The sequence below is a fragment of the Vicia villosa genome, linkage group LG6, assembly GCF_029867415.1.
Source record: "Vicia villosa cultivar HV-30 ecotype Madison, WI linkage group LG6, Vvil1.0, whole genome shotgun sequence".
NCBI classification, from domain to species: Eukaryota; Viridiplantae; Streptophyta; class Magnoliopsida; order Fabales; family Fabaceae; genus Vicia; species Vicia villosa.
In genome coordinates this window covers 35583640-35655728 of record NC_081185.1, presented here as the reverse complement: position 1 = coordinate 35655728, position 72089 = coordinate 35583640, and the positions used below count along the sequence as shown (strand labels likewise).

Here is a 72089-nt window from a genome sequence, read left to right as displayed (position 1 = left end):
GGTTATTCAAACTCTTGAGCTTTCATCAGTTGCTATGTTGTGAAACAAAAGGTTATGCTTTGTTCGTTGTTGTTACCAACCCATGAATGCTTTCGTTCTATTTATGCGGAGTCTTTACGAAAGTTAATGTTTTTTTTTATGTTATCAACCATGGTTTGTTGTTACAAAGTTTGAAAGTTTCAGTTTTGTAGTTGAAGTGTTATTTTTACCATAAAAATTAATTTTCCTGGGTTGGCTATTACAACTTTTGACCTTTCATCAGTTCGTATGTTGTGAAACAAAAGGTTATTCTTTGTTAGTTGTCGTTACTATTTCCATGAAAGTTTCATTCTTTGTGTGTTTATTTGATTTTGTCACAGATCTTGCTTCCAGACATGTCAAGGCCTCCTATCATGATTTGCGACTTGATGCCAGAACAAAACGTATGGAAAATTGCGGTTCGTGTTGTCTACATTTGGATCGTCAAGAAGCGCAATGGTCAGCAGCATATTGAAGCAATTATCCAAGATGCAAAGGTATTGTTATTTGTATTTTGCATTATTTTTAACCATTCAATGTTTCCCTAGCATTGTTCATATGTTTATTATGTTTTGAAGGTTTGTGACAACATGTACAAACTGTTTTTTACCCACTCAACAACAATCAGTGCCATTGACATGCCAGAGATACCACATGTCTGTTTCAACTTCAAGTCTTTTTCAGATTTCGTTAATGGAGAGTTCGATGCTAATCGTCTATATGGTTCTTTTCTTTGCAACTTTTCTCCTAATAAGTAACATTCATGTTTTACTCAAGTTAATAACTGTCTTGATTTTTTCCATTAGATGTCATAGGTTTTGTCCAACATGTTGTTAGGACTCACATTGGCTGACGAATCGTATATTTCATTTCTTTGGCAATTTTAATGTACTTCAACAATTACATAGTATATACATTTTTAAATTAATAATCCTCCATTATCTTTAATGTAGTGATACTGAATTTTCCTGAAAATTTCTAGAATTCGTCTTTTACACGACCACATTTTAGTGGATCTGGGAGTTTGTGTTGTTTTTCGGTTTAATAAAATAATGCCACAGAGGAAATTATCGGCTGAGTCGCGGATCGGTACGCTTTCTTTAAGACGTTTCGCGGTACTGCCAGATTTATGCAAAGCAGCTCGTAAATACCCACGACGCCTCCAGGATAAAACAGCTCGTTTCAATACGATTCACACTTGCACGTGTGATGAATCGTTCTAAATGATACACCTTTTTGATGGTTAAAAACCAGTCTCAGTATCTGGATTTATTCCAGTCGAAAAAAGAAAAGAACAATTTGAGATGAAGCAGAGTAAGAGAGAGAGAGAGGAGAGAATTCGGAATTGAATTCTGGAGTGCAGAATAAGTGACTGAGGGAAATGTATTTATAGGCAAAAGGATCCACCCGAATGGACCAAAACGTGGGCGAAAATATAGTGGGAGAGTTGAACCGGCCCAGTCAAAGTAACCGTTATTCACTTGGTCAGACTTGGAGGACAAGTAAACCTAGTCAAAATCTAGGTTAAGACTTGGTCTAAGGACACGTCACCAATTCGTATTAATTAATATTAAATATTAATTAATTTCTTATTTAATAGTATTTAATTTTTACCGAATTAATTAATTATTCAATGATAATTAATTTCCATTAATTCGGGTTCCAAAAAATTAATTCATGTAGACCGAACCGAACCGAGCCGAGCCGAGCCGAGCCGGCCGGCCGGACGGACGGACGGCGGCGGCGCGCGCGCGTGTGTGTCTTCTTGGCACATTGGTGTGTCCTCACTCCTTTATAAAATTGTAGGTGCCCTTGGGCCCAACAACAATTGTTCAAGTTGGAATATATATACACTACTAATATTTGTGTTCCCTCCAATGTGGGACTTAAATGAACCTTTTCAAATTCATCTCCATATTAGCTCTTACTTGTGTTCATTTATTGCTCATTTAATGTCAATAAATCTTTCCAACTCTTCCTCCAAGTTATCATCATTCCAAGTTCCAACAATCCCCCACTTGAATTTAAAAGGTGATTTTAGAAGTACGTTAAACGTTTCTAAGATTATGCATAAGCAAAGGTGTCTACGACTTGAACCTTTGCGTAGCAAGTAAGATTCTGATTCAACAAGAGTGACACTATTGTCTTGAACTCTATCTCAGACATCAGACCCGCACATAACCTTTTCTTAAGGTGTATTCTTAATAGCCCGTGCTTTTAATGGCCCTGCACGTGTATCCCGGTTTAGTGAAGGCTCTAGGAATTCTGCCTCGAAATTCCATAGGAACCGGCCTCAGTTCCACAATCACATAGGTGAATCTATCAAGAGTACTCCTGTAGCCTAGGTACCCCCTCATATAGAGTATAGATTTCATTAAGAGTTTCTATTATCTCATCCTCTTATCACTTCAGGATTCATGCTTCTTTTATTTAGTTTAGCATGATCGTCTCATATCACTCACAACTTGTTATTACCCATTGAACCTATTTCTTGGGATCTCCAGTCAATTAGGTCGGGTTACCATCATGAGTGACTCACGTTCCTATAGGCATTAGTCCCATCTTATATGATGTATTATAGACTTTCTCTCTAGCTAATCCTTTCGTCAAAGGATCTGCTAAATTTTCATCAGTGCGTACATGATCCACTCTCACAGCTCCTTTAGAGATACAGTCTCTAATAGTGCTATGCTTTCTTCTAATTTGACGTCTTTTACCATTATAATAACGGTTCTCTATTTTTGCAATAGCCGCGGTACTATCGCAGTGGATCAACACAGCTGGCATAGGTTTTTCCCACAAAGGAATCTCAGCTAGCAAGCATCTTAACCAACTTGCTTCTTCACTAGCATTTGCTAATGCTATCATTTCAGACTCCATCGTGGACTGAGCCAGGATAGTCTGTTTCTTTGATTTCCAAGATACAGCTCCTCCGGCTATGTTGAATACATAGCCACTAGTAGCTTTGGAATCATCTGATAAAGTATTCCAATCTGCATCACTGTATCCTTCAAGTACTGCAGGAAATCTCTGATAATGTAGACCGAGGTTCATTGTCTTTTTAAGGTACCGCATGACTCGCTCAATAGCTCGCCAATGCTCATTACTCGGTCTACTTGTAAACCTACACAACAATCCTACAACATATGCAATGTCTGGTCTAGTACAATCAGTGGCATACCTAAGACTGCCAATGATGCTTGCATATTCTGCCTGTCTGACACTTTCACCAGTGTTCTTAAACAGTTTCATACTTGGATCATATGGTGTACTTGATGGTTTACATTCAAAATAGTTATATTTCTTTAAGATCTTTTCCACGTAGTGTGATTGATCCAAAGAAATTCCTCGTTCAGATTTTGTGATCTTGATGCCAAGAATCACACTCGCTTCTCCGAGGTCTTTCATATCAAAGTTGTTGCACAACAATGATTTCATAGCATTAACGGCATGAATGTTTGATCCAAATATGAGTAGGTCGTCTACGTATAGACAGATGATAGTGCAAATGCGATTCTCAGATTTGTAATAAACGCATTTGTCACTTTCATTCACTTTGTAACCATTCGATATCATTAAGTTATCAAACTTTTCATGCCATTGCTTAGGAGCTTGTTTTAATCCATACAAGGATTTATCTAACTTACAGACCTTGTTCTCTTGTCCATGGATTACAAAACCTTCAGGTTGTTCCATATAGATTTCTTCTTCTAAGTCACCGTTTAGAAAAGCTGTTTTTACATCCATTTGGTGTACTATCAAATTATAGATAGCAGCGATTGATATAAGTACCCTAATGGATGTAATTCTAGTGACTGGAGAGTAAGTATCAAAGAAATCTACATTTTCTCTTTGTCTAAAACCCTTGGCTACAAGACGAGCCTTGTATTTATCAATAGTTCCATCAGGTTTTAGTTTCTTTTTCAAAACCCATTTACAACCAATTGGTTTGCATCCAGGAGGCAAGTCTACTAAGTGCCAGGTCTTGTTAGACTCAAGAGAATCTATCTCATCATTAATGGCTTCCTGCCATAAGTCTGCATCTAGCGATGACAAAGCTTCTTGAAGATTTATTGGATCTTCTTCTACGTTATAAGCCGCATAGTCAGGCCCATAATCTTTAGAGACTCTTACTCGTTTACTTCGTCGAAGTTCTGTTTCTACCTTGTCGTTGCTTTCTGTGCTTCTTATCACAGGAATGTGACTCGATTGAGTGCCCCCACTATTTCTTGATTTGAAGGGAAATTTGTCTTCATAGAAATCAACATCATTCGATTCTATGATCACTTTTGCATTTAGGTCATAAAACCTATATGCCTTACTGTTTGCTGCATAACCAATGAATACACATTCGTATGCTCTACTAGCGAGTTTAACTCGTTTCGGATCCGGAATTCTGACATAAGCCAGACAGCCCCAAGTTCTCAAATAAGACAAGTTTGGTTGTCTTTTCTTTAATATCTCATAAGGTGAGATCTTAATTTTTGACTTGGGTATTCTATTCAGGACATAGCAAACAGTCAATAAAATTTCCCCCCACCAGTGAGGTGCAGCACCAGAATTCATCATAATTGCAACAACAAGTTCAGTAAAAGTTCTATTCTTTCTCTCTGCTTTACCATTCATTTCAGGAGAGTATGGAGCAGTCGTTTCATGTACAATTCCATGCTTAATATAAAATTCATTAAATAACCCAGAATCGTATTCAGTTCCCCTATCACTACGAAGTCTCTTAATCTTCTTACTAAATTGATTCTCAATTTCAGTCACATACATCTTAAACATGTCAAGCGCTTCACTTTTATTTTTCATTAAGTATACATAAGTATAGTCAGAAAAATCGTCAATAAAAGTGATAAAATAACGTTTACTATTTCTAGTTAAGGTTCCATCTAATTCACATATATCAGAATGTATAAGATCTAGGGGATTAGATTCCTTAATTATTGATTTATGTGAGGTCTTAGTTATTTTAGCTTGACTACAATATTCACATTTATTAGTATCATTCACTTTTAATTTAGGAATTAAGCCTAAGTCGCTTGCATGAGAAATAACTCGCTTATTAACGTGACAAAGTCTAGCATGCCAAATATTAAAATCACACAAAGAGTAAACGGAAGGAGAAACTTTATTAAAATCAACATTCAACTTAAACATGCCATCAGCGGCGTACCCTTTCCCAACAAAAATACCATTCTTAGTGATGGTGTACAAATCTGCCCCTATAGTTTGACTAAACCCTGCCTTATTTAAAAGAAAACCAGAAACAAGATTCTTCCTAATTTCAGGAACGTGCATGACGTCCTTCAAGATTAAAGTCTTTCCTGAGGTGAATTTCAGCTCAACATCTCCAATTCCAGCAACATTAGTGGTGTGAGCATCTCCCAGCAGCACTTTCTTATCTTCAGCAATAGTGTATGTCTTGAACATAGCACGGTCATAGCAGACATGGCGAGAGGCACCAGTGTCTATCCACCAGCCATCACTTCCACCAACCATGTTGATTTCAGTGATCATAGCAACAAATGGCTCATCAGTCATGTTAATTTGAGCATTTGATCCAGCAACAGGTTTAGGCCTGCTCTTACATTTCCTTGCCATATGACCCGGTTTTCCACAATTGTAGCAAGTGAAAACCGGAGCGTCATTTCTCTGTGGTGGTGGTTGCTGCCTAGCAAATGGAGCAGATGGGGCCCTAGAGGGATTCCCATTCTTAATTCGGTTCACAGCATTGCGGTTCTGATTCTTTAATGGTTTGCCAGTAGGCTTCAGAACCGCACCGAATTTCTTTTTGTTGTTCGAAACAACTAAGACTTCATCTTTCTGATCTTGTCTCTGAGCTTCCTCTTCAATACGGAGGCGAGTAATCAGACTCTCGATTGAAAATTCTTTTGTTTTGTGTCGAAGGACATTTTTGAAATCTTTCCAACCAGGGGGCAGTTTGTCAATTATTACAGCAATTTGAAATTGTTCATCGAGGGGCATACCTTTAGTAATGATTTCATGAGCAATTTTCTGAAGCTCGTGGCTTTGAGCTTCCACAGACTTTTCATCCACCATCTTGTAATTCAAGTAGCGGCTCACAGCATATTTCTTTGCACCAGCTTTTTCAGAGTTAGGAAAAACTTCATCTTAGATTGCCAACGTTTGAAATTGGATCCCTCAAACTTGAATGGTTTGTCATTCACAGAAGCGGCCGCAGTATTACCGATAGTTTCCTCAGTCGACATGGCAGTTACAGAAATCGTCTTAAAATTGTTGTTTTTCGGTTTAATAAAATAATGCCACAGAGGAAATTATCGGCTGAGTCGCGGATCGGTACGCTTTCTTTAAGACGTTTCGCGGTACTGCCAGATTTATGCAAAGCAGCTCGTAAATACCCACGACGCCTCCAGGATAAAACAGCTCGTTTCAATACGATTCACACTTGCATGTGTGATGAATCGTTCTAAATGATACACCTTTTTGATGGTTAAAAACCAGTCTCAGTATCTGGATTTATTCCAGTCGAAAAAAGAAAAGAACAATTTGAGATGAAGCAGAGTAAGAGAGAGAGAGGAGAGAATTCGGAATTGAATTCTGGAGTGCAGAATAAGTGACTGAGGGAAATGTATTTATAGGCAAAAGGATCCACCCGAATGGACCAAAACGTGGGCGAAAATATAGTGGGAGAGTTGAACCGGCCCAGTCAAAGTAACCGTTATTCACTTGGTCAGACTTGGAGGACAAGTAAACCTAGTCAAAATCTAGGTTAAGACTTGGAGGACAAGTAAACCTAGTCAAAATCGGGTGGATGGACGGCGGCGGCGGCGCGCGCGCGTGTGTGTCTTCTTGGCACATTGGTGTGTCCTCACTCCTTTATAAAATTGTAGGTGCCCTTGGGCCCAACAACAATTGTTCAAGTTGGAATATATATACACTACTAATATTTGTGTTCCCTCCAATGTGGGACTTAAATGAACCTTTTCAAATTCATCTCCATATTAGCTCTTACTTGTGTTCATTTATTGCTCATTTAATGTCAATAAATCTTTCCAACTCTTCCTCCAAGTTATCATCATTCCAAGTTCCAACAGTTTGTGACTCTAAAGTTAACTCCAATCTTGAAGAAATGCGGACCGTTTCAATAAAAGCATACTCTGAGTCTTTGCGTCGGTGTGTATACCTCTCACACAAAGATTTACTTGTAACCTACTGCTGCTAACATAATATGCTTGGTGCAGGAAGAGCAGTTGTTTTTCAAGAGGACTAGCACAATATCACGGACTCTCCAGGTGCGCATCTAACAAATTGTTTTAACATAAATTGTCTGTCAAAACAATTCTTTATCTACATTCACAGACAAATCTGTTTGGGCATGTGTGTAACATTGACCAGGATGATTTTATATTTCTTGGATTTACAATAGAGCTACAATTCTTCCTGATATGGTGTAGTTGTCATGGATTTGATGCTAATGAAAATTTAGTAGTAACAACATATGCCCAGAGAACATAATGGATTTGGTAAAGATGATATGATGATTTTAGTTATTGGGAGCTCAATCTTCTATGATGATCTATCTTGGGAATATGATGTTGCAATGCATTCCATATGGTCTCCGCTGACAAAATATGCAAGGAAAAATGATGCACTCGAGTCATTCAAGTTTGTTTTTCTATGTGGCAATTCAATTGATGGTTATGACGACGCCTTAGAGGTAGTCTCTTTTTTTATATGTATTGTGCATCATATGTTATTTTAATGCTCATGCTATCGAAAGATGACATTAGGCTGCCATTATTATTATGTTTTCATAAGTTTTAACCTTATCTCTAAGTAATAATTGAATGTAAGAAGAATTTTCCATTGTATGGGAGGTAACAGTAAGAATAATGACAAGATAGGAGTGGGTTGGTAATGCAGTGACAAAGAAACTAACAACTGGAGACATATAAACGATAAATCTCAAATATGGTCTTTCTTAATTATACGAATGACTTTCCTTTATATATGTTACTGTTTTCATCTTAGCATTTTTCAACTATATAGGAATTTGTGGAACAACCTTCAAGGCCCCATTCCAATTTGAATTGTCACAGATAGTTAATTTGGGTACACTGTGAAGCTTCATACAATGATGTGTATGCGCGGCATGATCAACAGTGACGACATTAAGACAAATGCGACATTAATCTATAAAATAGTCGCCTTTTACCTCAAGCATATGTGGTGCAATACTAAGCATTCGATTCAATGAGGATATAGTGAGTGTTTGGAACCGCAATTCTGCTGAATATCAGATTAGCATCATCATTTAACCTATTTGTGTGTTTGCACGTACATGCTCATGTGCTCAAAATGTATACGCATGCATGTTCCTAATAACATTCTTGGTTTCTCATGTAGGCCGTAATGGCTTTGAGATATTTGATTAAGTGTCACTTAAACTTCCTCACATCTTTAAATGATGATGTCAGGATTTATCATTTAGGTTTCTTTTCTTTTATATCTAGAGCTACATGTTAATACTATTTCTTCACTTTTATTAAAGCTTAAGGATCATATCACCTAGATTTATTTGAAGTTTTGCAGTTTGAAGTAAATTACAGTTGGCTGTGACATGGTGACATGCAGTGTTAGGAGGAAGTGCTACTGTGACATGGTGACATGGTGACATTTTGAAGTAGATTTCTTTTGATTTTCACTTGGCTTTATTCACTTGGTCAAGAATGTGAACTACTACAAACATACCGAGTAGCATATAAACAAAAAAAGTGAGTTTTTCTAACTTAACTATTTTGATTTCTAAATCAAATAAATGATGGAATACCGTAGTGCAGTGTTGAATTCTACATAGTGCATAATTGAAATATGTTCAGTGTGTATCAGAACCTTTTTGTTTTCTTCTTCATTGACATGGGTGAAATATTAATGTTTATAGTTGACATGATTACACATGTATCTTAATGTTAGCTTCAAATGAAATGGTTAATTTTCAATACACATTTGAGTGTACAAACCTACTGAGTTAGAATGTTAACAAAAGAATTCAAGTATGTTTGTTATTCTATAATGAAGAGTTAACACTATAAATTACTTTGTAAATTATGCATACAACGAAGATAAATTTGAACAGATGATTTTATTTTGTTTTATTTGTGGTCATGATGTATTATTGTTCTCCTTGAGCTTAATTTAAAATTTTGGCCTTTGATTAATGTTAGTTTTAATTGGCCTTGTATCAATGAGTAATCCAATCAGTTGGCATGTTGTAACATTAGTCAAAACTTCAATTTTTGGTTTAGCATTGTCCAAATAAAAACCATTTTAAATGATAATATTGGCTAAACTTTATTGAGCTAAGTGTATGTGATATGTATTAGTAATTCAGTTATGTTTATGTTAAGGCTAAAACCCTCTTTTATTTTAATTTGCAACTGATATTTTTGGTTTTGATTATTTTGCAGCTTTTGTCCAGCAGGTGCTTGTTGCTGGTATGATATTTGTAGGTGGTCTGCTTCGAATTCCTTCTCTGTGGAGTTTAATCCTGGTTAGAAGTAGTCCAACAGTTGCAATTATATCAGGAGAAAATAATCAATAGGAAGCTAGAAATTAGAGTGTTGCTCCATCTTTTTCTTCTAGAATTTTTGCTTATATAGACAGTTTGATTTTGTTTGTTGAAATGACACAAGGTTCTCTTTGCACTCATATTACTTATAAGAGATTCTAACAAAGAAGTCTCCAAAAAAATTCATACAAAGACTTGCAACTCACAAACTAATGTGTAAGATGTAGTTACAATAAAAAGCCTAAAGATATTGTCTCTAATATAACTATAGCTGAAACTAAATTTATTCTATAGATTGAAAAAACTGACAAATTACTCTTCGGCCAGTAGTAAATATTATGTTAAATCTATTTCATCACACTCATTTCTTTCAAATTATCTAATAAGTATTCACTAATGTTTAAAAAAATAAGATTATCTTTTAAATATATTTTATAAATTTTTTTGTAGTCACTAATTTTTAAAAAAATAAGATTATCTTTTAAATTCGATTTATTTATTATCGTCAAAAATACTAATTAATTAATTTTTTTAATTTTAATAAAATTAACAAGGGTTGTTGTCAGCATAATATCTATTTTAATTTAATCAACAATTATTTTTATTTGAGAAACAAAATCATTAATTTCAAATATCAAATTTTCTTTTTATTTTCTTTCTTCTGACAAGTAATATATTTGAGTTTATATTATTATGGCTTATTTATAATTAAATAATTTATTTTAAATTTAAATGTATTTTAAATATATTTTCTACCACATTAAATAAATTTATCTGTGCACGTTATTTATACATGCCTCAAATAAAATATATAAATACACCTATAATTAGAACTTTATATCACATTTGGATCCTCTCAAAATAAAAGACTATAAAAAACTACTTTTTTATTTTATATATTAATTACATTATATGGTTAAAAAATTACTTTTTTATTTTATATATTAATCTACAATATAAGAAAGTTAACTGCTCTGGAAAATACCGAATTGCCCCCTTGCTTCCATATTGTTCCACGTGGCTACCTTGGTTGCTATTCTTTACTCCATGCTATGCTATCAATTGCTACCTGCTTTTGCTACCTGTTCTTTTGGACATGTCCAATCCGTCTGCTATGCCTCTTCCACACCCTTTCTCAAATCTCATCCTTTTCTTTTTCTCTTTCTTTCTCGTCTGTGCAGAGCTTCATCTTCTTTCTCCTTATTCTTCTTCCTCATCCCCAACCTTCTCTGTCTTCTTATTCTTCTGTTATCGCCGGGTTTAAAGTTTTGGTAACATCGTCACCATCCTCTTCTCCTCTTTCGTTATATTCGTATCACACCGAAACAAGAATGGTGTGCAAATAAGTTGGATTTTGATTTTAGAGTTTCATCTATTTTTCTGATTTCTTCTGATTTAGTGTTTGTTGTTTCAGATTTGGTTGTGTTGGCTCACACGGAAGGGGGAAGATGTGTCGAAATCTACAATATAAGAAAGTTAACTGCTCTGGAAAATACCGAATTGCCCCCTTGCTTCCATATTGTTCCACGTGGCTACCTTGGTTGCTATTCTTTACTCCATGCTATGCTATCAATTGCTACCTGCTTTTGCTACCTGTTTTTTTGGACATGTCCAATCCGTCTGCTATGCCTCTTCCACACCCTTTCTCAAATCTCATCCTTTTCTTTTTCTCTTTCTTTCTCGTCTGTGCAGAGCTTCATCTTCTTTCTCCTTATTCTTCTTCCTCATCCCCAACCTTCTCTGTCTTCTTATTCTTCTGTTATCGCCGGGTTTCAAGTTTTGGTAACATCATCACCATCCTCTTCTCCCTCTTTCGTTATATTCGTATCACACCGAAACAAGAATGGTGTGCAAATAAGTTGGATTTTGATTTTAGAGTTTCATCTATTTTTCTGATTTCTTCTGATTTAGTGTTTGTTGTTTCAGATTTGGTTGTGTTGGCTCACACGGAAGGGGGAAGATGTGTCGAAAATTGAATCATCGAAATTTCTTTGGTGAAAAAAACATTGTCTGTTTGTGGCTTTGGCGGAGTTGGAAAGGGGTATACAAAAGCAAAGATGCGAGTTTACGGATCTCATGTGATAGTTATTGACAAAGAAGTGAGTTTTCTTGTCGGTGTTATTTATGTGTTATTGATTTAACTTTATTTCATATCTTATGGATTTATTTTTTTTTTCTTTATCATGTGTTTGTTTGTATTTTGTTTTTATTTTTACGTATCAGTTCCGACTATTGTATTTCAGATTCTTCTTTGCATGCATTCAGAGGTACGCGAGATGATGTCGAATTGTGTGCTTAGGTTGCTCATAATGATGCTCGAGTTTTGTTTGTTTCTATCTTTCATCATGATTTTTTTTAGATTCTACTTTTTTTTCCAGGAGGTAGAAGATAAGTGAATTTGGGTTCATGGCTAAACAAAGCGAAAGATCTGGGTATTGACAGAGGTAAATATGGAAACTGCAATCAATATTGGGTATTCTTACTGCAATTCAATCTTGCTCAAATAAATTTAATGTAGGAGTATTTTAGTTTATTGTTGATTTATTCAAGTTTCATGTATGCCCACCAAGTGTTTGATGAAATTATGCAGTAGATTCTCATGAAGAGTGTATGATGATGAATCACTCATCATATTTAACGAACATATTTAACTCTATGAATCGTGGCATGATTTTTCGTTGCAGGAAGCTCTATTTTCCACGAGCTTTAAAATTTGTATATTTAAAGTATATGTTGTGACAAGGCTTTGAAAATTTGTTTTCTTTTTCTTTCTTAGGTTGGTGATTTTGGTTTGTCGAAAATTAAACGGAATACCTTAGTTTCCGGTGCGGTGCGGGGCACTCTACCTTGGATGGCACCGGAGCTGCTGAATGGTAGCAGCAGCAAGGTCTCAGAAAAGGTAGAATTTTGAACTGTCTAAACTAATCACTTTATTTGCTACAAATATGTTTTGGTTTTTTGATACTGACTTAAACCAAAGCTCATTGATAATTTGAGCTAACCACTTTCTTCGTCGGGTATATATTTATGCAGGTGAAATTGTTAACAACACACTAAGACCAACAATTCTGAATTATTGTGATCTTGAATGGAGGACACTGATGGAGCAATGTTGGGCACCAAATCCAGCAGCTAGGCCATCTTTCACATAAATAGCGAGTCGGTTGCGTATTATGTCTTCGACAACTAGCCAGGCCAAATCACTAGGCCTCAAGGCATCCAAATGATTGAAACAAATGCATGGTGGTGTAGTGTTTGTTTCTATCTTTTGCCATTATTATAGGCATGAATGCTTTCTTTTTTTAATATGGAAATTAATGGTTCATTGATTGGTCATCATCCATGAAAGTATTTGATGAATTTTGTATGTCAAAAGTCCACGGCTGATTGAAAAGTTAAGGTAACATTTTTGGTGTTAAGAGTTCCTGACGTGAAACTTTAATGATTTGTCACATGGCTTTCAAATTTGTTCCATATTTTTATGATTTTTAGTTGCACTTTGATTCATCAAAGAGTGAACAATATTTACTTTAATCTTTATGTTTTTTCTTATGCTATTGATATGTGATTGTTTAATTGGTAAATCATATGCTTTCTAACGTGATTATGAATCTGAGGCTGATATTTTCATGTTGTTAGGTCGTTGAAAATCAAGCCAATAGAGAGATTTAAAGTGATGAAGATCTCATGAATTAATTGTTGATTGTTTTTCAGGCCTAAAAGAAAAGTGGTTCTATTGACAAAGATTGCGGCAGCTGGAAAGGTCAATGAGACTGGGGAGGAACGAACATATGCGAGAAAGAGGCAGCCTGCAATTTCTTTATAGCTTAACTTCATTAAATAGTAAACTTTATATTTATCTACTGATAGAAATCCTTATAACAACACTGATTTTACAGTGGAGAGGTACAAGCTGTCAAAGGAATTCATAAATCTTTGAGTGTTGGCGTAGTTGTGTCGGGTCCATCAAATAAAATATTGGTCTTGAGTGCTACAACACGAATCAAAATCTTATGAAAATGAGATACAGCAGGTTGTTTCAATTTGATTTCTTTTGAAAGTGGTATTGTTTTATTAAGTTTGGTTATGTTGAGCTGAAACGTAAAGGTGTTATGATGCAACTCATTTGTGGGATACTCTGATATGGATACTTTGATTATACACTCTGTTTGGCACATCAGTCAGGTTTCACTCTTCGATCTCCTATTGATTTTGAATGGTGGTTACTCTCTCATATTTATTCTACTTCTCCTTACTTGTGTTTCCGTAGTATAGTTTGATTCTGTTGTGTTGATGTCGATGATGTGAAGTTTTGCATCGTAACTTCAGTCTGCAGGTTGTGTTGCGGAGGAGTTTGTCTAAGAACATTTTGGAACTGAGGCTTGACTGAGAAATCTGAAATGGTAATGATTGTTTGAGAATTTTTATGGGTTGAGCGAGGACCGAGTGGCTTTGAGTGAGGTGGCTTAAAGTCCCTATTTTCCAGGCTTTCAACTTGTGAACCGTGTATGAGAGAACTCATGAGTTGATTGACGACTTCATCAATTAAATCGAGCCTTACTTATATGATTCTTGGATTCTTAAAGTTTGCTTGAGAAACATTTTGAAAATCATGATTTCTGCTCAATTATGCAATTTTAAATTTCTCATAATTTGTACTGACTCTAATTCAACCATGCTTGAAATATGTGATTTTCTTTTGAGCTTTACTGGTATGCCTGAAAAATTGCTTTGAATGGATCTGGCATATTCATGTATTGATGTCAATTAGAGGTTAGGGTGGTCTGTTAGGCATGTGCATGCTGTTTATGCGAATGTTGGGTGCACCTCCGCACATTGGAGTAATCTCTCATGTTGCATTTAAAAAAAATTTATCTAGAAAAGACATATATTTTTTGGTAGTGAGAGTTTATATCATTTTATGGTTCGTTTGGTTGGAGAGCAATTCCATATTTAAAAAGGCCTTTTTATTGATATTTTAGAGGTATTTGTTTTTCCTTACTTTGATATGGAATGGGATTGTGTTTTTGGTTTCTCTTTAATATAGTATATATTTAATATAAGAATCCTTCAACATAGATAAAATGGTAATTTGAAATTGAAGTTATTGGAAAAGGTTTGCTTTGAATTTTGTTTCGGTAGTGTTTTTATACCTCAACAGAGACACTCAGCAAAAGAATACTTAGTTCAATTTTTTTTAGGCTTATGAGTTTTTAATTTTGATATGCACCCTAAGGTTGGTTTGTTTTGTCGCCAATATATCTCTACAAGCAGTGAGATATTTGCTTACTGATATTTGGCTACTGATATTGTGTTACAAGCAATGAGATATCTCTATAATATATCTATGTATGGAACATGTATGGTGCAACCATGACCTATGAAGGTTGGCATAATTTTGTTGGGAATGAAATGATTGTAATCTACCTTGTACTGTTTGTCTGTCATGTTCATGTACTCAAACATGTTTGATGTAAAACTTAAAAAATAATAAATCTGTTAAATTATCACAGGTGTACTTTTTATCAAAGGTATTTTATGTAGGAAAGAACCATTTTTTCTTTCTACTTGCAGAAAAGGTCTCCAACTTGTACTCAGTGTTGTTTCTATCCTTGGGGTTCAATTTATAGTTCTAAAATGTTTTTTACAATTTTAGATTTTAAAAAGAGTATAATATAAGAAAATTTATGCTTTTAAAATGAAATTTATAATATTTTTTAACTTAGTTTTAGTGTATAAAATAAGATGCTAAAATAATATTATGTTTTACTAAACTTTTTGTACACGAGAACATTAAGTTATTGATCAAAATATTGATTATTAACGGGACATGAAGTTACTGATCAAATTGATTATTAACGGGACATGAAGTTACTGATCAAAATATTTTTTAAGGTTGACGGGGACATGAAATTATTGATCAAACTAATATTTGTACACAGAAACATGAAATTATTGATCAAAATATTGATTATTAACGGGACATGTAGTTACTGATCAAAATATTTTTTTATTAATTATATATTCAATTATTATTTTTCCACAGATAAACAAATATTTTTTTATTAAAAAATATATATTTGAAACAAATGCGCGTCCCATACCAGAACTCGTGCGAACGCACGGGTTTAAAATTATTTACATATTTTTAAAACTTAAAAGTTAAAGGATACGGTAAAAAAAACATTCTCAATATTTTAAAAACCCTCTTTAATTTAGAAATTTGCATCAAATTAAGGAGGTTTTAATTTATCATTGAAACTCATGTGAATTTTATTATTGAGACTCACTATTTTCACGGGTCATTATCACCACAATACCTTTCATCGTAATACATTATTCATCTTAATGTAGTATATACATTTTTAAATTAACAATCCTCCATTATCTCTAATGTAGTGATACTATGTTTACAGGTCATTATCACCACAATTCTTTTTTTATTTTAATCAACAAAATATTTCTACATATTTATAATTATGGGTGATATTTGTAAATATTTATAGTTATTAATCATATTTATAAATATTAGAGATATTAAATTTATCATGTTGTTGATTTGATAAATATTTATTTTTAAACATTTTCAATTAGTAGTAATTTTATAATAACAATTGTATATCATCAATAACTCAGCCTTATTGAATGACCTAAGATATGAATAATTATTGTATTTCCATGTTCTTTTTTTACATTCCATCTATATTATGTTTTGTAAATCTTAAATAAACATTTCTCATTCGAATTTTTAAACTCCATTTTTTTACGTTTTTAATACATTATTCATCTTAAGATTTGACTTACCCGTGCGGACGCACGGGTCTTCTACTAGTTACCTACTAAAACTCTTATATTAGACTCCAAACGCATCTCCAACTATATGGTGGTAAAAAATATCAAACAAAATAGTTAAATATATTCATAGTGGATTTTACTGTGAATTTTTTTAATAGTCTAATCTTGTAGTGGGTCGTTTGTTACCTAAAATATTTATTATGAAAATTATTATAAGACAAACTAACATATTGCTCACGCATAATATTACATCCTCTTATTTTCACATTTTTTTTACTCTAACATATATTTCGTCCAATCTAATGAGTAAATAAAATAAATAATTCATTCATTCATAAAGACACATTAATAAATAAAAATAATAAATTGTTCAAAAATACTTGCTTTGTCACATATAATTAATGTATCTAGTCTATATAGACAATACATTAACTATTCAATAAATCTAAAAAAATGAATTCCTCTTCTAATATTGGACGGAGGGAGTAGATACTAAAAAGTAAAAATGGTAAAATAATGATCTCTCCGATTTGACATTATTACCCTCGAAATATAGCCGTTAAGAAAGACGTTATTCAAAACAAAATCCGACCGTTAGAAAATACCAATATTTCCTTTTCTGCTATTCACCTATCATCTTTTCTTCGCCCTCTTTCTCTCCAATTGCTGCAAAAACCAAACCAAAGATTCAAGATCTAGAAGCAGCGTGCTTGTTGTGAGCGAATAACCGCAACAAAAATGGTAGAAAATGGAGAACAAATTCGAAGTCCCGTAATCCGAAAGAAAGCGGCTTTGATGGAATCAAATAGCCAAAATATGGCTTCTTTTATCAGTCCTAGGTTCAAATCTGCTGCTGCTATGGCTGGTTGGGATGAAGAAGCACTTATGCTTGCCGCTCTCATTGTTGAAGATACCCCGGATCGAGATTCCAAACAAAAGAAACGGCTTGTTTTGAATTCCAAATCGCCGCTATCCAATTCATCAAGGTAATCACCATTTGCTGCTTTTTTGTTCATCTTTTGAAATACCCATCTGTAATTTGTATTATTTTTGTTAAAAATTGGATCTTTACTAAGAATGTTGGGTTGATTAGGATTAGGGTTTATCTAAATGTAATTTTTTTGTTGAAGAATGTTTGTTTTATTTGTAATTGGGGTTAATTTGAGTTGTTATTTTGTGTTTAGGAAACGTAGAGCTTTGAGGAATCCACAACCGATTGTTCTTGATCTTGATGAAGATGAAACCCCCAAAAAAGGTAAATTATCATGATTTTGATTTTGATTGTGATTCATGTCTATTTGAAGTGTGTTCTATTTGATTTATGTGATGGTGTTATTGATGAACAGATAGTGGGAAGAAGAAGAGAGAAAAGAAAATTTGTGTCGGCGAAGAAAGTAAAGTTGGAGAAAAGGAATTGACTAAGAAGGGATCTGATGTTAATTCTAATAGTTCTGGTCTTCCTTGTATGGATAAGCTAAGAGAGGAGCTTTCATGTGCAGTAAGATTCTTGTGATGTTTCATTCTATTTTTCTGTAGTTTTATGATGTTGTTTAGAGACAGATGGTGATTTTTATGTGTTGTTATGCAGATTTGTTTGGAGATATGCTTTGAGCCAAGTACCACTCCTTGTGGTCATAGGTATGAAATTCAAACACATGCTTTAGGAGTTTTCCTTTTCTGATTTGGCCAATTGAAGTTTTGCTATAAAATTCCTTATGAGATACTAGTACAATTTTATTTTATATGAATTCTTAGATTTTTGACATAGAATATATAATTTTGCAGCTTTTGTAGAAAATGTCTGAAATCTGCTGCAGACAAGTGTGGCAAAAAGTGTCCCAAATGCAGGCAATTGATAAGGTATATAAAATTAACTATAAACTGTCTAGTGACCATTGTTTTAAAGTGCGCAATCTGCCTATTGTGCTAAAGAGTGGCCGATGCAGCTGCCATATTGTGGCCGTAATTGTGGTTGTCGTGCAAATTAAGATTATGCTTATAAGGTTTCTGTTCAATAAATTGTTGGTAGCTCATGATGATAATAACATGTTGCAGCAATGGACGATCGTGCACGGTGAACACGGTTCTCTGGAACACGATTCAACTTCTATTTCCTCAAGAAATTGAAGCAAGGAAAGTTGCTGCTGCTAGCGCCATAAATAATAGACAAGCTGTTCAGAATCCAATTCCAGAAAAAACATTCTATACTAGCACAAGGAATAGAAGTTTACAACCATATCCGTCCAGTAGGAGTATGAATTCAAGGAGAAACGAGGCGGCAACAACACAGGATGAAGAGGATGCTGCATTGGCTAGAAGGCTGCAAAGAGAAATTGATAGAGAAAACAACAACCGTAGAACTTCAACATTATCATCGATGGTTAGAGCGAGGTCAAGAAGAGGGGTTTCTAACCAAGATGAAGATGCTGCTTTTGCTCTAAGGTTGCAAAGAAATGAGTTTATGCAAGCTTTTAGAAGTAGCAGCCAGGAACCGTCATCTTCTTCTTCCTCCACATTATTAGCTGGACCAAATTTGAGGGCTATGGCAACTAGAGCCATGAATCTTCGTAATAGAGAGAGAAGGGTTTAATGATCAAGACAACTGGAAATGTATGCAAAGATGGCTAATACATAGGTCATAATTATCCTGCAAGATGGGCTACAAATCTTATGTGTGGTGATTCTTTTGATATGCTAAGAAATAACACAAATTGTATTAAACAAAACCATTGGAGTAGAATATGCTAAGAACTTGGAGTCATATGTATTGATGTAGTTTAATTTTATAAGATTGGCAATATTATAATAGGTGTAAGCAAGTAGTCAAGCACGGGATCTTAAGTAAAATTGGACAGTCTGTGAAAGATTATAAAAGTAAGATCGTAGCACGGCACTTAAGATCTTACCAAAGGGCAAAATGGTAAATTCACATAGACAAAAACATGAAAATTATAATACATAAACAAGATAACCTATTAATCACAACATTCAACAAAAAACATAAATATAACAAATAAGTAGTCTAATCATCTAAGATATTATGCATTATGACAAATATGTAGCACCACTTTTAGCCGTTGATGAAGCAGTTTATGATCCTTTATTTGAAGTCATTATAGAGGGCAGAATCGTGGGAGAAAGAAGATGAACGCGAAATTGGGATGATAACGGAGGGAGAAGAACAAAGACGATAGTAGGGGGAGATGAATGGCGAAGATGATGGTGAAAAGTTTTTGTTTTTCGTGGAAGGAGAAAAGTATCGTATGAGGAAGATGCTGCAACCATTTTACGTTTTTAATTTTAGGGTTAGGAAAGACATAACTTAAGTAAGACAGAAAAACAGGTTCACTTAAAAAAATCCGACCCGGTTAGAAAGTCAAACAAAACAGGCCCAGCACTATGGTTTTTACGATCTTACTTAAAAGATCTCGATCTTGACTACAAAGCATACGAAAAAGATTTCTGCAAGATCTTAGCACTAAAAGGCAATAAAAGATCGTAAGATCTTACGATCCTACGACCAAGATCTCGATCTTGACTACCTTGCTCGTGTAAGCAGTTCTTTTTATAAGATTAAACAAAACGATTGGAGTAGAAAATAATTTATTTCATGCAAAATGGCTACGAATCTTATGTAATACAAGATTGGCAATGATACAGGTCAGAAACATGTACGATTTTGTCATGCACATCTCGGGAGGGAGGTTGTAAGGGGTTACAATAAATGGCCAACAAGAATACGCACTTCCCGACGCTTGGACATATGGAGCAAATCCATCAAAGCATAATCCAAGCCTGACGTTTCTAAGTTCTGCAGCAAAATCAAGATGTATTCGATCAAAGTGCTTCTAAACCTCGCCATCAGATGGATGTCGCATAGTGCCTGGACTTGTTTGGTTTGTATGATGCCATGTCATTTGACTTGCACTATGCATTGAAGCAAACATTCTTTTTAACCTTGGTATAATTAGAAGATAAAACATGGACTTCAGTGCTACACGTGTTTGCTTACGGTTAACGGCTTTACTTTGAACTTGGTATCTTGGACAATTACAAAACTTACATTCCTCCAACAATCCATCATTAGTACTAAACTCATTGTCATAAAACAACATGCAACCATTAATGCAACAATCAATTTTTCTTACACTTAAACCCAACTTCGACACCGACTTCTTTGCATCATAAAAAGTTGTAGGCAAGTTGTCTTTCGTAGTAGTCGAGTCCAACATCATTTTTATGAAGAATTCAAAACACTGATCATGAACATTCCAATTTGCCTTGGCGACCAATTATCTCACACACATTGATAACTTTGAGTCTGATGACCCTTCAAACAACGGTATATTCATCTCATTCAACAACTGATAAAATCTCTGCGCTTCCTCATTCGACAACTATTCCCCATCAAAATCTTCAGGTTGATTATAGGTCACGTTCACACCAAAAGCATCCTCAACCATGTCACCGATCAGATTAAAGTTTTCCTCATATTCCATAGTCGGTCTACTACTTGAAGCATGTGTATTGCTAGTCTCGGATACGTTCCTTGGCAGTTTTTCACCATTAGACGTCCATATACTAAAAATCTAACATATAATACCTACTATATATTCTATTTTTTTAAGTTATGTTTTATTCTAATATAATAAAAAATATATTTAATATTTAATATATGCTCAAATAATACATTGTATACAAATAATTTTTTTAAATAGTTTAAATTTAAATAATCTACATTATTAGTCTATATTATATGCTACAAATAATAAAATATTTTTTAAACAAATATTACAAATAATACATATAATAATATTATGTGTTTGTTTTAAATACATATTTAATAAAATATTTTTAATACATCACTATTATTTTTTAATTAAAAAAATATAATAAAAATCAAACATATAATACATATCATGTAATCTATTCTTTTAACTTTTATGTAATCTATTCTTTTAACTTCTATTTTATTCTAATATAACACACACACACACACACACACACACACACACACACACACACACACACACACACACACACACACACACACACACACACACACACACACACACACACACACACACACACACACACACACACACACACACACACACACACACACACACACACACACACACACACACACACACACACACACACACACACACACACACACACACACACACACACACACACACACACACACACACACACACACACACACACACACACACACACACACACACACACACACACACACACACACACACACACACACACACACACACACACACACACACACACACACACACACACACACACACACACACACACACACACACACACACACACACACACACACACACACACACACACACACACACACACACACACACACACACACACACACACACACACACACACACACACACACACACACACACACACACACACACACACACACACACACACACACACACACACACACACACACACACACACACACACACACACACACACACACACACACACACACACACACACACACACACACACACACACACACACACACACACACACACACACACACACACACACACACACACACACACACACACACACACACACACACACACACACACACACACACACACACACACACACACACACACACACACACACACACACACACACACACACACACACCATTTTATTTTTAATAGATTCTATTTTTTAATAAATATTATATATTTAAAAATAAATTCTATTTTAAAAAAATAAAATACTACATATTCTGTTTAAAGATTCTATTTTACTAAATATTATATATTTAAAAATATATTTTATTTTACTAAATAAAACTTATTCTGTTTTTTAATAAATAATAACATAGATTTGAAAATAAAAAATAAAATCAGTTTTATAAAAAACAATTCCTATTATAATCAAATACAAAATATGTTTAATATATAATAGGCTTAAATAGTCCCTTGGTCCCTGGGTCCCTTGGCAAACGGAAACGGGTTTTGAACCAATGACATTTAGCTTAAAAACACCAAAGGCTTTCCACTCAGCCACTTCTATTACTTGTAATATATTTGCAATTCGTTTGTATACATTACATAATGAGATAATTTTTTTGAAATAGACTTTATTTTATTTTGAGTTTTGGTATTAATTTTACATAACTGCAAATATTTTCATATTATATCCAGTATGCAATGTTGCAAATATTTTGAGTGTTATTTTGAGTTTTGGTATTATTTCCACTATGCAATGTTTTAAATATTTAATATTTACTAGTCTTCAATTTAAAAAATTAATAAATAAAATATTTAATAAATTAAAAAATTGATAAATATTAACGATAAATATCTCAACTATTAAATATTTCAATAATTATATATTTAATAATTATTTCATTATATTTCAACTATTAAATTAGTATATTAAATATGAAATATTAAATATTTTAATTTGTAATAATAATATAATATAGTTAAATAATAATTAAAATGTTTCAAACTATTTAATATATATAAATTACTGTATATTACTATTTATTTAGAACAAAATAAAAATTAATACCGGCGCTTATAAATAAATATATCGTTGTTTATAAATAAAAAATTTGCTGCATACAAAACAAAAATTAGAACAAAATAAAAACAAATATATTGCTGTAATTAGTATATTTAATTGTAATTAGTATAAAACAACATTAAACATAAACATACTATTTATTGTAATTAGTATATTTAATTGTTAATTATTTTTTAGATAAATTAAACAACATTTAAAGAATACAAATATGATACATTTTAATGCATTTAAAAATAACATAAAAAATGCATTTAAAAATAGCATACATTACTGTACCAAAAAAAGAGAGGATACATTGTATTCACTGGCTGGCGTGGGATAAGTTGGCTTGTCCGAAGAGGGATGGAGGATTAGGATTTAGAGATTTTTGGGCGTTTAATTTGGCTATGGTAGCTAAACAAGGATGGAAACTGTTATCCGATCCTGTCTCCTTAGTTTCCAGATTCTTCAAAGCAAGGTATTTTCCTAATTCCTCGTTTTTGAATGCCAATTTGGGTTCTAATCCAAGCTTTATGTGGAGAAGTCTCTGGAAAGCTAGGGATGTTTTGTGTTTGGGCTGTAGGTGGAGTATCGGTACCGGAAGTAATATCAAAGTTTTACATGATTCCTGGCTTTGGGGAAGTACATATTTTCGTGTCAGTGGCCTGTTCCTTGAAGGTGTGTACAACCTAACGGTTCAAGACCTCCTCTTACCCAATAGTAAGCAATGGAATGTCGGTGTTGTCAACTCTTTATTTGAACAAGTGGTGGCTGATCAGATTTTGAATACTCCTTTGATTGAGGAGGTAGTTGATGATGTTCTTATTTGGAATGAGGAGAGAAGTGGGGCCTATAGTGTTCGTATAGGGTATAATTTGTGGAGAAATTCCTATTTATATCTGTCTAATTGGAGGATGGATGGAAATTGGGATAGTTTATGGAATATCTCGGTGCCGCCTAGAGTTAAGCACCTTCTTTGGAGAATTTTTCGAGGTTGCTTACCGTCTCGTAGTAGACTTAGAAATCGTTTTGTTCAGTGCCCTTTGGTGTGCCCGGTGTGTGACTTGGAAGTGGAGGATGACTGACATGTGTTCTTTGGATGCCAAACTTCTAACTCTTGTTGGCGGGCAGCAGGTTTATCTACTATTGTTGATCATCGGTTACAAATTTTTAGTGATGCTAAGTCTCTTATCTTTGATATTTGTAGTCGGGAGGATAAGAAAGATGCTGGGCGTTTTGCTATGGTTGTAGAGAGTCTGTGGAAGAACCAGAATAATATTGTTTGGAACAATAATAGGGAAGATCTTGCGAGAATTGGTATCCAAGCTTATTACAATTGGTTTGATTGGTTTAATGCTCGGGATGATCTTGGTGTGAATATTGATCCTCAGCTCCCTATGGTTCGGAACCCCCCTGCTGTAGGATGGTTGAAGTGTAATGTCGACGCGGGTTTTAATAATTACCATCAAACTACGAATAGGGCGTGGTGGCTTCGTGATAATTTGGGGAGATTTCTTGTTGCAGGTGTAGCTTGGGATAAAGGTATCACTTCACCTATAGAAGCTGAAGCTTTGGCTCTGAAGGAGGCCATCCAGACTGCTATTACCATGAACTTAAATAATGTGATTTTCGAAAGTGATTCCCAAGTGGTAATTCATGCTATTAATTCTACGGTTACTGGGAAGTCGGAGTTTAATATTATTATTACTGCTATCCGGAGATTGTTGAGTCTTGTTACAAACTTTGAGGTGAAGTTTATTAAGCGCCAAGCGAATATGGTTGTCGACTCTTTAGTTAAGGCGGCCAATTCTTGGTCTAGGCGTAGTTTCGTTAATGTTGCACCTCCTTGTATTGACATTTATTTGGTTAATGATATGAATTAATTTTGTTCCTGTAAAAAAAAAAGCAAACAACATTTAATGCATTTAAAAATCAAATATCATTTATAACCAAATAGCATGCATTGCAAATAAATATCAACCAGCACAAGTGGCTTAGTGGAAATGAATGAAAGGAATGATTTAAAGGGAATGGGTTTGAAAATGTTATAATTTGACCCTACAGGGACCAAAATCAATCGCCTTGTGTAACACCCTGGATTTCCGCTTACCCCACAGGGCTTCCGGCCTACCAAGCATGTCACTAGCTTAATCAATACTCCCCCCTGGGTCCGCTTATCGGCTGCCCAGGAAATATTGTTTTTGCCTCCCGCAGGAATCGAACCATGTACCTAGGGGTTAAGTACATATTCATAGCAATTCCTGCTACCAATTGAGTGCGCTGGGTAATATTTAATGGGCCATACCGACGTGATTTCCATGATGCAACCCAGCAAAGTGAAAATCACGTCGCAACTTCTCCAACTGATAGAAGTTTGCTACACGTGGAACATGTTGCTAGTTGCGACGTGGAAAGCATGACGCAACAGTTCTAACAACTATTGCATTAACTACTTTTATTGAGTCAAGTCTGACCAAGTCAATTCAAGGTCATCGATTATTCCCTCTAAAGCGTTGCGACGTAGATACCACGACACAACCAAAATTTTCAAAATTTCAGAAATCCCTCCATTAGGTTGTTAGGCTTTTTAATATTTTTTAAATTAATTTAAACCCAGTGACGTTATGACCACGTCGCAAATATACTTTTTAAAAAAAAAAATCTCTGACTCCCTCCATTTTTAAGTTATCTTCAATATTTATTTATAAAAGGTGTAGGGACGTGGGAACCAAGTCACAACCACCAATTTCTAGCCACGTGATAACCATGTCACAACTTCACGTGGTTGGGGAACATATTTCTTGTAGTGCATTCTTTGAAAAAAATATTTTGAAGAACTAAAAATGAAATTTGAGATATTTATGAGGAAAACAGACATATTTAACCCTAAAATCTTTGATCATATATAAAACTAGTGTCTTACCCGTGCGTTCGCACGGGTACCCGTCGTTTTCGCGCATTGTGATTGAGAAAAATAAAAAATATTAGTAAAAGATTAAGTTTGGGGTAAAATTGAAAAAGTTATAAAAATAATAATATTTTATTTGACAAATTATAATGAAGGAAAAGTTAAAATTCACAAATTATAACGAAGAAATATTCAATAAAATCATATAATTCAATTAGTGATAACTATGGCTAGTTAAGGAGAAAATTAGTTATTTTGGCTCAATTATAACTACAAACTATCAGCCCAATCTCAAACGATCAGCTCTCTCTTGTAGGCCAATGAGAAACCACTACAAACTCCATTTATAATAATGATTCATTCAAAATACATAATTGATAGAAAAATATTTTGACCAGTTACTTCATTTTCCCGTTAATATTCGTTATTTTGATAAGTAACTTCGTATTCCCGTTAATATTTCAAATTTCTTCCCGTTAATTTTCAATATTTTGATTAGTAAGTTCATGTTCTTGTTAATATTCATTATTTTGATCAGTAACTCCTTGCTCTCGTTAATATTCATTATTTTGATCAATAAGTTCGTGTTCCGCTTAATATTCCAAATTGTTTCAGTAACTTCGTGTTCCTGTTAATATTCAGTATTTTGTCAATAACTCCGTGTTTTCGTAAACATTTATTATTTTGATCAGAAACTTCGTGTTCCCGTTAATATTCAAAATTTGTTTTCGTTAATTTTTAAAATTTGGATCATTAACTGAATGTTTTCGATAATATTCACAATTTTGACCATTAATTTTGTGCTCCCGTTAATATTTAATATTTTAATCTATAACTCCGTGCTCCCGTTAATATTCAATATTTTTATCAGTAACTCTGTGTTCCCAGTAATATTCAATATTTTGATCAATAAACTTCATTTCCCGTTAATATTAAATTTTTTACCAATAACTTCATGTTCCCCTTGATATTTAATGTTTTGATCAGTAACTTCGTGTTCTCGTTGATATTTAATATTTTGTTCAGTAACTTCATGTTCCCGTTAAAATTCAATATTTTGATCAGTAACTTCATGTTATCACTAATATTCATTATTTTGATCACTAACTTCGTGTTTCCGTTAATATTCCAAATTTGTTCCTGTTAATATTCAATAGTTTGATTAATAACGCCATGTTTCCGTTATTATTCAATATTTTTAGCAGTAACTCCATAATCCCGTTAATATTATATACTTTGCTCTATAATTTAATACTCACATTAATATTCAATATTTTGATTACTAACTTCATGTTCTCGTTAATATTCAATATTTTGATTAATAACTTCATGTTCCCGTTAATATTCAATATAGTTTGATCAATAACTTGGTTTTCCTGTTAATATTCAATATTTTGATAAATAACTTCGTGTTCTCATTAACATTCCAAATTTATTCTCGTTAATGTTCAAAAAATTTATCAGTAACTTAATGTTTATGTTAATATTCAAAAAAATCATCAGTAACTTCGTGTTCCCGTTAATATTCAAATTTTGTTAACAGTTAGAATAATATATTCATTGTTATTATCTTTAAAATGCAACAAATATTTTTTCTATTATATTACTATTATTATTATTATAGATTTTTTATCATAAAATATTTTATTAATGCTTTTTGTTATTTTATAACTAAAATATAATTATTTATTATCATACTATTAATATGGCTCTATATTTATTCCAAAAAATATTTTTCGATTACTATATCTTCTTGTATTAAAAAATAAGGGGTTAAATACTATTCACCCCCTGCCAAATTAGCGAGATTCGGTTTTCCCCCTTATTAAAAAAAAATTTAGCCTTCGCCCCTTAGAAAACAAGATTCTGTTTTCAGACACCCCCTATCCCTTGTTTGGCTGACTGGGCGAGGGGAATCTTGTTGACTAGGCATGGTATCTTGCTGACCGGGCATGTTTTTGGAAAGCTTGCAAAATTGCAAATAATCAAACTTGCAAAAGCTGGGTTTCGAGTAACAATGGTTAATAGTTGCATAACCAACCACTGAAGCAGAATGCTCAATTCTGTTTTAATTTCCAAAGCAAATAAATATATATATATATATATATATATAAATATATATATATATATATATATATATATGTATATATATATATATATATATATATATATATATATTACCTTTATATATTACTTTATTTATTTATTTATTAATATACTTTATTACTAATATATTAATATATGTTTATATATTACTTTATTAATGTTTATTAACATTTTAATGTTATATATATTTTAAATTTTTAAAATTTAACTGTTAATGTTATATATATTTTTAATGTTATAAAAATTTAACATTTTAATGTTATATATATTTAACATTATAAAAATTTAACATTTTAATGTTATATATGTTAACTGTTAAATTTAACATTTTAATGTTATATATATTTTATAAATTTTTTATAAATATATATATTAACATAAATAAAAATTTTACAAATAAAAATATATGAACGTAAATAAAAACGTAAATTTTACATATTTATATATATTTTAAATTTATTAAAAATTTTAAATATTTTTAATAAAAACGTTAATAAATATATATAGATTTAATTAAAAAAATTATAAATTTTTAACATTTTATAAATATTTACATTTTAACATTTTAAAAATATTAATATTATTTTATAATAACTTAAAAAAGCTGTACATAAAAAATATTTAAATAATTATATAAATGTATTATTTAATTATTATAAAATATTTAAATGTGTTTTAATTAATATATGCATGTTTTGTTGTTAATTAAAATTATTAACTTTTTATATAAATGTAAATTAAAACGTTTTTTTTAAATATGATTATTAAATAATACATTTATATAATTATTTAAATATTTTATATGTACAGCTTTTTTAAATATAATTATATAAAAAAACGTTAATTAAAAAGTTAATTAAATAAAAAAACGTTCTAATTACAGTTTTTTTAATTTATATATTATTGAAAAATTTAATTAAATAAAAAACATTTTAATTAACATTTTAATTTATATATTATTAAAAACGTTAAAATATTTAAAATACATTTATATAATTATATGAAAAAAACGTTAAAGTATTTTAATACCTTTTAAACATAATTATAAAAAAAGTTAATTAAAAACGTTAATTACCTATTTTATAAAAAAAAACGTAAATTAAAATACTTTTAAACATTTTATAATTATATAATTATTAAATAATACAGCTTTTTTAATTTATATATTATTGCAAAAGTTAATTAAAAAACTCATTAATATGTACAGCTTTTTTAATTTACATATTATTGAAAAAGAATGGTGTATTATTATATAGAACTGTTTTGCCATTATAAACAACAAAGTATGCATGGTTTGGTGGTAAGCTTGCAAGTTTCTAGCCTTAGAGACCTGGGTTCAAATCCTAGGTTTTGCAACTTATTAATTTTTCAAACTTTCCAAATGCAGCAGCCACGTCATCCAAACAAGGATATTATGGCGCCCAGTCAGCCAAACATGGCGCCCAGTCAGCAAGATTCCACAAGCCCAGTCAGCCAAATATGGAATAGCATGGAACAGGGTTTTCTTGAAAATAAAATCTTTTTTGTTAAGGGGTCAAAGCTAAATTTTTTTTAATAAGGGGGAAAACCGAATCTCGCTAATTTGGCGGAGGGTGAATAGTATTTAACCCAAAAATAAAATATTTTTATATAAATTATAGTCTTTATTATAATTATATAATAATAAAAAATTTAATATAACTATATAATAGTCACAATCCTTAATATAACTATATATTATTATTATATATTTATATTAATCATTTTAATTAATACGAAATTATATTTGTTAATTAATTTTTTATTATTTTTAAAACAACCATATATGTTTGTAGAAAAATATTTATCAAATAAATATAACTATATTCACGGTATAAAGTAATATGGGTGTTAGGTCTAGAAAAGAGTGGAGGAGATTTAAATTAATAAATATTTATGACTCTTAATATAACATAACGAATATTTGTGACTCTTAAAGAATATTAAATAAAATAAAAATTGAGACATTAACAAAATAGTTAATGTAATAATTATATAATTAATTTGATGATAAAGTCTAATGAAAGATTCGTTTTTACTCTCACTAAATAAAATGAAATATGTTAAACTTATTTCCTATAAATACTAAATCAACATTTATATTTTCACAACTATTATTTTTTCCCGTAATTACACTAATAAAACAGATTTATTAAATTATTATATTAGTTGTTTAAATTTTGATAAATGACACATATATTTCTAGTAGCTGGATTTATTAAATTATTATTATATGTATTGATATCAAATATAATAATGTATTAAATATTTTCTACAGCCAAACATGTTAGTTTAGAGTTAAATTTGTTCACATTTAATGTAAGCCACAATGTAAGCAAGGATGATTAGAAGATTAAACTGTAACAGCTTAATGAAGACATATATCATTAACAGCTTAAATCCAAATGCATATATCATTTGTGAATATAAGCGACATGTCCACATAAACATATATTATTAAGCTGTGATTAGAATGCATACGTGTTTTAGAGCAGGAGTACATATGCTTAAGCTCTATAAAGGCTATTATGAAAATATAAGAATTGATTAAGATACTACCAATTTAATGTTACAAACAGAACAACTTATAGTATCACAAAGACTTGTAATTGACTTTGAGCTTCCTTTATCCTTATATCGTTAAGCTTAAAGAGTGAAGACAAATGAAAATGTTTCTAATTTGTTGCTGATGGTTGGAAAAACAGCAAGAGTAATCAGCAATGTATCATCTTCAAGCTTCTTGACTTGTGGTTAGTCCAGCAATTTCACTCAGTGGCTTCCACATAAACTTTCTGCTGATCATACACTTAAACACCACAATTATTTCTTATCTAATAATACCAAAAGTAATAAAAAATTACTTCAAAACTTAAAAAGCAGAAACATGAGATATATAAAATAGTTCACTACTATTCATTACTTTCAAAGTTTCAATTCAGATTTCAATCAAAGTAATTGGTCAAAAACGTGTGACTTTGGATCTTTGACAAACAAATTAAATTCATTATTCCATTCAGGAATTATTTTGTTGTGCCTTACAAATACACACATAAACATTACATAAGCAATAGCTTTTTGTCAGTGTTGAAATTATAATTTTAAAAGTTTCAAAACAGGAAGGGAGTAACAATCAGAATAATGTTATGAAAGAAATTAAAATTATAAAATGTACATTACTCAATCATCAACAAAAAAAAATCACATGTTAAGAATGAAAGTCTGTACCAGGATGCCAAAATTACCTTGCTCAACACCACCAGTCCAGCACCTGCAGAGATAAAACCAGTAGCTTCCATTCAGCATTTCCTTAGTGTTACTTTCTGCATAAAATCAATCAGTGCTCAATCAGTACATATCAATTCAATTCACATTGCAGAACTATTTATTTTATATATCACTTAGCCATTACAAAATGTTTGATTCCCAAGGATAGTCATGACGTCGAAAACTGTCATCCCCGCAAATCTTATCACCATCACATTATGTACCTCAAACATTATGTACCTCACAATCTTATCACCATCAGCGTACCACGCAATCTTGTCTCCTCTCTGATATTCTCTTTCACTGCAGCCAAACAACACCATAACCAAAACAAAAAATCAAAGTACGTAATCAAATTTGATATCAGAAAGAAAAGAAAAAAAGCAAAACCAAACAACATTCACGATTCAGTTTTGCTCAAATTCATAGTGAAGGATTTTGTAGAATGATAGTTGATACCATAAGATAATAAGATCTAAGCATTACCTCAACAGTCGGAAACCCCAGATTCATCGCCGTATCAGATATTTTGGTTGGTACCCTGTTTCTCCTTTTTGATATCGCAGATTCTCCTTTTGAAACGATTCTGAAACTGTTACTTCAATTGCATGAATATAGGGAAGATTGGAAGTGGAAAAGGGAAAACAATAAATCACAATGATTTGGGTGGAAGCGGTTTGGAACGTGGATAGGCAGAGAGAGTAAAGAATGTGTAACTGCAAGATCATGAGAGGTTGAGAAGTTGAATGCAGAGAAGTTCAATGATCAAGGAAGAAACTGCCGCAGCCCACAATTAAAACTAATGATTAAAAGGCAAAAATTGGAAGAAATGATGTGGATTATTGTGGGAAGAGATGCTGATGTGGATAGCCTAAGAATTGCTCAAATGGTAGACTTTTCTTATATGATAGATTATTATTTATTTAGTGGAAAAATTTATAAAAAAAAACATCATGAAAATGTAAATTAGAGCATGGTGTTAGAAAATAGTGAAGGCTCATGCCCATAGACCAAATGTTAACTGATCTTTTTTAAGATTTACAACAAGGTCTTATGAAATTCGCATATGTCCTAAAAGATGTCGAGACACTGATCTTTGAACAACACGCAATGACAATATATCCAAAATAAACATTGCACAAAAATAAATGAACACAACAAGTTGTTCCCCAGTTCAGTGTATAACAACACCAAGCCAAGGATAAGTCTATTATGATAGTATCAGTTTGAAGTCTTATACAAACAACCCCCGATTTACTGTCTTCTCACCTAATCACTACCCGTGCTTAACTTCTACCTAAGACTCAACTAGGTATGAGACCCTTCTCATTCCCCTCAATCACAATCGTGATAATAAGAAGAAAAAAACTTTAGAAGACACACTTCCAAGACACACAATCATCCAATGCTTAAAAGTTTATGAATGTTTGAAAGAACTTACAACTCAAAAGACACAGTCCTACTCTTTTATTAAAATTATATTAGAGAGGCTCACAAGACTGCACAAACCCTAACACAAAATACAATGTAAGTTCCATGAAAAAACAAGGTTTGTTGCTTTCTATTTAAAGCAGTCTTTAGTATTGGATTGGGCTTCAAAACCGCAGTAGGGCAGTGTTGTAAAATCTCCAATATCTTCTTCATGACGATAAGTATTCAATCCTTAGTTTCCTAAGTAAGATCCATGCTTAGAAACTAAGAATACATCTTGAAAAAAAAATAAAATCTTTTATCCTTAAATCAAGCGCCACATTGGATTGCATACTATTCCTTGAATACTCTGCATCTGTAACACAAAGATCTAAAAAGCTCAGCCCAGCTGTCCACAAACACGATGTCGAATGATTATGCATATGATATCTTGCTCGACTTGTTGCTCCAGTTGATAGAACATCTTGTTCAACATATTTCTCTATAAGTTAATTTTACCAAACATAATATCAATCATAAAAACAGAGAATTAACGTTATGTTCATCCACCACAATTCACTTACAGTAAACCCGTAACTATGAGTATTCATGTTCCTTGCATAAGTCGGAAAATACACTTGAATCATATAGGAAGTCATAGTAAAATCTTACAAATTTCTCTAGACAGTTTCAAGTCACATTAGAATACTAACAACACTTTACATCCCTGAGATAGCAAATGAATGACACTAATCATGAAATAATCAACATGATAATCCAACAGATGACTACATTGTTTAATCAATTCATAGACATTTCCTTTGTAACTTATCAAAAACAAGCCCCCCATATAGGTTAGATTGTTAATGTCCGGGGGAACCAAGCAATGATACTAATAATAATGTAATGGTGAGTAACAATATTACCTAAGGGATTTGATTCTTGATCTCTAAGTTCCTCAATATTGATAATTTCATCCAAAAACTAAGATATAATGTTGGGGAAACACATTGAGAATGTTGTAAAAAAGAGTTTTAAATAGACATTAGTTTAGTGTAAGCTATGCAAATAGACCTTTTTAAATCTCCATTCCCCAATAATGTCTTAGAAGTTGACCCAGATGGACTAAGGTTATGAAATTCACTATGTTTTTTTTTTTTTTTGTTGAAGAAGAAGAGGAATCAAGCATAGAACATTTAGTTAAATATCAAATTGTGTGTGGAGACGTGACCGATGATGAATATTGGAAAACAGAGTATTTTGTGAATTCTTTAACTAAAGATACATTCATGTGGTTCACTATTTTTCCTTGAATTCAATTTTAAATTGCATGCATTTAGAAAATTTATTCCAATAACAATTCTTTAAAGAAGAAACACATGTTAATGTCTTCACCAAAAAAAGGTTAATGTCATAGACTTGGCCAAAAATTCAAATAAAAGATAATGAATCTATTTATGACTTAGTACAAAAGCCCACAACATAAATGAAGTATGATGCTCGAAAGAAAATGGTGAGCCAACTTAAAAGTATGTTATAACTGGTAGATAGTGTCAGATAAATTAAGTAATAAAACCTCTAAAATGAGAAAATAAGAAATAATGAAGGGTTACCTCGAAAATAAAAAGGTTCTTACATGATCTTGGTAGAGAGTGCAGATGTGTTAGGTGACTCTTGCAATGAGTCCACCGATTAGAGTGTTAATGTGGCTAAGTTAAAATGAGGGTCACCATATAAGTGCCCACATTTCAGACTCAATGAGTCAAACATATTCAAATTATAATAAACAGAAAATAAGCATTTAATATTAGCAAGACAACTACATTTTTTTTAATCAGCAAATATTTTTGGGATAAAATCCTCTATTTTGGGATAAAATTAAATTATTAGAAACATGTCATCATAACGACACAAGATACTTGTTTTCTAGTTAAAATACATATTATTTTTTTATTTAAAAATTTAAGTTTAATGGACATGCACGGTATAAAATAATTTAATAAATAATAAATTAAAAATAAAAAATGTGTTATGTCATTTAAATAAATTTAAAATATAAATTTAAAAAAAAAAACATTTTCAATTTATGACTTAAGTGGAAAACAAATTAAATTGCCCCATATTTTTCCAACTTCCTCCGTACCGTAACCTAGAGAGCTCTAGAACCTCTTACACAACTGTCAATGGTCTTTTTGTTGAAAAGGGCAAAATTGAAACATCAAATTGATTTGTTGTAGAATAAAAATTGATTTGAAGAAGAGAACTTGCGCCTGCAGGTACAACATTCAATGTTACTCTTTTTAATATTCAACTCTATAATCTGCATTTTCTATTTTCTATTCTTTCTCGGTTGTTATTGGGTTTTCACCTTTTTAGTATAGTGCATGCCAAGTGTTTGATAAATTGCTTAGATGTCAAGTGCTTGAAATTGAAATTTCTGCGAAAGGGACACAAATTGGTGCAAACCAATTCGCAAAAGTAACATGAATTGGTTCCCAGTTCCCACGGCAGTGTGAATTATGTTACTATGGACTAAGTAATCTATTTTGACGCATTTCTTATTTTGCAGTTGACAACTTGAACTCTATTACGTAAAAATTTCTACTAGGAAGTTGCGCTTGTAATGGATATAATCTCCCAGCTACAAGAACAAGTTAATTCGATTGCAAATTTAGCTTTTAATACCGTTGGGACATTGCAAAGGGATGCACCTCCTAATCGGCTCGCACCAAATTACCCTGAACCACCACCTGCACAGCCTACGGAGGATGGGGCAAACTTTTCTGAGGAACCAAAGCTGATGAGTGCTTCTTTGGTGAAAGCTGCTAAGCAGGTATGTAGCATAGCATTTTAGTCCGCAATAAAAAGGAACCATTAGGTTGGTGTTTGAATTATGTTTAGAAAGTTTCTAAGAACCGTTAAATATGGCTATGTAGTGTTGTAGAATTGGTGAATAATTTGAATCACTAAACTATGAAAATAGACTATGCTATTCACAGTGGGCTGAATAATCTGCTCTTCTAATAATTCTTATTTTGTCCAGCTATACCTCATTATGCATCCTGCATTCTATTTTCTATCTAAAACACTTCTTCCATTTGAAATCTAACGCGGGGTCCATTGATATGTATATATCTGCTGTTTCTTCTGCAGTTTGATGCATTGGTTGCGTCGCTTCCAATATCTGAGACAGGTGAAGAAGCACAGCTTAAGCGGATTGCAGAACTACAAGTAAGAAACTCTCAGCTCACTGACTGCTCTTTATATGTTATTGATTGACAATAGTTTATAACTGCTCGTAACAAATAGTGTTATGTTATGGCTTTTTCATTCTTTATTGATTTTACCTTATAGGCTGAAAATGATGCAATAGGCCAAGAACTTCAGAAGCAATTGGAAGCTGCAGGTTTGTCTATTTTTTTTCCTGTGTATCTTGGGTTCTCTAATACATTAAATGGTAATTCATGTTAAGTAAAAAAAAGTTGTTGAGTTCTTCATAAGTTATGTTCTTTGAAAAAGATGTTTGGGGTATATTATATTTATGTTTTACAAATAGCAGGGTAGTGTTAAGTTTAAGAAAATTGAATTGAAAATATCAAATTGGTTTGTTTAGGTAAAAGAGAATTTCATATGCTATACTGCTGCAGTTATTTGGGGACATTAATTTGCCAGTGATTTGGTTTCTCCTGTTAATTAATGACCTTTAATACCTAGAAGCCTAGATATATAGTACGATACAACACTGCCAAGATATGATGACAAAAAGTCTATATACTTATAGCCCTCCATAGTCTATTATAAAATTCAATGGATTTTATAACAGGGTTGTCAAAATCCAAGGGTGTATAAAGCTATTTTGGTAGTGATGGGCTTACTCACTAAGTATTGTCACTTTGTGCCTTTAATACATCCTTACACTGCACGGACAGTAGCAGAGGTCTTTGGCAAAAGAGATGATCCGTTTGCATGGCATGCCAATATCCATTGTTAGTGACCGTGATCCGATTTTGTCAGTAATTTCTGGAGGGAGAAGTTTCGTTTGCAGGGAAACGGGTGGACAAATGGAAGTGGTGGATTGGTCTTTAGAGATGTACCTTTGTTGTGTCATCGCCGATCATCCTAGATCATGGTTGTCTTGGATACTGTGGGCAGAATTCTGGTTTAACACCACTTTTCATGCTGCTACACTACAGGTTGCACCCCATTTGAGTTAGTCTACAGAAGGAAGCCACCAACCATTACCAGACTGATGGTGGCAGAGCAGACAAGGGTGGAGGCTGTTCAGAAGGAATTGAGTGATTGAGATGAGGCGTTGAGGCAACTGAAACTCCACCTTCATCGGGCACAGGGCAGGATGAAACAGTTTGCTGATTACAAAAGGAGTGATCACAATTTAGGAGTAGGAGATTTTTTTATGCTACGGCTGCACCGTCAAAAATCAGTTGCATCACATATCAACGCGAAACTAGCAGCAAGGTGGGGTGCAAGCTTAAGTTTCCAGAGGGATCAGGAATGCATCTGGTCTTCTACGCGTCGTTGTTGTAGAGCAGGAGCTGTCACAGGATATGGAAGGATATTGTGCTGGAATGTTCAAACCGGGAGAGGTATTAGCAGCCCGTATCACTGGCAGGGGAGGTGATTTAGTGCAACATGTGCTGATACAGCGAGCTGGTAGAACTGCAGAAGAGGCTACATGGGAAGACACAATCTTGATAAAAAGTCATTTCCCAGATTTTCATTTTGTGATAACTGATAGAAACTTCTCTCTTTTTCTCACCTTCCTCAAACCATGAAAACTTTAATTAACTTTTTTTTTTTAGTACTGCAAATGGAATAATAACAAAACAATATACATGTTTACCCTTGTTTGGTTTTTACACTGGTTCTTTATTTAAGTAAAAGGTAGATTCAGCCTAACATATAACATTTTCTTTGGATTTTTGATGCCAGAGAAAGAATTAAATCAAGTTCAAGAGTTGTATAGCCAAGCAACAGATAATTGTTTGAACTTGAAGAAACCAGATATCAGTTAGTTACTTATGCTGCTGCTGGTTGTGCTCGTAGAAGGATCACATACACGAGCTTATCTCATCTCAACTCAAATCAGGGCCTGCTGCTCAAATCAACTCATGTATTGTTCATGTTGCATGACATTTTGTAGAAACTTGTAAAGATAATGATGGTAATTGCTCTCTCCTAAAGGAAAAACTTATTGTGGTTAGCTAATTATTATAACGGGAAAGTTATTTTGACACCTTAATAGGTGTCCTATACTGTACTTGTATACTGTTGTGGTTTTTTATAATAATTATTCGAGGGTTATATTTACACTGTGTTCATATTAGCGGTGTGTAAAAATATGTGTAAAAATATGATTAACTAAACCCTTAACCATATCCCCGATCTAAATTGCACATGAAGCAGTTTTAAACAAGCTATTCAAAAATATATTCAGTACGAAAATGTACTGAACAAGGGTAATGTAGTAAAAAAAAAAGAGTTTTAAGTACTCATGGGAGAAGGAAAAAGAACTCCCTAACAATGTGACAGTGTGCTGTTACGGTAATAATTAAGGCTATTATGAACGGTTTCATTTGAGGATTTTTTTTAAAAAAAATAACTAGTATTTAAAAAAAAATACTCAAATAATCAGTTTTTCAAAAAATTTACATAAATAATCAACTTTAGAGTGTTTTAAGTGTAAGCATCACCCCAGATAGCTCCAATGTATGTTTTTTTATGTGTACACGCTAGAGATGTTATTCCCAGCCTCGACGGCTGCTATAGCGGCGCGGCCCCCACCCGCGCGAGATGCAGGGTGCAGTGGCGGAAATGGTAAAGTGTCCGCTACAGCCGCGTTCCTGGGTCGCGGATCGCGGGTCGTTCCCAGGCGGAGCGGCTCCGATCCATTCTTTTTTTTTTAACTTTTTTTTGGGGAGCTCTTCAATTACGCGACTGCATTGATAAAAAGAAGAGAAAGATGAAGAGGTAAATGAAAAGAAGAGGAAGAGTAGATAACGTGTCTGCATTGATAACGTAAAACTTTATTAAGAAGAGGTAGATGAAAAGAAGGGAAAGAGTAGATAGCGTGTCTGATAACCATAAAACTTTATTACTCTCTCCGTTTCTTTTTAATTGTCACAATTGTCAAAAAAATTTGTTTCTATTTAATTGTCACTTTATAGGTATAAGATCAATTATACCCTTGCTTTTTTTATAGAAAAGCGGAATGGTGGGCTGAATAAAGATAAAGGTAAGGGTAAATTAGGAAAAAAGATGAATATTTTTGTTCTTTTTTGGTTGTCTTGGTTATAGAGATTTTGGCAAGTGTGACAATTAAAAAGGAACAGAGGGAGTATTATTTTAAGAAGAGGTAGATAAAAAGAAGAGGAAGAGGAGATAACAACATTGATAACATAAAACTTTATTATTATTTTTTTATTAATGTGTTACAGCTATGATAACTCACTATAACCCTCTATACAGCTATTATAAAAAGAATTTGATAATATAACCCTTTTTGTTATACTTGTACAATTGTATAGGGTTGTAAGTTAATAAAATGACATAAAATTAAGTTAACAATAGTTATACACTCATTTAAGCATAAATAGTTAAGTTTTTTTATCCATTATCATTATTTTATTAATTTGATTTTTATAAAAGGGTTATTTTTTGTAAATTATTTATATTATTTATATATTTAGTCTAAATAATAGTCAATTTTAAAAAGTCAACAAAAAATATCCCGCTATCCGGGACCCCGCTATTCCCACTATTCCCACTTTTGGGAGTCGGCCGCTCCGCTCCGCTATCCGAGATTAATAACTCTGGTACACGCCACCACCAATAACGATATGGGTAAGAGATTTAGGGTTAGCCAATAGCCATATCAGATAGTACCTTAGTGTATTTTAGATTTTATTTTTATTTTCTTGAAATAATAATAAATATTTAATATAATAAAAAAATATATTAATTAATTATAAAAAAAAAACCATTATAATTGGGGAATAAGAAATATATATATTTTTTAATGGTCCGGTTCACCGTAACGGTCACGGGCTTTGCACCGAGGCACTCTCATAATCCATTGAAGTGTTGAACTCTTTCTCTTTGAGGTTTTTGTTGTGTTTCGGTTGATGGCCCTTATAATATCTCCTCAATGGGCTCATCGTCCATGTAATACGTTATGTTACCAAATTTTCCAGAATACCCGCTAGCAAAAAGTTGGTTGCCCACGTCTACTACATTAACAATCCGGCTAATGGTTGGCACGACCCACCTTCTACGCATGTCTACTACATTAGACATACTGTACAAAATTTTACGCGAGAGATCAAAGAGAAGATTCTTTGGAACACTCTTGCGAACGCGAGTTATTCGTTAACTCAGCCATCATTCCAACACTATCGCCGTGAGATTATATTCTCAAATCCGGATGGGGCAGGTGGATTGATAATCTTGCCAAATGGGGCCAATGGCATACGACAACGGGAAACAATGGGGCCACATGGCAACAAATCTTGTGGGATCGATGAATAGTGTTTTCAAAGGCATAAGAAACTTTCCCATTACCGCATTGGTGAGATCAACCTATTTTAAGATGGCTTCACTGTTCGCGAAACGAGATGAAAGGTATAGTGCAGTGTTACAACAAGGCAGTTGTTCAGTGAAAGTTGCATGAAATTTATGAAGAAACAAACTGCCAAAGCAAACACCCATCAGGTTGCAGGTTTTGACTGATTTAACCGCACTTTCAGTGTCAAAGAAACAATTGACCACAATGAGGAGCTGCTAAGACAAGAGTATCGAGTCCTACTATCAGGTGGTTGGTGCGACTTCGGAAAGTTTTAAGCCTTTTGCATGCCTTGATCACATGTCATAGCAACAGGTTCATATGCTCACCGAGATGCCTTAACACTACTATCTCCCATTTACAAAACTGAAACCTTGCTCGGCGTATACAACAATGCCTTTCCAGTGATAGCAAAAGAGGATTATTAGCCTGCATATGAAAGGGAGGTAGTTTTGCTCAATGACAGGATGCGAAGAAGAAAAAAGGTCGCCCCAACAACAGGCGTATTAGAATCGAAATGGATACGATTAAAAAAATGGAAAAGAAGTGTAGCATATGTCGTCAGGTCAGACACAATCAAAATAATTGTCCTAATCGTAGAACAACCTCTGCCACCCATTGTAGGCACTCTTTGTAACATATTTTTCGAAATCAACTAAACTTTATTTATTCCTCAAACATATTTCTTACAACTTGACAAATGCAAACCAGACTAAAACAACAACACAAACAATAAATAAAATTATTTAACAAGGAAAAATTTTTAAGATAAAAATATCAAACCTCTCAAAATAATATCATCTGATCCATGCATCATAACACATACATCATTGTCACTTTTTACTTCATCCCACCAATGTTCTGGTTCTCCCGTGACAATTGAAGTGGTCGTTCTAAGCCTCTTAATTCTTCTGATAATTTCACCATCCTCGAACTCCCCGTCTAACCAGCGGATCAAGGACCTCTTGAGATGGTCCATAGAATGGATGTCCCAAATTTCATTTGAATCGGGAGTTTCACATCAGAGAAAACAATATGCCCATCCCTTTTGAAAGTAGGGTTACATGCCATAAAAAAGAAATGAGAGAGAAAGTGAGAAGATGTGTGAATAATGATGGATGAATGAGGTTTTACTTATAAAAAAATTTTACATCGGAGCCATCTGGGATGGCGCCTACACTTAGGGCATCCCCAAAATTGATTATTTGTGTAAATTTTTTGAAAAATTAATTATTTAAATATATTTTTGTAAATACTGATTATTTTAACAAATATATATCATTTGAGCTGAATTTTTTTCAAAGCCAAAAAGAATTTACTAAATATCATCCAAAGCATAAAAATTTCCAAAAAAAATAAAGTAGAAGTACAATTAAATATTACATGAATATGAGAATATTTCCAAACAATACTATTATATCATCCAAAGCAACTACCACCAATACAAATAAAAATTATTTTCAAACTATAAAGCCTAAGCACAAATTAGGATTTGCCAACTATTATCGTAGCTTATTCTTAAAACTTTTAATATTTGTTTTTAGCCACCATCAAGACATAGAGTTGAGTAAATTATAATCAATAAATTCATTTTGTTGGGGAAAAATAGTATTCCAAGCTTTTCATATAACCAAAACACATGTCACTAGTATGTATAGTTTATTGATACAATTTTTTATTCAAATAGCGGGATATACGTGTGTTCACACGGGTATTGGGACGGTATATGTATCATAAGAAGCGGAATAATTTTTCATATAACTTTTATTTTTCTAGAATCAACAGTTCCTGAATATGACCAAGTCTAGATTCTACATTATAGTAAGCAGCAGCGAAATAATTTAAAGTGCATAAGCAATAAGTAAATCACACACAGAAATTATCATAGTTCTTCCCCTTGTCACACGAGAGCTTTTCACTATAATCAGAATCTGATTACAACTTGCTTAGACACATCAGTCCAAGACTTCCTGCTCAATCACACCTGAAAGAGACTTCCTTGCCTAAACACACTCGTTCAGGACTTCCTTGCTCAATCAACCTGAAAGATACTTCCTAGCCCAAACTCATAGCTCAGGACTTCCTTGCTCAATCTAAGCAAAAAGAGACTTCATTGTCTAAACTCACAACTCATGACTTCCTTGCTCAATCTAACCATAAAAGAGACTTCCTTGTCTAAACTTACAAATCAGGATTTCCTTTCTCAATCTAACCAGAAAGAGACTTCCTTGCTTAAACACTCAGTCTGAGACTTCCTCGCTCAAACACATTATTTGAGACTTTTACAAATTCTAAACAAACTGTTTATGATTACAACAAGATGTACCTGATATACAATCACAAGTACAAAGAATACAACACAATAAAAGACCTTGTTAATTGAGATTTTTAAGATATACAAGTGTAAGAAAATCTCAAGTCTTTGTGCAATACAACAACTATATACGAAATCTTAAAGAGCAAATAGTTCCTATTATATCCTGTTGTATGTATTCTTGTTACTTCTTTTGAATATTCAGCTTCTTATATAGAGGGAATAAAAGAGACGTTGGAAGCTTGCTTGCACAAGTATCTTTGCTGAAGAAGTAGTTTCCAAGAGAGAGACGTTGGAGTAGGTACGATAAGGATCTTCATCTTCTGAATAATCTCTTTATCCATTGTGTCTTTCTCAAGTAAGGCGTCCATAGGCATGCTGGAGTAGACTGAAGAAATCGTGTCACACAGCCATGAGCCTTGCGTTAAAACCTCTAGTTGACTTTCTCCATAATTTTTGTAGTACATAATATGGAGTTGCTTTTTCACAGAGTACGAACCAAAAGGCATTGTACTACTTTTCCAACTTATCAGAGGCTAGGTCAAAATGGCACTGAGGTTCTATTTGAAAATCAGATTCTGATCCATTAGAATCTGAATTATATGCTTCTCCTTTACAAACCATTTAACTTGATCAAATCCTAGTTAATTACGAGCTTAATGATCATGCACACTTAAGCACATGTTTGTATACCTTATTGTTCTTCAAGGAGTATGAACATATTTTGTTTCAACAATCTTCCCCTTTTTTATGATGATAAACATAAGTATTTTAAGAACAATGGTTGGTTAGTTTAAACAACTGGACAACTAATGTATCTTCTACTCTTTGTATGTTGTCGTCGACACAACAATTCTGATTGTCTCCAACCTTGCATTAGGTGTGTAGACCTCGTCGAAATCCATACCAAATTTTTACAAGAAACCTATCGCCAATAGTCTTGTGTTATGCTTGACAATTTCATTGTTTAACCTTCGTTTCAACTTGTAAACCCACTTCACGTCAATTGGCTTCTTGTAGATCTTTTGACAAGCTCCTAGGTCTCTTTCTTCTCGAATTCCCTGAGCTCTTCTTTCAAGGTTGCCAATCAATTTGAATCATTCACCACTTGATCCAAATTGATTAGTTCTTATTCAGCCGTCATCATCGTTTCTTCTATTAAGTCAGCATATTCATTGACTGCTTGACCTGGGAATCTCTCATATCCAGCTAGTCTTGTCGACTCAGTTTTCATTCTAATCGATCTTTTGACATTTTGCTCGGGTGGTTCTTCATTTTGATTGGTTGTGACTTGAGTTTGTTGGTCTTCTTCAAACACATTGGTGACTGTGTCTGATGTTGTCGAACTGACTCATGACTCCAAGCTCACCCCTTGTTTTCATCCACTAGAACATTTCTACTTATCACTAGTTTATCATCGTTCTGTGAATACAACTTGTATGTATCATTTGAATGATAACATATGAGCACCATGGTCTGACTTTGATCATCAAGATTCGTCTTCAATTTTTTAGGAACATGCCTCAAACACATTGATCAAAAAACTCTAAGATGACCGACATTTATCCAAGCCTTATAAGGTGTCTTCTCGACCATCTTCTTCGTAAGACGCCTATTTAGAATGTATACTACTATCGAAGCTGCTTCACCCCAAAATCTCTTTGGTATATCTTTAGCTTTCAACATGCTCCTAGTCATGTTCGAAATACTTCTATTTCTCCCCTCAGCTATACCATTATGTTGAGGTGTATTTGGTGCAATGACTTCATGCTCTACACCTTCATCATTGCAAAATTGTGAAAATTCTCTAGACATGTATTCACCTCCATCATCAGTTCTCAATTTTATTAACTTGCATCCACTTTGTTTCTTAACATGCAATTTAAACTTCTTGAGTTGTGTGAATACCTCACTCTTCCTTTCGATAAGGTAAATTCACATATATCTGGTGTATTCAGTTGGATGTAAAATCAACATTTTTGAATGGACCCTTGAAAGAATAAGTCTATGTCAGTCAACCACAAGGATTCGAAATCAAAGGGCAGAGATCAAAGGTGTACATATTGAGGAAGACTCTGTATGGCTTGAGAGAATAAATAGTTTTCTAATTGAAGTATGCTTCATAAAATGTGTCTCTGAACATGGAGTTTATGTTAATGATACAAATAGGGTCAATCGAATGATTTTATGCATGTATGTAGATGATTTGTTGATCACAGGTGCAGATGAAGCAAAGATAAGAAGAGTCAAGTTGAAGCTGGTGCATGAGTTTGAAATGTTTGACCTAGTGAAATTGTCATATTTTGTAGGGATGGAATTCAAAGACACGAGTGAAGGAATGTTCTTGCACTAGAAGAAGTATAATTATAATGCAGCTGCCACGCCATACAAAAATGGAGCAAAGTTGAAGAAGGAGACAAATGATGAGTTTGTAAGTGCAACATTGTACAAACAAATCATTGGATCCTTGAGGTATCTTTGCATCACAAGGTCGTATATTTGTCAAAGTGTCGGATTGTTAAGCAAATTCATGGAGAAACCCCAAGAATGTCATCTTATTGGAGTGAAGAGGGTGTTGAGATACATAAAGGGTACGATTGATCATGGTGTGTTGATGTCAAGACAAAAGAATACCAGCATAGATGCAGAGGTATATGGCTACACTGATTCAAATTTCAGTGGAGATCTAGATGAAAAGAAGAGTATTGCAAGCTACATATTCATGAGCGAAGACACTCCAATCTCTTAGAGCTCAAGGAAGCAAAGTATTGTGGCTTTTTCTTAATGTGAAGTTGAGTACGTGGTTACATCATATGTAGCATGTAAAGAAACATGGATAGAGATGTTGCTAGAAGAGCTCAAGATCATGGAACCTAAGAAAATAAAATTGTTTGTAGATAATAAGTTAGCTATCGACCTAGCCAATCATCCTATGTGTCATGGTTGAAATAAACACATAGTGAGAAGGTATCATTTTCTCAGGGATCAAGTAAATAAATGGAATCTTAAACTTGAGCATTGCAAGACACAATGTCAACTGACTGATATATTCACCTAACCCCTAAAGAAAGTCAGATTCAATGAGTTGAAGAAAAGTATCGAGATGAAAAGTTTCGAAAACATGAATTAGTTAATGTGTTAATTGTAATTCATTGTTCTATAGAGAAGTCTATATTCGACATAGGTGTGTTTAACCTATTCGAAATAGTAGAAACCGGTTGTATTAAACAGAGTTGAATATAGCATATAGTTGTTATGTCAAAGTCAATATATAACTTTGTATGTTTTGAGTTTGGGTTGTATGTTTTAGGTTTGGGTTTTGATTGTATGTTTTTGGCTTAAGCATTTATTCCCTATAAATAAACATAACGTTAGGGTTGTTCATGGTACAGTTCTAATAGAAAACTGAACCGAATCAAACCAAACTGAACCATTATATAAGGTCACCCGAACCGAACCGTTTCAATTTTTCTAGAACCGAACCAAAAGTTTTAGTTTGGTATAACAATTCTGAATTCCGAACCGTACCAAACCATTAGAAGATAATTTTTTTCAAACCAAACCATTTATTAAAGAATCGATCCATTATATTTGGTTTTTTTAGAATTATTTTAGACTTTTTTTAATATACTGTTTTACGTAATCCTTGTTAATAAATAATTTATTTTTAAAAAATTGTTTTGAAAAAAACATTTTTTTTAATTCGAAAAATATAGGATTTTTTATTTCTGAAAAATAGATTTTTTTATTTTTTGAATAAAGTCGACTTTTTAATGTTTTTGAAAATAATCGAGTTTTCATCTTTAGGGAAAAAATTTAATTTTGTTGAACAAATCTTCTTTTTTATTTTCGCCGTAAATCGACATTTTAATTTTCAAAAAAATTCATTTTATTTTTTTTCAGAAAAATCGGTTTTTTATTTTGAAAAAAAAAATGACTGTTCTTATATTAGGAAAAATCTATTTTAATTTTTTTGGAAAATGTTTTTATTTTTAAATTGACATTTTCCCGTAAAAAAATCATCTTTTTTTCCTGGAAAAATCGAATTGTTTTATTTTCGTAGAAATCGATTTTTATTTTCTTTGTAAAAATCGATTTTTTGTTATTTTCAAAAAACCCGACTTTTCTAATTTTTCGAAAAAAATCTACATTTTTATTTTCTGTAAAAAAATCCTGTTTTATTTTCAAAAAATCATTTTTTATTTTAAAAAAAACAGTTTTTTGAAAAAAATCGACATTTTTCTTTTCGGCATAATCGACTTCTTTATTTTCCGTAAAAAAAATCAACTTTTTTTATTTTTGAAAAAAATCAATTTTTCAAAATTTTTTGAAAAAATCGGCATTTTTATTTTCGGAAAAATTGACTTTTTGTTTTCCATAAAAAATCGCATTTTCTTATTTTCGAAAAAATCAATTTTTTGTTATTTAAAAAAAAAACAATTTTCCAAATTTTTCGAAAAAAACGACATTTTTATTTCTAGAAAAATCAACTTCTTTATTTTCCATAAAAAATTGACTTTTTGTATTTTTGAAAAAAAATCGATGTTATTTTCTTCAGAAAATTATATTTTTTTTTTTTCAAAAAAATCGACTTTTCTAATTTTTCGAAAAAAATTAGCATTTTTATTTTCAAAAAAATCGACCTCTTTATATTTTGAAAAAAATCAACTTTTTTTTCTTCGAATAAAATCAATTGAGTTATTTTCAAAACTAATCAACTTTTTCAAATTTAAAAAAAAAACTGATATTTTACTTTCAGAAAAAACAACTTCTTTATTTTCTGTAAAAAATTGACTTTTTTTTTAATTTTCTAAAGAAAAATCAATTTTTTGTTAATATAAAAAAAAGGTGGTGTCTAGGGTGAACCACCAAACAAGTGGTTCATGATGGACCACAAATTAGAACCGTTAGATTATATTTTTAATCAAAATTGATGATAAACCCTTCCACACCAAATTATATTTTCTTTTCTCTTCTCTCCCTCGCCATTTCTCTGCAAAAAGCAGGATATATTTCTTACCTTATACATCTTCATGTTCTCTCTATCCGAAAACCAACCATTAATGGATCTACTTGAAACCGCCATTCATCCTCAACCAACCCTTTTATCTCTTACATTTGATTGGTATGTAAAAAGGATGTTACCAATTTTAAAAACAACAAAAAATGGATGTTAACAAAAGATGTGAATCGATGCTTTACAATGATAACCAAATGATTTATGTCATTAGACCATTTAGCTTTTACTTCATTTGTTCATAAAACTCACACTATAATTTCAAGAAAGGGATATAGGAGAGTTAATGGAAGAGGAGAAAGACAAGTTTGGAAGTTACTTTCATTATATTAGCATGGAGTATTTTATGTTTAGAAAAAAAACTATTTTATTCTTTCTTTATGTTTCTGAAAATGAAACGGTGATGAACAATGAGTGAAATTGTCAACACAGGAAAAAAAAAAAAAAGATTACTATTCAGTGCGGCAATAATTATTAATACTACATGGATTAATTAAATCTAATGGTTTAAGTTAGTGGCACATGAGTGAGGGATTTAGTTGAACCCTCACCCTAGAATCCACCTAAAAAAAACCACTTTCCTAAATTTTCCAAAAAAATTCACGTTTTTATTTTTGAAAAAATCATCTTTATTTTTTGGAAAATATCGACTTTATTTTTTATTTTTTAAAAAATTCATATTTCTTGAAAACCATTTTACACACTTAACCGTTTTAACAAAATTTAAACATGATCAATTTCACGAGACAAAATGAATAATTACAAAAATTCATAGAATATAAAAGAAAATTTATAGAATTTAGAAGAAACATGTGTAACGAACAATTTCATATTTCACTACTTCAATTCCAAACTCATTCGCATGTATAATCACTTCACCAATTAGAAGGGGAAAAAAAAAAAAAAAACCTCCTAAGATAGAGATAAAATTGCAAAACAGTATCCTCGTTTTACATGAGAAAAGTTAAAGGCCTTGGCTTAAGAAAGAATACTCTAAACCTATTCGTGTAAATGTTACAACAGTTCCCAGAGAAATGCTGGGATAACACGTTACACAGGCAATGCGAAAAGGCCTTGACTGAAGAAAAAAATACTCTAAACCTAATCGTGTAAATGTTACAACGCTCCCAGACAAATGCTGGGATAACACAGGCAAACAGTCTCCGTTTTACAGGAAATATCAAACAATTGACAGCAACAACCTAGATGCACCGTCATCACCAAAAACAATTACACATACTTACACGTGCCTATCATCTAATTCTACAAAAAGTGGTTTCTGAAAATTTTAGTGTCTGTGAGAATGTTTTCGGATGCCATAAGTAACCTCTTTTGTTTCCCCGCTCCTTCTATGAATCATCCTTAGAGCAAACGAAATGCACCCAACGGCGGCCATAGCATAAAATGCTCTGTCAGGAGACAAAGCAAGACCAGAAAAATAGGACCAGTATCCAGCTATGAGATAGACAACGTATAGTCTAACATTACTGAAGGGTACCCCAGGGATAGACAAAAAGAATGAATTGAACTCGGGCTTCGAATTGCAGATGCCATGAAGTATGACGCCAATGCAAAGTACTGAATCTAAGAGCCATGGGAGGCTCTCACCCATTGCCAGTCTCTACAAAATTGATAATTAGAAAAATATTAAAACAAGAGAGAATGTACTGCATGAAGGATAATCTAGATCAGAGATACATAAAATTCTGGGTCAGAGATCTTATTTTACCGGCTTGTTAATAAATGGACGAGTTTTAGAGTATTTGCAAGAGTTTAAGAATGATAAGGTAAAAAGAATTGACGTATCTTATACCTGCAACCAAGCTACAACAGAAGGGCCAAACATCAATGTTGCGAGAAGATGCAATACCAACAAACCATGGCGATGATGAAACAAATCTAATTGTGCTTCACCAAAACTTTTTGATGAGTCTGGACTGTTGGAGTTGTCTTCTGAAGGAAAAGTCCGGTTAAAACTACCATCAAAATTGTACTTCTGTCTTTCAGATACCTTGTAATCATCACTATTACTATCGATAGTTTCATTATTTTGTTCATGGCTGCGACATGATGCTGTCAGAAAACTGCTACAGAAACAAAAGGAAATTTTAAGTCACAGCGGTCATACACATGTTCATGACATACTAAAAGGAATTTGCACCAAACTCTGAACCCTAAACACTACTACACTTAGCTTAGCAACTTCCTACAACATGCAAACTTAATTAAAAAAATTATATGTAAATCGATTAATCCATTCTTCATTCCTCAAAGATTAAAAATGGTATTAAAGCATTTTGAACTAATATTGCATCACAACAGAAGACAGAGGCATAGGAAACAGAAAGAAAACAACATGCAGTATATACATATTCTCTAAGCCACCACCAACACAGAAAAAAATTACAAATATTCGCATACATGCAGATTTAAGAACTATCAAAAGTGGGTACATTTGCAGACTTCACAGCAACAACTATAAACAAATGTGATAAATGTGGATTTACCTGCATAATGCATTGTGACAGCAAAAAAAATGAGCAGCGAGAAGTATAAGGAGACCAAAGGATGGGTGAACCAAGCATGCCAAGGTCACTGCAGTAAGGGCTGTAACAAGTACTGGATTTGCTCTTAGAACCCGAATCACCTGTTTAATGCAAGCATCCCATGTGCAATGGTTAATGTGATGAACTTAAAGCACAAAGTAAAACAAAGGGTGGACAGTGAGTCTTCATCGAATCTTCTACTAGTATAAGTAACCTTCTCTCATCTACTTTCAACTTCCATTTAATTACCCCTTCCCTCAAAAAGATTATGGAATGCACGTATAAGTTAGTAGTTAGTACTTTACCTTAAGAGAAAAGAAGCTAGACAAACGATTAAAAAACCTTCGGAGAAATATAAATCGAACATTTTGTTCCCACATTTGCCACCTGCAAAATAAATATCCATGATATATATCATTCAAAAGGCAGCAGCATGACCCAACATTTCTATGATTGATTAGCAAACTTATAAAACTCCCAAGAGTTAAAAGAAAAAATATTCACAGAAAATGTGATTTGCTAAACCAGATTGCTATTAAGATATAAACCCTGCTTGACTATATGCAACAATAGCACAATTTAAGGAAGTAACCATCAGTCTGCTAACCTTGCCTTGATGAAAATATGTGTAACAGCAGCCACAAAGAATACCAAATGTGATATCAAAATTAGAATGGCTATAATCCCATTTGCTACGATATAACAAATTAGAGAGATGCTGGTGAAGCTAACAAATGAAGGAAGTGGTTGAGACATAAAGAAGGAAAGGAACAAAGCAAAGAAAATGGGTAGAATGGCTAGGGGAAAGAAATGTGACATCAGTGTCAAATTGGATTCCACGGCAGTCAGCATTGACGGTATCCGAAGATTAAGATCCCAAGAGTATGCTTGCTGCATTAGAGCAAAGAAAACAACAGCAATAGAGAAACCAACAATCTGCACAAACGACATTAAATTAACAATTATTCAGCATAAATTGGCACAAATGTATAAGCATGGATATGGTATGGAGATATGAAGGAACAAGCAAATATTAAGAACATTTGGATCATATGTATGAAAAACAACTTACCTTTGCAAATTACTCAAAAATACATTGCACAAAAATAAAAAATAATAAAGAATTGTCAATGGAAATATAACAGTGTATATATTCTAGGCATCAGAAAATCGAAAGTAAAAATCATTGAATAAACTGCAAGATAAGCAAATGTGAAAATAAAGGTTATGGAAATTATTACCTTTGAATTATACAATAGCAGAAGCCTACTTGCAGCAGCACTGACAGAAATTGAAATGCTACTTTTATAAGAACAATGTGGGTCAACCTGTAGAATAGTAGTGAAGAAAGTCAACAAAAGTGATTTCAAATGCTAATAATGTAACTTTGCTATGTTGTCCCTTCACTAAATGTATTGTTGTCCCTCCACTAACTGTGATGCATGACATGTCGCTTAGCGTTTTTTTGTTCAAGAATTAAAGGGGAAAAACAGTTCTATTTAGTTTATTGAGGGATTCCTACCAGAAGAAGAACAATGGTTTTATCAGATTGCTGAGTGGAACTCCACTGTGCCGGTGAGGAATCAACAAATATTGTTTCACTGTTCAAATTTGGGTATATATGAAGCCCAGATATGCCATCCCAAGCAAGTGCAACAGGTGGAAAACAGCGCAATTTACAGAGCCCTGAAATACCAAGCTATAGTTATTAATAAATACTATGCAGAAAAACAATGATCACAAATAAATAATGCATTCAACTATAAGAAGAATTGTTATCGTAAAAAAAAAACTATAAGCAGAATTGTTGATCATGTTCAGCATAAAAGCCAAATACTCCTCATTATAGATGAAATCATTAACATTATTTAAACTGTTGGAGATCATTGCAAAGTAGGAAGCAAACCCCTCATTCTTGATAACTCTCAACAACTTCCAAATTCTCCATGAAAGTCTAACAGAGCCCAGAAAGAGCTCAGGTAATAATTGATAGAAATCGGTATCTTATTACTGGAAAATGGGGAGGAATTCCTGTTGATTAAAGAACAATGACAGAGCTTTGAGGATCAGCTCAATTCCCAATTCCAAAAGGCCCTAAATCATTCAAATGACTAGATGGCCACTCTCTAATCCTACCTACCATTTACTAGAAAGTGGGGAAGAATTTCTCTTGGCTATAGCACAATGATATATCTGCCTCCCAATGCTAAAAGGCCATAAGTCACTCAAATGACAAGATGCTCACTCTCTCTTCCACCCTACCTATTTATAGGCGACAACAAGTCTTCTTTGAACAGGTTGTTAGCTATGAAGCACTGACTCTCTTAGGCCCTGTAATGAAGTGATTGTATCGAGTGATTAGTTAGTACATATTGAGTCTCAGGGCCCAAAGATATGGAGGGTCTATACACACAAGGGAAATTCAGCTAAAAGTGAGTGAGTCTCAGCTGAGCTGGCAGTTTCTAGAAGCGAGAGAATTATCATTTCTGTTTAGTTTGTAATAAAAGGAGTAGTGGGTCCGGTAGTCTGGATATCTAGGAATATTCCTAAGTTTGTTAGAATGGAGAGCATACAGTTTCTGTAGGGGCTGAGCCCTGTGGCCGTAGAAAGACCTCCTTTCTCTGTAAATCCCTCATTTTCCATCAATAAAAATGAATCTCTGCCTAAATTTTCTCTCTTATAATTGTGTTAAGAGTCTCTGGTTCCTAAGAGACCAGACATGAACACCGAAGAGGTTCCGTGGACAGTTCAGTGATTGAATTCAGTTGTGCAACTTAAACAGGTTCATTGGGTTTATTGCTTTATTAATTGTATTTCTTTTCCATCTTTTGTAGGTTGCAACCACTAGAATATACCAAAGCTCCAGTTTAAGCAAATAATTAGGTCTAGTATTAGGGTGGTGTGCAACTAGCACGATGAAAAACCCTCTAATATAATAAGATAGGTGACCTAATAAATCTAATACCGTATTCCTAATACTATAGTAAACATTATTGTATGATGAGCATTCAGACGTGTTAATTTGAAGAAAATAATATCACTCTGTTAAACTGGTTTATAAATACATTCACTTGGCCGCATCAAAATGCTTTATACTAACTAGAATTGGATTGAATAAAAATAATCCCTTCACACAAACATACAATTCCATGACCTGCAAAATGATTTTCTGCTGGTTTTAGCATGCATGTTGGAATGTTGTCCATATAGTAAATTAACGAATGTCATAACTCTTGAGAACATGTAAGCCAAAGATAATATCATCATAAAAAAACTGTAAGAAATTTCCCAACTGGAAGTGGATTAGACTTCTTACTACTACTTTCAAGGTCTCCAGCCTCTTCTTCTGGAAGTCCAGAGTTTCTAATTCCACAACTGACAGTATTCATAAACAAAGTAACAGGAAGAAGGCCCAAGCTAATGGAAAATGACAATTTAACAGCGAGAGGATGAGATTCCTCCAACTGCAATTCCTGCATAACATTCAAAAATTAAGCATTAGACAGTGAAAAAACATCACTAACTGTTACATCCAAACTTAAGCTTTAGACAGTGAAAAAACACAATTAATTGAGATTTAGGAACGAATGTTAAACTCATAAGAGTATATTTTACTACTGTTGTAAATAAACGTTTCATATTTATATCTTTAATTTGACTGGTGTAACTTAGTATGACAAATGTTAGGAATATTTGGTTTGCCCAAATAACAGTAGATTGTTGTAATTCGGACAAATACTACTTGTAAGTATCAAAGTAAAGGACTTACACTAAAATAAGTCTGTATGTTATGAACTACTTAGAAATTAGAACAATTAAATAAATTAAAGAGTTGAGCATTGGTCTTGCAATGAAAAATACTCAATAAATAAATATAGGAGAATCAAACTGCAATGAAGTTCACAGGTTAGTCAGTACTGCATGAAAATAGAAACCTTTTGAGAATAAGTAGATTGGAGCATAAACCATGGAGATATATCTTTATTTCCTTCCTCTGGGTTAAAGAACTGTCCAACTGCCATGGATGCCGCTGGTGGTGGTCTTCCTGAAACAGTCTGAGCACTAAGTTGTCACTATAGATATACAAATTAGGATCCTACATTCAACTAGAAACACAACATAAGAAATTCATCATTTTTCATTAAAAGATGTGTTAATGACATGACGTATTCTATTATTACCTTATTTCCTACATATGATTTAATTTTCTTAGATATAGTTGATTCATAGCTGTCATTTTTCTTAATTTTTATTTTCTGGGATTTCTTTTCTCGAGCCATGCTTAGAAATTTTAGGCCTTTGACAAAAAATATTGGAGATACATAACATAATATAAATTATTAATCCTCATTTTTTTGTTTTGGACAATTGAACTGCAAAACCATGTTATCACGCTTGAGAATTCACTTTTAAGGAATGTCAAATGGTGAGCAATAATGCATTTCTTGATGCTTAAAGAAAATAGTTCGGTTTAGATAATGTACCGGACGAGGTGCAACTGAGATTGTTAAAAATCTGAAGCCATGCATATCTTCAGGTCCTAGCCAAAATACAGCAGATGGAGGAGGTTGCTCGGTTTGACTGCCAGGTTCAGGCTGTAACAGTATTTGCGTATTCAAATTTTTGAGTAAGAATACCAAATTAATTAAATTTCTTCCAAATATTATTTGAGACAAATATTATCACCTCCCTCAATAATTATAATTGTAAGTTCTAATGTACTTAAACACTAATTGAAACAATAAATAAATCAAAGGAAGCACAATATACCTGCCGTGGTGCTGGACCTGAGGGAATATGCATCATCTTAGACGTTATTTCCACAACCTTATCATTGAGAGGCAAACTTGAGGTTGATTTTCCCTTTTCAGGCCACAAGTGAAGTCTGATTCCAGAACATGGCTCAAGATTGGTCACTAACACAAAATGACTTTTTCCATTTGAACCCTACATACCCAGATTAAAAAACTGAAAAAAAGCACCATGGCATGATTTTATTTAACATTTTGACAAGTGAACTATGACATGATTATCTATGGTGTAAAACAGAAATTTGAAAAATCAAGAATTCTTGGAGCTAGGAAAATAACATAAACATTTATATCCGAAATTTGAAAGAACATGATTTTTATCCGAGTCAGCCATGCTTAATTAACAGAAACATTTATACCTTCTATTTGCAATTTAGCAATGTTCAACAGATCAAAACTAACATTAGTTTATTTGAAGTTGAACAACTAATTTCAAGATGTTCTATGCAAAAAGTTGAGTATCTAAAGAGATTTAGTTTATTGAAAGTTGAACAACTAATTTCAAGATCTATGCATAAAGTTGAGTGTCTAAAGAGATTTAGTTTATTGGAAGTTGAACAACTAATTAAAGATATATATTTTATGCAGAAAGGTGAGTGTCTAATGAGAGATTGTTTTGAGTAAATATCTCAACTGACAAATAGAATTTACGAAAAAGAACAGTTACAATAATATCATTATTTCTGAAATTATTACTGAGAGCAAGAGTTATCTGGTTATTGTAAAATATTGACTGCTACTTTTTCACACTTTTAACACTATACTTCCACTGGTGGAAGACTTGCTTTAAAACTGCACAGAACACTTTTTACACTATACTTCCACTGGTGGATGTCTTACTTTAAAACTGCACTTTTTACTTTCTTGTTGAAAATGAAAATACAAACAAGTCTTTATATAGACCTAAAAGACTTCTGCTATACTAGGAAATTAAAGCAAATGAATACTCTTAATATGCCATTATCTCTTGGCTTTTCCAGTACAAAACTCTTGGCCTTTCAACTACAAGAGACTCTTTATTTTTCACAAACTTATCAATTAAAACACACTTACTAACATTAAAGTTTATTCAACAAAACTCCCCTGTAAACTTAAATATTTCTTCTATCCATCATACCTATCAACTTCTTGCCTCTGTCGAAAATTTCTTTCGATAACGGTTTTGTGAAAATATCTGCTGCTTGATCCTTGCTTGCTACATGCCTCAATTCGACACTTCCTTCCTTCACATGTTCTCGAATGAAGTGGAAGCGAACGTCGATGTGTTTGCTCCTTTCATGATTCACTGGATTCCTTGCTAACTCAATGGCTGATTTGTTGTCCACTTGTATTACTGTTGCACCTTCCTGTTTTAGCTCCATTTTACTCAACAATCTTCTAAGCCATATTGCATGACAAACGCACCAAGATGCTGCCACATATTCAGCTTCACATGTCGAGAGTGTTACAATCGGCTGCTTCTTAGAAAGCCATGTAAATGCAGTATTTCCCATAAAGAACACATATCCTGAGGTGCTTTTCCGATCGTCTACATCTCCGCACCAATCGCTGTCGGAATAACCAATCAGCTTGTAATCTTCTGCTCTTGAATAAAACATTCCAAGTGACACAGTGCCTTGGATGTATCGAAGGATTCTTTTCAATGCCTTCCAATGTGTATAGACTGGTTCCTCCATGAAACGACTTACAATTCCGACACTAAGCGAAAGATCTGGCCTTGTACATGTGAGGTATCGAAGACTTCCTACCAAACTTCGATATTTGCTTGCTTCGATGCGTTCTCCTCCATCAAATTTTGACAACTTTGTACCTGGTTCCATTGGCGTCGAAATCGGATTACAGTTTTCCATCTTATATTTTTTCAAGATTTCTTTTGCATATTTCTCCTGTGAAATGAAAATGCCTGTTTCTTCTTGTCGAACCTCCAGACCAAGAAAGAATTTCATCAGACCTAAGTCTGTCATCTCGAATTCACGTGTCATTGTGCCCTTGAATTCTTCTATCATCTGACTGTTGTTACTCAAGAAAATTAGATCATCGACATAGAGAGCAACGAGTAACAGGTTACCTCCATTCTTCTTTACATACAGAGCATGTTCGTAAGGACATTGCTTGAAACTGTTCTCTTTGAAGTATGTGTCGATGCGTGTATTCCATGCTCGCGGTGCTTGCTTCAACCCATAAAGCGCCTTTTTCAACTTTAGCACTTTTTCTTCTTTTCCAACTTTCATGTATCCGGGTGGTTGTTCGATGTAAACTTCTTCTTCGAGCACACCATTTAGAAATGCTGTCTTAACATCCATTTGAAATATCGGCCATTTGAATTGAGCAGCTTGTGAGATAAGTAATCGAATTGTCTCCATTCTTGCAACAGGAGCAAATACTTCGTCATAATCAATTCCAGCTTTCTGTTTGTATCCCTTCGCAACAAGCCGCGCTTTATACCGTTCTATTTCGCCTTGAGCATTCATCTTTTTCTTGAACACCCACTTCACACCGATGGGTTGACTTCCTTTTGGTAATTCTGCTAGTTCCCATGTGTTGTTGCGTTCAATGGCCTTGATCTCTTCGTTCATGGCAGTTTTCCATTTTTCGTCTCGCATCGCCTCTTCGAGGCTAATGTTTTCAGTATCTGCCAAAAGACATACAAGATGCACCTCTTCTGTTGTATCATACAAATCCTGCAGACTTCGCATTCTGGGTTGTACAGGTTCATCTTCATTGTCAGAATCTTCAAGTTCTGTTGAGTTGCTTATTGGTACAGCGACTGATGTTTCTCCAACTTCGACGATAACTTCTGTCGATTTATTCCAGTCCCATTTGCTCATTTCGTTTACTCGAACATCTCTACTCACTATCACCTTCTTGCTTATGGGATCAAACAACCTATACCCTTTTGTCTTCTCATCATATCCAATGAATATGTATTTCTGACTTTTGTCTTCAAGTTTTGTTCTTCGTTGATCCGGTACGTGTGCATATGCCACACTACCAAATACTTTAAAATGAGAAACTGTTGGCTTTTGTCCGCTCCATGCTTCTTGTGGTGTTTGATCTTCTAACTTTGAATGTGGACATCGATTCTGAACATAAATGGCACATTGTACAGCTTCTGCCCAAAATTCCTTTGACATGTTCTTGCTTTTAAGCATTGATCGAACCATGTCGAGAACTGTTCGATTCTTCCTTTCAGCCACACCGTTTTGTTGAGGTGAATATGGTGCAGTTAGAAATCTCCTTATGCCCTGCTCTTCACAATACTTCAAAAAGGCTGTCGAAGTATACTCACCACCTCTGTCAGATCGAACCGCTTTGATGTGTCTGTCAGTTGCCTTCTCCACCATCACTTTGAACTTTTTGAACACCTCGAATGCTTCAGATTTTTCTTTCAAGAAATAAACCCAGGTCTTTCGTGAGAAATCGTCGATAAATGAAATGAAATACCTTTTTCCACTGAAAGATTCTGGAGTGATTGGCCCACATATGTCGGTGTGAATCAGTTCGAGAATGTGTTTAGATTGATATTCTGCCTTCTTTTGAAATGAGGTTCTGGTTTGTTTGCTAAGCACACACTCTTCACAAAACTTTTCTTCATAGTCCATGTCTGGTAGCCCGTGCACCATGTTCCTCTTTGCTAACCTTCTCAAACCAGCATGATGTAGATGACCAACACGTAGATGCCACAGCGACGCTTTGTCTTCAACATTGACTTGCAAACATTTTCCTCGAACGCTTCTCAAGTTTAGTTTGTACATTCGATTTTTCCCTTTTTCGACTTGAGCAACCAGATGCCCCAGCTTGTCCTTCAAGTGTAATATCCGATCTTTCATGAATACCGAATAACCTTTTTCTGTGAGTTGCCCCAAACTCAAAATATTTGTCTTGAGATCTGGTACATAGTACACATCTTGGATTAACCCAGTCAAGTCATCCTTCTGCAAGTAACAAATCGTACCTTTGCCTTCGACCTTCACTTTCGATGCATCTCCGAAAGACACATGACCATCTTCAATCTTTTGCATTTCTTCAAATAGGTGTTTGTGACCACACATATGATTACTTGCCCCTGAGTCAAGATACCACATATTATCATTATTCGCGTCTACTTCTTTTTGAGTCATCAGCAGAAAGCCTTCATTCGCTTCAGCTTCCAAAGCTAGATTGGTTGTTTCTTCTACCTTCTTTTCGACTCGACAATCTTTTGCAAGATGTCCCACTTTATCACAGTTATAGCATTTGTAGGAGTTACAATCCTTTGCATAATGACCATGTTTGTTACACTTGTAACATTCTATGTTGGAGTAGTTCGACCGACCACCTCTTTGACCACGTCCTCTGCCACGCCAATTCTGCTGGCTTGACTGTCCTCTCTCGAAGTTGCTGCCTCGACCACTTCGACCACTGTCACGACCTCCACGGCCACGTCCTCTTCCTCGAAAGTTTTGAGAAAAGAGCACCTTTTCGTCTTTGGTGGACTCCTTGGTCTGAACTGCTTCGTCGTTTGTCTCCTCCTTCTTTTTGATCTTACGTTGTTCGTGTGCCTCGAGAGAACCAGCTAGCTCTTCGACTGTGAGCGTTGCAAGGTCCTTCGACTCTTCTATCGCGCACACAACATTCTCAAAGTTATCGGTTAAAGATCTGAGAATCTTTTCGACAATACGAGCATCGGTCATCGTTTCTCCATTACGATTGAGTTTATTCACCACTGTTTGCAAACGCGTGATGTATTCTGATACAGTTTCCGACTCCTTCATCTTCATTCTCTCCAATTCTCCTCGAAGAGTTTGAAGACGAACTTGCTTGACTCGGTCAGCTCCTTTGTATACTTTTTCTAACGTGTCCCATGCTTGTTTCGAAGTCGTTGCACCTGCAATCTTTTCAAAGCCTGATTCATCAACAGCTCGGAACAAGATGTACAGTGCCGTCTTATCCTTCGAACGCGTCTCTTTCAACGCCTTGGTTTGAGCCGCCGTATACCCCGTGGTATCTGGTTCTATGAAACCAGTTTCGACCGTCTCCCACGAATCTAGAGATCCAAGAAGAGCTTTCATTTGGATACTCCAATTTTCGTAATTCGCCTTCGTTAATCGTGGTAGCGGCATTTGACTCATCGTATTCGCCATTAGCTCTGATGCCAATTTGTAAAATATTGACTGCTACTTTTTCACACTTTTAACACTATACTTCCACTGGTGGAAGACTTGCTTTAAAACTGCACAGAACACTTTTTACACTATACTTTCACTGGTGGATGTCTTACTTTAAAACTGCACTTTTTACTTTCTTGTTGAAAATGAAAATACAAACAAGTCTTTATATAGACCTAAAAGACTTCTGCTATACTAGGAAATTAAAGCAAATGAATACTCTTAATATGCCATTATCTCTTGGCTTTTCCAGTACAAAACTCTTGGCCTTTCAACTACAAGAGACTCTTTATTTTTCACAAACTTATCAATTAAAACACACTTACTAACATTAAAGTTTATTCAACAGTTATAACAGAAAATAAAAAAAGAACAGTACACGGAAATTTTATGAATCCGGTCTCTATAGTCTCCAAACATTCCCATGTGTAATTTAAGCAAAGCGTAACAATAAGATACATCATTTATAACAATTTTTTAAAAAGGAGGCACATGGCAAGTGAGCAGTTTATGTGGTCATTTTAGTCGTAGTCAAATGTTTGCATCTACAGCCTACAGGATATCGTGATGTATATAGATCTTTTTGGTATTATGCACGCAATAATTTACAAGTCTCAAATTTCAGGAGGTCCGGTATAGATTAGTGGCAGTTTAATCATGACAAAACAAATGGATGTCCTATTTAACTACGATTTAAATATAGACCCTGCACAGATTAGTCGCAGTTTAAACTTTAAACGTGACAAACATTATATAAGGTACTATTTAATCCGAATTAAATCGTGACAAATTTTGAGCCTTGTGCAGTAGTCTGTCGTTCATACCCTCAAAGACTGCCCTATTTATAGGCACAGAGATGGACAGCCTAGTTGCATTATTGAAATTTTCATGTTCTTTTTTATATCTAGAAATTCCCCGCTCATAGGATATCTCAACCTCTCCTTATTTCTACTTGACAGAATATCAACACAAACATTTTAAAATAACATTATTGTATAATAAATTTTAGATTATAATAAATGATTTCTCAGAAGTGTATTTATTTTTTGACAGAATACAAGTGATTTTCATACAAGTTATTTCTTCATATTTATGCATTAATATAACCAAATTTTTAATATTTATAAATCAACAACCTTAAAAAAAAAAGTAAATTACCAAAATACACATTTTTTAACTTAAAAATCAAAAAAAAAAATTTACAATTTTTTTTAATAAAGCTGTTGGTTTATAAATATCAACAATTTGTATCCAAGAGCATTTAGATTTGGATGAGATACTAAGATATCTCTTCCAATTAGGGATGAGAATAGGCTGGACCGAGTTAGCCTTTGCCAAGCCTAGGCCTGTCTGCCAGAAAAATCAAAACCTACTCTGGTTCGTAGTCTGTCATAGGCTTATTTTTAAGCATGAATCTGACATTTTCGAAAAACTGGTTGGTCTGTTAACTGCCTACTTAAAAGTCTATTTCATTTAGACATGTAAATAAGCAATTCAAATAATGTTTAAATAGACTAACAAACTAAAAGACCAATAAGACTAAAAATTTGTTTCTATTGGCTTATCTAAACTTATGTATTAGCATATGTTTTGTGAGACTATTTGTTTAGGAAAACTTTTGAAAACAACTTACGGCATTGTTCATAGGGTGTTTTAGACTTATTTTCATAAGTTCTTCAAAATAAATAAGTTTTATTTTTGTACTTTAATTTGAAGTACAAAATAACCGTTTTAACTAAATAAGCTTATAAAAAAATCTAGGTCTTTCCTAATTAAAAAAAATAAAAAATTGGTCTAACCTGTGTAGGCTAGGCCGTAGGTCCCTGTTAATTGGTCTAACAAATTCCCACCCGTACTTTCAATTTAACCAGAAGTCCTAGGTTTGAATCTAACATACAACAGTGTTAAACTCTCTTGAGTGAGAACTTTATGGTAAGTTGCGCAAAGAATTGAAGCCTAGACGAGTTGTTTACCCACCCACTTTTTTATACAACCACTTAGTAATTATGAATGTTATTGTAATTTGACATATTTATTCAAAAATAATTTACTTCATAAATCTTCCAACAAAATTCTATCATAAAAATAAATTATTTATGCATTATGTTTATTACATCAATTTATAGTAAATTTTGTTTTCTTATTACACTTTTTGAAAAACTGTTTAACATTGTTTGCTTTTTTGTTAGAATTCAAATATGTTAAACATCCTTTTATATTGTGTAGTAAAAACAATTAAATATTATTAGATTTTTATAATTGATATTTTTATTTATTAAAAAATAATATATATTAAATTGAAACTCTTTTTACTAAACAGTTCAATTTAAAATTAATATCATTAGTAATAATATATTTTAATTTTATCATTAATATATATATATATATATATATATATATATATATATATATATATATATATATATATATATATATATATAAAGAGAGAAGCAATCATTAATTACAATAATTTAAAAAAATGTAAATTACAACAACACTGATTAATTTAAATAAATATCAAAATTAAAATGATAGTTTTTTGGTGAAAATAGAAAGACGTACGTTACTAACTTATTCCTCAGTTATTTATTTGATTGTTAAAATAGAATAAAAATAAAAGAAGTTGCAAATTTGTATCTGATTATTTAAGAAATTAAGTTATTTGATTGGTAAGGAAGGATAAAATGGAAAAAAAAAAAGTAAGTAAAGAATAGAATTGAAATAAAAAACTGCTACACTAAAACTTAGGGTTGCATCTAAAGTGAGGTATCTATTATATGCTTCACTAATGAGGTCTTCTGGTATTTTTTTTTATCTAATGGTTAGTTTTAAGGATACATAGGTGAGGGACTTCATTGAACACTCCCCTTAGAATCTACCTTTATATATAGTCAAATTATTATTATTATTATTATTATTATTATTATTATTATTATTATTATTATTATTATAATATTTATATTTAGTTATTATTAATCTAAATACTATTTGGTTTATGTTTATTGTGTTTTATCTTATTTTCTAAAACCACTCCTTAATTTGTGGAGTGCATATTCTCGTATAAAAGGAACACTATAATACCATAGGAAGGAATAATGATACTTTCAACAATTATACTACACAATGCAAAGTGTTCTCCTTTGTATATTATTTATATTTGTAACAAATCATTTCACACACTTCATTCAATTACTATATTCGATTATTGAAAGAGATTGTTAGCTCTTTTCTCCTTCTCTGCCACAGGGCCGACCCAACCCGTTTAAAGACTTAAAGCAAATTTTAAAATGAGGCTTTTAAAATATGTTTTAAAATAATAATTTTGTGGTTTCTAAGAGTTGAACTCAAGACCAAAAGGAAGAAAGACCAACATTTTACCAACTCTAATATGATAATATGTGTAATTAATGTGTCATTATATATTTTTATAACTAAATAAAAAAATCTGAGGCCTTTTTTAAGCTCAAAATTTTGAGGCCTAAAACTCTAGTCTAGGTTGCTTGGCCCTTGGGCCGACCCTGCTCTGCCAAAATTCCTATCATTTTGATAGCGATTTTCCTCTTTATATGTTGAATACTTATGATATTGTATTATAAACAAAAAACAGATAGACTAAACAAATACCAATTTTTGTATGTCCAACCACCGCCTTCGACCATCCATTGCTAATACAGTCACCTCATTTATTTGAATGTATAAGTCTCTGTCTAGGCCCCCATCATTCCAATGAATATTGTGAGGACATGTAACTGACCTCGGCATTTGAGATCCTGCAGCAATTCAAAATGTATAAAGTTTTCACAATGTGGTAGGATGTAATCAAAATTACTACCATATGTTAAATATTAAAATCTATAAATTTAAAGAAATGTACAACTGAAATAATCGAGTAACAAAAGTAATCATTTTCCTATGGACTAAAATATTACAGAAAGTTGTTTACTGCTTCTTTAGTTATGACAAAATCACAAACAATAAACATTCAAAAGAGACTAAAAGTTATTCCAATATAAACCCGGCTGATCTGTTGCAGAAGAAAGTATACAGAAATAACATAATGATGTCTTCTTTATCCAGTACCCACAGATCAAGCATAATTTAACTTATATATTATGAGCATATGCTTCAACAGCAATAAGCAATATAATAGTATTATAGTACTAAAAAGGAAGCCAGAAAAATTTTAAGCCAAGTTAGATAAGAATCCAAGACTAAATTAGAAGTAATCATAAGATTCGTGATAATAAAACTAGAAACAGCAACATATAATACCAGAGCCGTCTTTTGTATTCTGGACTGGATTGTTTATAGACTGTTTAGAAGAGGGTAACAGCATCATCCGGTTGAAATTATGGGATATTCCACTATGCAGCATTCTTGCCAAAACTTCTAGCCTCTTCCGAGAATCAGAAAGAGGTTGTCCAGTTCTGGCATCTATCAAGCTAAGAATGGTGTGTGATACCTAGATAAGAATGTAAATGATAAATAGAACATGAGGGAAAACCAAACTTTAATCCTTGACACGTGAAAAAACCACTTACTTGAACAACCAGTTGATTACACCACATTATAGCCTGATGTTCCATTGACAACCACACATTTTTCATGGCTGTACTGCTGATCATGAAGCCATGTGTTGGTGGCACAATATTATCAAGTGATGCTAACTTTGAACGTACCTAAAGGAAAGAAAACTAAAAATAAACTGCCATGCAAAGGTTCATATATAGAAGTCATGTAAACTAATTTAAAATTATGTTAAGATGAGAAGACATTAGGAGAGAAAAGTGGAAATATGATTTAGTGAAACTGAATACTAACTTGAACATAACACAGAGTGATGTCAGAGTACTTTATAAATAATATTTTGAAATACACTGAGGATAAAATAGTACTTTATCCAATCAACCAAGCCTTATCCCACTAATCTCATTAAGTGGGGTCAGCTACATAGATCAATAATTTATGGCATAATGTTTTATCAAAAACCATGTTTCTTTCCAATTCGTTAATCTCAAGATTTCCCCTAATAGTTTCTCTTATGATTTTTGTAGGTCTTCCCATACCTCTAATTGCTTGGATACCCTTCTGGTCTACTCTCCATACTATATAATTCATGGGCTTTCTCTCCACATGCCAAAATAACATAACACTATTTTTCACCATTTTTTGTAAGTGTTTCCCCCAACACTCTCTAATATTGTTATTTATAAACTTATCGTGTCTAGTCTTATCACACATCCATAAAATAGTATTTTAATAATTACAAAATTAAGTTAATAATTGATTCCATCCCATTCCCTCTAAATTGGAAAGGAAACAAATGGCGGTGAATAGAGGAATGCATGCTATTAGATACCATTATATTCCAATTTTTTTTTAAAAATATCCAAAAAAATGTAACACCTTACAAAATAAATAAATGCTTAGTTTTGGTGTAATTATTCATCCTAACTCCTAAGATACCGTTATAATTGGGAAAATAAAAATTGAAATTTTTATTTTACAAATTTTGTTTTATTATTTATTAATAATAGTTTATGATTACTGCATTACATATAGAGTGGAGTGGAAGATAGTAAAGCATTAATATTATTACCTGATAATCATTGTATGCTCCAGAAATAGATACAACAACAACGTCAGAGAGTACTGAATTAGACACAAATTTTCCTGTGTTAGTGGTTTGCACCTCGTATCCTTCTCTCCATTCTGAATTTACACGTGCAAAGTAGTGACCCAGAGAAGGCTGCAATGCCACAGGAGGTGATCTGAATAAAATTCAGGTAATCTTGTCAAACATTTAAGCAGACCATAATTAGAGAGAAGGATAAGGGAAACCAAAAGAGGGGAAACACTATACTGATGTGGGGTTGAGAGTGTAAGAACAGTTTGAACTACTGATTTCCTAAGATGGGGATGGATAACAGCAGCTCTAGCAACAAAACCACCCATAGAGTGACCAACCAATATGACACTTTTGGGCAAACTTCCAGAATTCGCAGCACCTTCTTTTATTCGAGCATCATAAGACACTTTATATTGGTCCAAAATCTGCAAACAATGTTGCATCATAACAATGTTGAACAAAGTGATCAATTTAGGAATCACTGCCTCAAGCAAGTATAGTAAGATAGTGAGATAAGTACAAACTTCAGCACTACATGAGGAAAGAAAGTAGTGCATGGCACAAGTCTAATAAGGTATACGTTAAACTACTTGAAAAAGAAAATAATGTCGTTCACAGTAACAACATAGCCATCCAGTTTTTTTCTACCACAAGATGATCAAAAACTGGAATCAATAAATAAAGTTTGCATGCCCTAAGGCAGAAAGAAAAGGCTGGAGGAAAAAAATTCAGAGTTGTCCATTTAACCAAAATCAGTCTAACATGGCACATAATTCAATGGATTTTAGTCCACGGGTACTCAACAACAAGAAACACATTCAGGTTTTGGAGTCTGTGTTCCATAGAAGGAAACAGTCTGAGATCACTTTGATGACAGACACAATTCAAAACAAATCACCCATCTACAAACTATTAAAAAAATTCCGTCCTCAATATTACAAGCAAGTCATATTTATCCAATATTCATTTATAAAGGATAAAAATAAGATACCTTGTGTATAGCATATACAACATATTCAGTGTGTTCTTCAAGAATTGCACCATCCATGGCAGAATGTTCGCCTTCAAGATCAACGGCAAACCAGTCTAACCTGCTAGTGTAGTGGTTAGGTAATTGGAAATTGGAGAAACTGATATCTGCATCTCCTTCTTCGGGTATTTGGGAAGCTTCTCGGTAAAATGAATGCTCAAGGGGACCATTTTGATATGCCCTGTCAGATTCTGCTGCCAAAGATCGCACCTATTATGTGGATAAAAGCAAATGAGAAGGTTCATAGCAATATAAAATTCTGGGCAAAGATAATACTATGAGTGTTAATAAATAATCAATTATAGAAACAAATGCATCAAAAATCATTATCCATGTTAGCTTCATAACTTGTATGGGATCTATATCATATTTCTCCACTTCTAGCCAAATTTTAATGTTTTCATCTTTTTCTGTTTTTTCAACTTTGCTAATACAAAAGGACGGGAAATTTTACTGCTATAAGGAAATTTAAAAAATCCAGATAAAAACAATCCAATAATGAATATAAAACCCTAGATTCAATCAAATACCTTGTCCAGCAAGCAAGCAACCCCAAGGCTTTGAAAATAGCTAGCTAGAGATGCATATTTTTGTCTACATGCTATCATACAACCTAACAAATTAACCACACATGAATCAATCTCTTACAACTAAACCAAATTCTTCCATAGGAATTAGAATGATGAATAAATACCACAAATTCCTAATTAATCTTTAGATCATTAATTAAATTGAAGGGTGTAAAACTTTGGTCTCTAACAGCAACACCAATGCTTTTGGGATCTCAACACGAATTGCATCGCAATCACACCAGCCATGTTTGTCACGATTTCCAGCAATTTAAAGAATCGCAAAATTATAGCATCCACAATGTAAAACCTTACCAAAATGACACATGCAGTGATAAGTTCCCAGTTTTCAGTTTTTGCTACTATCATTTAAAAACCAAATTAAGAAATATCTCCTTAACATGTTGAAATAGTTTCACATAGTCCATAAAACCAAACCAATAAACAACACCGAAATTCATAAAAGAAGAAAGAAGACCTTGCCTGTTTGTAGCTTCCCCCATTGCCTGGAATGAAAAGAACAGGTACACCACTAAGCTTTTTAAGATGCTCCCTATAATCAATCTTTTTCCAACCTTCATGATACAAGTACAATCCATACTTCACCGGTGTAACACTTTCCGAAGACGTAATAGGAATGTAGGTCGGATACATATAGGTCATAACACATCCATTCGAAATCGGCTTCAATAAACCATACAAAGCAGCAAGACAAATCCCTACTACCACAACAATCAATACTCCAACCCTCACTTTTCCTCTAAACGTCGGCATTGTGGATCAAAACCTCTACTCCGAAATCACTAAATCACTACAAACTTCGATTTCACCTCAAACTAACTAGCTTGAAATCGAAATATCGAAAAACAAAAGTACCTAAAATCACAACAGAAATTCAAATTCAATAAACACAAAAACAACTTAGTTTGACTAATTAAGCAACAAACTCTTCCAACTCCACAACCAGATCACGAACTTACAGTTGAATTCAACTCTAAACTCTCAAATCAAGATTCATATAGTCATGGATCGAACTGATTCTACTGCATAAAAACAAATCAATTATCCACAGTCAAAAATGAGATCTAAAATTTCCGTGCCAAAACCACAAGCAAACAAAAAAATCAAAAAAATCAAAAAAGGAAAGGAAGAAGAATCCACAAACAGTGAAAACGAAAACTACTAAATCAAGAGCACAAAGTTCAAAACAGAAAAAGCAAGTTCAATCGTTGTGGATAGATCTGAAAGAACTCGAAGAGGGAGAGAGTGAGAGAGAGAGATTACCGAAACGTGAGGATGAAATGGCGTTAGGATAGCGGTGACGGAGGGTGCAACAGAAATTGTTATTTATATGAATGGAAGTTGGGACTGGGATAGGAGAAGAAGCAATGAGGATTAGTCATGGTGAGAGTGACAGAGTCAATAATGAAAGAGTTGAAGCAGCTAGAGCACTAGAAAACACTGATTGGGATCTAACTGGGGTTTATTTAATTCATGTAGTATGTAACTCACTCCTTCATGGTAGGCATTGAAATTGTTTCCTTTTTTACAATCATTGACATAAAAAGAAAAAGAAATTACTATATTTATAAGTAATCAAAATTAATTTATGGCATATACCATAAAATTTTGTGTTGCATTGCCCAAATTAAAGAAAAAAAACATTGTCTTAAAATAAGTACTATCATACTCAACTTCAATAAATAAAAAATGTTATTTGTATTTATATACCAAAGTGTAAAATTTAGTAAAATGACACTTCCGATAACTCTACCGAATATTCGTATAACAAAATTCACCGTTGAATTGAAAACTAACATCATATAGATCATGTTCATAAAATTTAACATCAATCGAAAAATTATTTGATATGTTAAAGGTAGTTATCAAAATTAATGGTTTTGTTGAAGTTTTGTAAGACGTTAGTTTTGATACATCTCATTAACATATCAAATGATTTCTGATTGATGTTAAATTTTATATACATGATTTATATCATAGTAGCTTTCAATTCAACGGTGGATTATGTTAGAACAAGATTTGTTCTGATCAATATTCTTAGTTTTGATGATAACAAGGATATGAATTTTGTGTGAGATAATGTGGTACTCTAATACATTGCAATTTCCCTTTCAGGAAATATATAAAGAGTATGCACAAATCAGCGCTCAGAAGCTTTGACTCAGAAGGTTCAGGCAGAATCAGAACATGGGTCTATGGAAGCATCAGAAGAACTTGAGATCAGAAGCAGAAGCACTGAAGTTCTCATGGTATCACGCTCAGAAGCACTTCAAGGTCAGAAGACAAGAAGATGCTATGCACCAAGCTGTTTGACTCTGATGATATTCAAACGTTGTATACACAAACATCAGATCAGAAGAAAGTACAGGTGGCAGGCTACGCTGACTGACAAAAGGAACGTTGGAAGCTATTAAAGGCAACGTCAGTAGACACAGCGTGAACAAGGCTCGAGGTAGTTGACAAAAGCGTGAAACATTAAATGCAATGCTGTACGGAATACGCAAAGCATTAAATGCTCCCAACGGTCATCTTCTCAAGTGCCTATAAATATGAAGTTCTGATGAGAAGCAAGGTTACGAATCCTGAACGAACTTATTCTGAAAAACTTGCTGAAACGCTGTTCAACTCAAAGTTCAGAAACTTCATCTTCATCAAAGCTCACTACATTGCTGTTGTAATATATTAGTGAGATTAAGCTTAAACTTTAAGAGAAATATCATTGTTGTGATTATAGCTTTTCAGAAGCATTGTAAAACTCTTATTTGATTACATTAATTTGTAAGTAACTAGAGTGATCAAGTGTTGATCAGGATACTCTAGGAAGTCTTAGCTTGTGTCTAAGAAGTTGTAATTAGAGTGATCACATGGTGGTCAGGATACTCTAAGAAAGTCTTAGCTTGTGTCTAAGCATTTGTTCCTGGAGTGATCAGGATACTCTAGAAGACTTAGTCGTGGGCTAAGTGGAAAACCATTGTAATCTGTTGCGATTAGTGGATTAAATCCTCAGGTGAGGTAAATCACTCCGTGGGGGTGGACTGGAGTAGTTTAGTTAACAACGAACCAGGATAAGAATAACTGTGCAAATTGTTTTTATCATTCAAGTTTTTAAACTACACTTATTCAAACCCCCCCTTTCTAAGTGTTTTTCTATCCTTCAGATTATGCTATACGATATGTTGTAAAGAGTTATCAGAGATGTCATGTTACTAAATATATGGACTGGATCAAATGACATCAATATGTCAAATTTAATAACATGACACATCTGATAACTCTTTACCACATATCTGTTTCAAAGTATTGTTTGTTTTTTGAGTGAAGACTCATTTTGGTCCCTCATAAAATTTAGATAGTCCAAATTAATCCCTAAGAAAAAAGTTTTTATTTAATCCCTTAGAAAATTTAACTGAGTTAAGTTAGTCTCTTTGTTAATATAGTTTTCAAATCGGTTCTTCTTCCTACATTTAAACCGTGACTAAACTGCCATATATATTATTTATTTTCTATTATTTTTAAATCTATGTAATACTCATTTTTTTATTTTAAATTTTATTTAGTTATCAAAGAAAGCTGGAAAAAATAAAATAGACTGACGTATGTATTATTTATGTTGATGTGGACTTATTGTTTTTTATTTTTTATTATTTTTAAATTCATGTAATATTCATTTTCTTTTTTATTTTTTTAAATTTTTTTTAATAAGATTGTATAACAGAAAACAAACTGCTACAAAAAAAGAGTGGGTGGATTACACTAAGACCCACTCAGCTAGAACAAAACCTAAAAAATGGTAAACCAAGCCTGTTCTTTACAAAATCAACTCTCAAAATTAGAAATCGTAATAAAGTTAGTGTAATCAGGAACCGTTGTTCCCTATACTAGCCAGAGAGTCGGCACAACTATTTCCTTTTCTGTAAATGTGAGTTGCAAGAAAGGACATATCTGCCGTAATGTTGAAGTAATTGCCTGATTTTATTTTTCGTATTTAATTATTAGATGTTTTATTTATTTAATTATTATTTATGTGGTAATTAATTATTTGGTGTGTTTTGTGATTATTTGAATATGTGTGATATTTGAATAAGTGAATAGATGTGTTAAAACTAGTAATTAGTTCATGGGCCTAATTAAATGAAATGAGGAGTTGGGTGGGTTAAGCCCAAATGACAAACTAGAGATAGTAAGGGTTATGTGAGAAAATCTAGAATTAGAGAGATAGAAAGAAAAGAGGCAAGAAAGAAGAGAAGAGAAGAGAAGAGAAGAGAAGATGAAGAGGAAGAGGAAGAGGATAGGAGTTCTTGAAGAAGAAGGACTAGAGATTCAAGGTAAGGGTGTGAATCCAAGTAATTATAGGTAGATATAATTGGGTAATGTTGTGGGTAATGATATGCTATGTGTATAATCTTCATTCTCTCAATTTCATAGGTTAGAGTTTGGTAGATTTCATGAGATTTTATGAATCAAAGCATGTTTAATGATGTTATGATGTTAACCCATGAATAGAAACATGTTAGGTGTAACACCCCGAATTTAATTAAATTGGTTAATTAAATTATTGAAGGATTTAAATATGGATTTAGTGGAATTTGGATGGCCGATATTATTTTAAGGGCACCTTTGGAATTATTAAATTTGAAGTCAGATAGTCGGAAAATAATATTAAGAATAATATTATTTATAAGTCGGAATTATTATATTGAAGAAATTATTATTATAAGTGATATAATTGATTATTTGAGATATATCTCTTATTGGGCCTAAATTGATTT

General features: G+C 33.0%; 4 protein-coding genes and 1 long non-coding RNA gene across 18 annotated transcripts; 4 read left to right on the top strand and 1 right to left on the bottom strand.

The window, feature by feature from the left end:
- Positions 1-11163: 11163 nt before the first annotated feature.
- Positions 11164-15618, top strand: LOC131609105 (uncharacterized). 8 transcript variants are annotated; one of them, XR_009285938.1, is made up of 5 exons: positions 11164-11670; positions 11815-11838; positions 11950-12015; positions 12348-12470; positions 12605-15618. It is a non-coding gene; the product is annotated as an uncharacterized LOC131609105 (long non-coding RNA). The 8 variants fall into 8 exon arrangements; XR_009285935.1 differs by having other exon boundaries at positions 11164-11353; positions 11498-12015; XR_009285936.1 differs by having other exon boundaries at positions 11164-11417; positions 11498-12015.
- Positions 15619-17009: 1391 nt separating this feature from the next.
- Positions 17010-19127, top strand: LOC131611444 (uncharacterized). Its single transcript, XM_058883467.1, has 6 exons — positions 17010-17352; positions 17551-17621; positions 17713-17864; positions 17955-18004; positions 18152-18226; positions 18422-19127. The coding sequence occupies exons 1-6, from the start codon at positions 17105-17107 to the stop codon at positions 18954-18956; spliced, it is 1131 nt and encodes a 376-aa protein (XP_058739450.1). The 5' UTR covers positions 17010-17104; the 3' UTR covers positions 18957-19127.
- Positions 19128-23217: 4090 nt separating this feature from the next.
- Positions 23218-24834, top strand: LOC131613523 (uncharacterized). The gene is made up of 2 exons (XM_058885185.1): positions 23218-23819; positions 24159-24834. Exons 1-2 carry the CDS (start codon positions 23218-23220, stop codon positions 24832-24834), a joined length of 1278 nt encoding a protein of 425 aa, XP_058741168.1.
- A 9940-nt stretch (positions 24835-34774) lies between these two features.
- On the top strand, positions 34775-37985 carry LOC131611443 (mediator of RNA polymerase II transcription subunit 21-like). 2 transcript variants are annotated; one of them, XM_058883465.1, is made up of 5 exons: positions 34775-34933; positions 35227-35490; positions 35811-35888; positions 36012-36063; positions 37608-37985. In XM_058883465.1, exons 2-5 carry the CDS (start codon positions 35281-35283, stop codon positions 37688-37690), a joined length of 423 nt encoding a protein of 140 aa, XP_058739448.1. In that variant the 5' UTR covers positions 34775-34933; positions 35227-35280; the 3' UTR covers positions 37691-37985. The 2 variants fall into 2 exon arrangements, with proteins under 2 accessions (XP_058739448.1, XP_058739449.1); XM_058883466.1 differs by having other exon boundaries at positions 34783-34933; positions 35266-35490.
- A 10481-nt stretch (positions 37986-48466) lies between these two features.
- On the bottom strand, positions 48467-68802 carry LOC131609103 (GPI inositol-deacylase-like). 6 transcript variants are annotated; one of them, XM_058880753.1, is made up of 20 exons: positions 68584-68802; positions 68280-68342; positions 67783-68175; positions 66692-66940; positions 65935-66125; positions 65671-65842; positions 64613-64750; positions 64344-64533; positions 63696-63841; positions 54884-55060; positions 54598-54708; positions 54049-54168; positions 53430-53586; positions 51636-51799; positions 51355-51441; positions 50721-51049; positions 50419-50500; positions 50075-50214; positions 49381-49654; positions 48467-49188 (listed from the first exon to the last, which is right to left on the bottom strand). In XM_058880753.1, exons 3-20 carry the CDS (start codon positions 68071-68073, stop codon positions 48856-48858), a joined length of 3351 nt encoding a protein of 1116 aa, XP_058736736.1. In that variant the 5' UTR covers positions 68074-68175; positions 68280-68342; positions 68584-68802; the 3' UTR covers positions 48467-48855. The 6 variants fall into 6 exon arrangements, with proteins under 6 accessions (XP_058736736.1, XP_058736737.1, XP_058736738.1 ...); XM_058880754.1 differs by having other exon boundaries at positions 68280-68339; XM_058880755.1 differs by having other exon boundaries at positions 49381-49651; positions 68584-68801.
- Positions 68803-72089: the final 3287 nt, after the last annotated feature.

Bases quoted from the DNA above. Each gene is read 5' to 3' on its own strand.
- LOC131611444 (XM_058883467.1), top strand. From the start codon at position 17,105: ATGGTAGAAAATGGAGAACAAATTCGAAGTCCCGTAATCCGAAAGAAA. The intron at 17,622-17,712 runs GTAAATTATCAT...ATTGATGAACAG, and splicing joins AGATGAAACCCCCAAAAAAG to ATAGTGGGAAGAAGAAGAGA. The intron at 18,227-18,421 runs GTATATAAAATT...AACATGTTGCAG, and splicing joins AAATGCAGGCAATTGATAAG to CAATGGACGATCGTGCACGG.
- LOC131613523 (XM_058885185.1), top strand. From the start codon at position 23,218: ATGCATTTAAAAATAGCATACATTACTGTACCAAAAAAAGAGAGGATA. The intron at 23,820-24,158 runs GTATAATTTGTG...TGATATTTGTAG, and splicing joins GCCTATAGTGTTCGTATAGG to TCGGGAGGATAAGAAAGATG.
- LOC131611443 (XM_058883465.1), top strand. From the start codon at position 35,281: ATGGATATAATCTCCCAGCTACAAGAACAAGTTAATTCGATTGCAAAT. The intron at 35,491-35,810 runs GTATGTAGCATA...TTTCTTCTGCAG, and splicing joins TGGTGAAAGCTGCTAAGCAG to TTTGATGCATTGGTTGCGTC. The intron at 35,889-36,011 runs GTAAGAAACTCT...TTTACCTTATAG, and splicing joins AGCGGATTGCAGAACTACAA to GCTGAAAATGATGCAATAGG.
- LOC131609103 (XM_058880753.1), bottom strand. From the start codon at position 68,073: ATGCCGACGTTTAGAGGAAAAGTGAGGGTTGGAGTATTGATTGTTGTG. The intron at 54,709-54,883 runs GTATATTGTGCT...ATACTGTTACAG, and splicing joins CAGGTCCAGCACCACGGCAG to CCTGAACCTGGCAGTCAAAC. The intron at 51,800-53,429 runs GTAAGAAGTCTA...TTGGTATTTCAG, and splicing joins TGGAGACCTTGAAAGTAGTA to GGCTCTGTAAATTGCGCTGT.